This window comes from Cuculus canorus, chromosome 1, assembly GCF_017976375.1.
Source record: "Cuculus canorus isolate bCucCan1 chromosome 1, bCucCan1.pri, whole genome shotgun sequence".
Lineage (NCBI taxonomy): Eukaryota > Metazoa > Chordata > Aves > Cuculiformes > Cuculidae > Cuculus > Cuculus canorus.
The window spans coordinates 21,792,981-21,846,939 of NC_071401.1; the positions used below are offsets into that span (position 1 = coordinate 21,792,981).

General features: G+C 43.2%; 2 protein-coding genes across 2 annotated transcripts; one reads left to right on the forward strand and one right to left on the reverse strand.

Annotated features, from left to right (window-relative positions):
• The first annotated feature begins 7,816 nt into the window (after window positions 1–7,816).
• GTF3A (general transcription factor IIIA) lies at window positions 7,817–13,156 on the forward strand. The gene is made up of 9 exons (XM_054056027.1): window positions 7,817–8,006; window positions 8,799–8,899; window positions 9,743–9,839; window positions 10,026–10,114; window positions 10,529–10,602; window positions 11,846–11,929; window positions 12,342–12,571; window positions 12,672–12,731; window positions 12,995–13,156. Exons 1-9 carry the CDS (start codon window positions 7,866–7,868, stop codon window positions 13,154–13,156), a joined length of 1,038 nt encoding a protein of 345 aa, XP_053912002.1. The 5' UTR covers window positions 7,817–7,865.
• Window positions 13,157–13,256: 100 nt separating this feature from the next.
• On the reverse strand, window positions 13,257–19,593 carry MTIF3 (mitochondrial translational initiation factor 3). Its single transcript, XM_009566464.2, has 5 exons — window positions 19,518–19,593; window positions 17,912–18,103; window positions 16,113–16,576; window positions 14,743–14,888; window positions 13,257–13,469 (listed from the first exon to the last, which is right to left on the reverse strand). Exons 3-5 carry the CDS (start codon window positions 16,573–16,575, stop codon window positions 13,257–13,259), a joined length of 822 nt encoding a protein of 273 aa, XP_009564759.1. The 5' UTR covers window position 16,576; window positions 17,912–18,103; window positions 19,518–19,593.
• Window positions 19,594–53,959: the final 34,366 nt, after the last annotated feature.

Sequence of the window (53,959 nt, forward strand, 5' to 3'; positions counted from 1 at the left end):
AGTTCAGGTTAACATACCATTTAATAGATTTCTTCAGTTTTCCCAAAGAAATGTTATTTTCACTGCTGCATTTTGACAGCCAAAGTAGTTAATTCCACAATTTTTAAGAAATTTCAAGGACTAGAGTTTAAGTTGGGATGTAGATAATTTCCTAATGCCAGGCTCCTGAAGCATGAGCTTTACTAACCATTTACCATACAGTTTTCCTCCTCCTAATTATCCATATGCTGCCTTCCAGAAGTCTGAAAGCTTCAAGACATTTTGTGTAAACTACCTTTCAACTAATGCATTGGAATAAGATCAAGGGGATAAATCCCTTTGTCAGCCTTGAAGGACACAGTGGTTCCAAGAAGGCATTCACACTAAATATCTTCCAGGAGTGCCAGCATGTGGATAATATGTGGACATCATTTCAACTGAAACCTATGGAAATAATCATCTTATGAGGATAGGTCTCAACATTCCTTTGTATTCTGAATTGCCAAAATGGAGTTTTATCTGCAATGCTGAAACCTTGCAGCTGATGAGGAAAAATGATGGAGAGCTACTTTCACAGATTTTATAGACAAATAAGAAATTATCTGCAATGCTTTTTCCTACAGTGTGCTGAATTTGGGCTGAGCAAATATCTGGAAAGAAACCTTGTTCTGATTTCCCACAAAATTCTAGACAAAATGATGTCTTGAGTTCATAGAATCATAGAATCACCAGGTTGGAAAGGACCCACTGGATCATTGAGTCCAACCATTCCTAACACTCCCTTAAACCATGCCCCTAAGCACTTCATCAACCCATTCCTTAAACACCTCCAGAGAAGGTGACTTGACCACCTCCCTGGGCAGCCTGTTCCAGTGCCTGATGACTCTTTCTGTGAAGAATTTTTTTCTGATATCCAGCCTGAACCTCCCCTGGCGGAGCTTCAGGCCATTCCCCTTTGTCCTGTCCTCAGGCACTTGGGAGAAGAGGTCAGCTCCCTCCTCTCCACAACCTCCTTTCAGGTAGTTGTAGAGAGTAATAAGGTCTCCCCTCAGCCTCCTCTTCTCCAGGCTAAACAACCCCAGCTCTCTCAGCCGCTCCTCATAAGACTTGTTCTCCAGCCCCCTCATCAGCTTCATTGCTCTTCTCTGGACACACTCCAGAGCCTCAATACCCTTCCTGTGGTGAGGGGCCCAGAACTGAACACAGTACTCAAGGTGCGGTCACACCAGTGCCGAGTACAGAGGGAGAATAATCTCCCTTGACCTGCTGGTCACACCGTTTCTGATACAAGCCAAGATGCCATTGGCCTTCTTGGCCACCTGGGCACACTGCTGGCTCATGTTCTGTCGGCTGTCAACCAGCACCCCCAGGTCCTTCTCTTCCGTGCAGCTCTCCAGCCATTCTTCCCCCAGTCTGTAGTGCTGCATAGGGTTGTTGTGCCCCAAGTGCAGGACCCGGCATCCCTTTGGTCTCGGCCCAGCAGTCCAGCCTGTTCAGATCCCTTTGCAGAGCCTCCCTACCCTCCAGCAGATCGACACTTCCTCCCAGCTTAGTGTCATCTGCAAACTTGCTGAGGGTGCACTCAATGCCTTCATCCAAGTCATTGATAAAGACATTGAACAGAGCTGGACCCAGTACAGAGCCCTGAGGAACCCCACTTGTGACTGGCGTCCAGCTGGAGTTAACTCCATTGACCACCACTCTCTGGGCCCGGCCATCCAACCAGTTTTCAACCCAGGAGAGTGTGCGCCTGTCCAGGCCAGAGGCTGACAGTTTCTGAAGCAGAATGCTGTGAGAAACTGTGTCAAAGGCTTTGCCGAAGTCCAATAAGACTACATCCACAGCCTTTCCCCCATCCTGTAGTTGAGTCACTTTGTCATAGAAGGCGATCAGGTTAGTTTGGCAAGATCTGCCTTTTGTAAACCCGTGTTGACTGGGCCTGATCACCCGGTTCTCTTGCATGTGCTTCATGATAGCACTCAAGATTACCTATTCCATGACTTTCCCCGGCACTGAGGTCAGACTGACAGGCCTGTAGTTCCCCGGATCTTCCCTGCAACCCTTCTTGTAGATGGGCACAGCATTAGCCAGCCTCCAGTCTAGTGGAACTTCCTCAGTCAGCCAGGACTGCTGGAAGATGATGGAAAGGGGCTTGGAAAGGACATCTGCCAGCTCCTTCAATACTCTTGGGTGGATCCCATCCGGCCCCATAGACTTGTGGGTATCTAGCTGGGTAAGCAAGTCTCTAACCGCCTCCTCTTGGATCACTGGAGCCTCATTCTGCTCCTCTAACTCCTGGGTTTGTACACAGAGGGAACAACTTTCCTTGCTATTAAAGACTGAGGCAAAGAAGGCATTAAGTACCTCAGCCTTGTCCTTATCCCCTGTCACTGTTGTTCCTTCTGCATCCAACAGGGACTGAATATTCTCCCTAGTCCTTTTCTTGTTGATGTATTTGTAGGAAGATTTTTTATTATCTTTCACAGACTTAGCCAATTTGATTTCTAGTTGGGCCTCAGCCCTCCTGATTTTTTCCCTACACGATCTCACTTCCTCCCTGTAGTCCACCCAAGATGCCTGCCCTTTCCTCCAAAGCTCATAGACCTTCTTCTTTTTGATGCATCCTAAAATCTCCCTGCTCAACCAAGCTGGCTTTTTCGCCCACCGGCTCCTTTTCTGGAACATAGGGATGGCTTGCTCCTGAGCTGCTAGGATTTCATTTTTTAAGAGCACACAGCCCTTGTGGGCTCCCTTGCCCTGAAGGACTGTCTCCCATAAGGACTGTCTCTCTTCATGTCAGCATCACCCACTGCAAATACTGATACACTCTCCAAGTAAAAACATTTGACTGCAGTAGGTTATTTCTGTCTTTTCAAATATGGCTACTGAAACTTCATGACAGTCTCAGAAACAGTCAAGCAGGCATTAGTGTATTCCATTCTCAACAGTGTAACAATGAACAAATGGCAAAAAAACATTATTCTTTGCTGAAAGGGAAAAAAGCCTTTTCCAGCTATGTTTGTTTTCTGTCTGAGAGAGGATCTAATATACTGCTGGTATACACAGACAAATTGTCTTATCTGTAGATGGAAAAGTATGCTGTTGCTTTCAATATCAAGTAATCCACTGGAGTGATTATGGACCAATCTACATAGGTTTCCAGCACATCTGCCACAGCCATATTTTCACATTTCTATAATAAAAAGCTCAAAGTTTCACCTTTATAAAGAAACGCTAGAATTACTTCTTTGCTTTATTCCACTTCCAACCCACTCTTTGTGTGACAGTTCACCATGCACAACTGAGGAACTTTTCCACAAACTGCAGGAAGTTTCCTGACAACTATTGCCCACATTATTGAGATACTCAACATCATTTCTCCACTTACCCTGAAAAGCTGAAAGGAGGTTTCAGGCTAAGGAGATCCGCCACAGTGTGCACACTGTTAGGTCAGGACTCGGGACACCGGAGCCAGGCGTGCATGCTCTGCAACACCCACACATCAGTTGTGACTCCCCTTCCTTTCCCTAAGGACAAGTATAGTCTGGATTTGTCACAAGATTGTTTACGGCTACTCAGTAAATAGATTTAAAACATATTTATCTGCATTTTAGTACACATTGGAATAATTTCTGTGTAATGTTCATAAACATAAGAACTTTGAATTCAGTGGTGCTGTGTAAAGAGCAATGACTGTTCCTGGAGATGGAGTGAATGCTATTTTGCCTACAGCAGAATAAAGAAGTGGGAAAATTAAACAGCCTTCAGTAGATATAGATATATGGATCATTCACTCAGGAGTTCTTCTGAGGGAAATGAGTATCCATGGCACTATGTGCAGTCTTTCCTAGATTGATATTTAATTCTGGGTAGATCCTGCTAGCTTAAAGGAGTAGTTTTAATCAGAATCTGAGACATTTACTACCCTGTGGGGGTTTTATGTGTGTGTTTGTGGGGAGTTGTGTGTTTCTGTATTCTCTTGAGGGAATGCACTACCTCACTTTTCTGCTTTTTCACTCCCTTTCAGGTTACAAATTATTAAAGTTTATCAGTAGAAGTGTGGACCTTGTGTTGGACATGTACATCTTCAGACTTATTTTTCTCCATTGCATATGTTTACTTCTCAGAAAGTTTACCTTCCACTTCCTACAGTGCAAAACAATAAAATCAAATCTGAAAGGGAACACACTGCTTTGCAGCTCTGCTAGAGGACTCTTCAAAATCCTTCCTCTGTAGTCACCTCAGAAGACACCAATAGCACATCACAATGAGAATCTCTCAGGCCTATAGTCTCCCTCTATTTATGTATTTCCAAAATTCTCAGAGGACTCTGCTGAAATATCTAACTGGTGTTGCACAGAGCAAAACCCTATGTAACATTTTCTCTCGGTGTACCCAGTAGTGAGGTTTTCTCCCTTAAAGGCTAATTCCTCACCTGTGTTAGAGAGGTCTGAGGCAATATCACGTTTTCGCAGGCAAAGTCTCAAAAAAGGATTTATAACTTCCTTTTTAAATTTCAGATTTGTTTTTTAATTGCAATTCTGAGACAAAACCAAAAACAAAACCAAAAAAACCCCAAAAACAACGTAGCAACTTTTTAATTGTTTCAGTTTGTACTTTATAAAAGCTGAGATTTTTTCAGACTGACTTCCCTTCCAAAAATGAGGTGATTTCTTGCCTTTGTTGTGTGAGGGTCTAACTGATTGATTCAGCCCTCCCCTTAATCCTGCTGCAGATGAGTGAAACAAGAGACACCCCCCAGGGCCATGGGAATCTGCTTCTGGTTTGCCATGAACTCCATGACATGAACTCGCTGTGCCCAGCAGCTTCCCTCGCCACTGTGTCCTCTGGCACTCCTGCCATCTCACTTTACCTGTCCCCCTCAGCCTTCATACTCTTGATTCCTGCTCTTAATCCCCCCATTTTCCTCCTCAAAATCCTTGGCCTGCTCCAAGCTCCACCATCCGCTTGGGCTTTCTCAGCTCTCAGGACACATACAGAGAAGGGATGAGAGTTTTATTCCCTGGGATGGTTCCCTTACAGCAATCCTGTTACAGCTTTCTCCTCTCATCCCTCACACTCACTCTGTGGGGAGAACTGCAGTAGATGGGGAATGTCTTCTAAAATAAAGCCCAAAGAGTGCAAAGCAGAGCAAATGATGTCACACCTCAGGACAGCAAATCAGGTACCAGCGCGGTGCTGCGTGAGGTATCGGAGCCCCTCAGCTCAGGGCAGTTCCATGTTCTCTTCCCCCACCTGTAACTTCAGGCAGGCTGGGGACAGAGTATGGCCACGGGCCAGGGTGACACACCTCCTCTGCTGTGAGATGCTGGGCAGCAGACACCTCCATCTGGGCTGCAAATGCCTAAATCTTGGGTCAGGGCATAGGGAGTGTGCAGAGGAGTCTAGGTCCAACCAGCACCATGCAGACCCATCCTTTCCCCTGGCCACAAAAGGGACTCAAACCAAAACTGCTCAGAAAGACCTTTCCTTATGAGCAGCTGAGGGAACTGGGGCTATTTAGCCTGGAGGCTGTCAGGGGACCTTACCACTCTCTACAACTAACGGAAAGGAGGTTGTGGTGAGGTGGGTGCTTGCCTCTGCTGCCAAGCAACAAGTGGTAGGACGTGAAGAAACAGCTTCAAGTTGAGCCAGGGGACGCTTAGATTGGATACTAGAAAACAATTATTTACTGAAAGATTAGTTTACTGAAAGATTCTTTACTGAAACATAGGAACAGACTGCTCAGAGAGGGGCTGGAGTCCCCATCCCAGGAGGTGTTCAATGAACATGTAGATGAGGCACTTCTGGATATGGTTTAGTAGGCATGATGGTGTTGCACAGATAGTTGGACTTGATCTTTGAGGTCTTTTCCAACCTTAATGATTCTATAATTCCCTCAGGACACAACCTGGCACCTGCGAAATCCCTGCAGTGCTCCCTGAGGAGGCAGCAGACCCTGCAGGTCCCTCAGACCCTGCAAGAATTGTTCTGTGCAAGGACCCAGGATCAGGCCTTTGGGAGATGTTCAGAGGAATGGATTACCTTTGCTATGAGGACAGACTGAGAGAGTTGAGGTTGTTCAGCCTGGAGAAAAGGCTCCAGGGAGACCTTGTAGCGAACTTCCAGTACCTGAAGGGGCTACAGGAAAGCTGGGGAGGGACTTTTTGCAAGGGTATGTAGTGATAGGATGAGGGAGGAATGGCTTTAAATAGGAAGGGGGAAGATTTGGATTAGACATTAGGAAGAATTTCTTCACGATGAGGGTGGTGAGGCACTGGCACAGGTTGCCCAGGGAAGTTGTGGATGCCCCATCCCTGGAGGTGTTCAAGGCCATGTTGGATGGGGCTTTGACCAACCTCATCTGGTGTGAGGTGTACCTGCCCGTGGCAGAGGAAGGTGGAAATGGATGGGCATTAACGTCCCTTCCAACCTAAACTGTTCCATGATTCTATGAACAGTTACCCCATAACTGCCACCTAGCTTCTGACCTCTAAGACAGCAAAAGAAAGGTGCTAGAATGACCTGTGATACTCTACCAGTCAGCATGTTTCAAAACCAGGAAAAAATCAAGTGGGTAATAATTTTCATACAATAACAAGCTGAAAATTTAAAGCTAAGTATTACACTATTAAATATCATAGAATCATAGAATAGTTTGGGTTGGAAGGGACTTCAAAGATAATCCAGTTCCACTCCCCCTGCATTGGGCAGGGACACCTCCCACTAGATCAGGCTGCCCAAGGCCTGATCCAACCTGGCCTTGAACACCTCCAGGGATGGGGCAGCCACAGCTTTCCTGGGCAACCTGTGCTAGTGCCTCACTACCCACATCGTGAAGAAATTCTTCCTTATGTCTAGTCTAAATCTGCCCCTCTCCAGTTTATACCCATTGCCCCTCTCCTATAACTACAAGCCTTTGTAAAGTCCTCCCCAGCTTTCTTGTAGCCCCTTCAGGTACTGGAAGGTCGCTGTAAGATCTCCTCTGAGTCTTCTCCAGGCTGAAGAACCCCAACTCTCTCAGCCTGTGCTCATAACAGAGGTGATCCAGTCCTCTGATCATCTTTGTAACCCTCTTCTGGACCCGTTCCAACAGTTCTGTAGCCTTCTTACATTGAGGATTCCAGAACAGAACACCGTATTCCAGATGAGGTCTCAGAAGAGCAGAGTAGAAGGGCAGAATCCCCTCCCTTGACCTGCTGGCTTTTGATGCAGCCCAGGATACGGTTGGCCTTCTGGGCTGGGAGCACACGCTGCCGGCTCATGTTGAGCTTCTCATCAACCAGCACCCCCAAGTCCTACTTTGCGGGGCTGCTCTCAATCACATCATCTCCCATCGTGTACTGAAACTGCAGATTGCCCCAACGCAGGTGTAGGACCTTGCACTTAGCCTTGTCAAGCCTCATGAAGCTCACACTAGCCCACTACTCCACCTTGTTTACAAGGGCAATAGTGACAGGATGAAGGGGGAACGGCTTCAGGTTGGAAGGGGGAAGATTTAGATTAGACATTAGGATGAAACTCTTCACTATGAGAGCGGTGAGGTGCTGGAACAGGTTGCCTGCAGAAGTTGTGGATGCCCCATCCCTGGAACTCCATCCCGCCGGTCTCACAAAACCTCGTCAACATTACTATTTAATAATTGACATTTAACATTACTATTTAATATTAATTAAACATTAATATTTAATACATGAATGGTATTAAATATAACACCAAAACTGTACAAACATAAACGCTAAGGCGCGGCGGTTCATGACCTTTAAGGTCCCTCCCCCAACCCGCTCCCTCCACCACCACCCCCCGCTCCCTCCCCCCCGGGGCTCTGGAGGCTCCACCCCGCGCAGGCGCCGCGCCGCCCGCCGCTTCCTGCCCGGCGCTCCCGCATGGAGCGGGCGGGGGGCGAGCCGAGGGGTGGCGGCAGCGCGGGTGTCGCTCGCCGCTTCATCTGCTCCTTCCCCGGCTGCGAAGCCACCTTCAACAAGAGCTGGAAGCTGGATGCGCACCTCTGCCGGCACACGGGCGCGGTGAGCGGCGCTGGGCGCGTCTCTGCGTGCGCATCTGTGTGTGTGTATCTGTGTGTGTGTATCTGTGTGTGTGTATCTGTGTGTGCGTATGTCTGCATGTGCCCATCTGTGCGTGTACATGTGCTTCCATGGGCGCGTATGCGCGTCTATGTGCGTGCACCTGAACGTGTGTCTGTGTGTTTACGCATCCGTGCGTGTGTGTGCGTCTCTGCATGTGTGCACATGTGTGTCTGTGTATGCATCTCTCTGTCTGTGCGCAGCTCTGTGTGTGCATCTGCATGTGTGTGTATGTGTATGCATGTGCATGTGTCTGTGTGTGCGTATGTGCGTCTGTGCTTGTGCACATCTGTGTGTGTGTGTCTCTGCATGCATATCTGTGTGTCTGTGTGCGGGTGCCTGCGTGTGTCTGTGTTTTTGTATGTGTTTGCATGTCTGTGTGCATGTTTGCACATGTGCAGCTGTGCATGTGCCTGTGTGCCCATGCATGCATATCAGTCTCTGTGTTTCTGCATGCGTGCGTGCTCGCGTGTCTGTGTGCGGGTGTCCGTGTCTGTGTTCCTGCTTGGGTGGGTTTTGTGTGGGTGAGAGGCATAGCCTCAGCCCCATTCCCTTGGGAGACTGGGAAGCTGCTTCACCTGGTGGGGTGCCCAGAAGGCGTGGGGGCTGCATGTCTGCAGAGCTCTCCAGTGGGGCAGCCCAGGAAAGGCGGCCTCCTAGGAGGGACATTCTCTCTGGAGAACCCTCTCTAAACAGCCCTCTCCCTCAAGAACCCTCTCTTTCTCCATCTTGCAGAGGCCGTACGTTTGCAATTACGAAGGCTGTGGTAAAGGCTTCACGAGGGATTTCCACCGTGCTCGACACCTTCTCACCCACACTGGGGAAAAGCTGTTTGAGTGAGGCTAAGTTCTTTGCTTCACAAAAGGGATTACAGTTGTCCGTGGGGAAAGGGAGTCGCAGCTGGAGTGTGGGTGATATAGAGCCTGCATGCCTGGCTTTGGTGTTGTGAGTCTTGTCATAACAGTGCACACACAGCGTGAGAGGCGGGGAATCTCCTTAGCCTAAAATCTCCTACCTGGCAGTGATCCATAATAGGTGCTCCAAGGAACACACACCCACAGGAAAGCTGGGGAGAGGCTCTTAATTGGGGAGTGCAGTGATAGGATGAGGGGGAAGGGTTTTTGAGAGTAGAATGAGATTAGTAAAAAATTAGAAATTTTTTACTGTGAGGGTGATGAGGCACTGAAACAAGTTGCCCAGAGAAGTCATGGATGTCCCCTTCCTCGAGCTGTTCAAGGTCAAGTTGGATGGGGCTTTGGAGCAACCTGACCTAGTGGAAGTTGTCCCTGCCCATGGCAGGGGGTTTGGAACTGGATGATTTTTAAGTTCCCTTCCAGGCCAAACCATTCTAGGATTCTATCATCTCTTCCTAGAATACAGAATTAAAAGTGGGAAAGGCACTTATCTCCTATTACTAAACCCTTACTAGGTGCATGTCATGGATTAGGAGCTAGGATTTCCTGCGTGTTCTATTAAAAATCTCTCCTAGTATGTTTTCCTGGGGCTTTTGATTGTAACTTAGCCTCTGGCTTTTCATGTCTTTAAAGCAAATTTTTATATTTGGGTTATGAGTTTTATTTATTCTTTGCGCATTCCTCTTGTCCAGTGATTTTTTTGTATCTGCTTAGGAAACAAATTGCTGTTTGAGAGTGATAATAAAAAGTGCAGTTTGTTTTCAGGTGCACAGCTGATGGATGCAATGAGAAATTTGGAATAAAATCCAACTTAAAGAAACACATTCAGCGCAAGCATGAAAATCAGCAAAAGCAATATGTGGTGAGTAGTTGCTTTGATGCTGTAAAGTGGAGGCTAAATAAGCTCCTTTTTGTACCTAGTTAAATATTTCAACTTGTTATCATGCCATATTTGTATGAGTTTGAATACTGTGATTGGGATTTCAGTGAACGTGTGGACTGGGGTGTTGTTATTTGGCCTGTAATGATAACTTAATTTCCTTAATAGTGCAACTTTGAAGGCTGTAACCAGTCTTTCAAGAAACATCAACAACTAAGAGTTCATCAGTGTCACCACAACAATGAACCCCCCTTCAAGTAGGTGCACAATTTTAATAATGAACTTTAACAATTCCATTTAAACGTAGATGAAAACAGGTGCCTTTCCTCAACCTTTTCATTGATTTAGTATTTAAAGCAAACTACAGTCATGGCCGCAAGTACATTTCTTGTAGTAGTCCTTTGCTTGGTAGTCTGTTTTAACAGTCTGCTGCAATAGGCTTGGTGCTCTTTAACTTCAGCAAACATGCTATAGTTTTACTCTGAAAGGGATCAGGGTCTTCTGTTAGAAATATATAATGGAATTTACTTCTACAGTGTGGGAGGGGAACAGAACAGATCTCTAGGTGAGGGGAAACTTGGATTATTATGTCTACTTCAATCATTCTTGACTTAAAGAACAAAAAATAAGGATATAGTGGCAGAAATTAAACTGATGTATTTTATACCTAGGTGTAATTATGAAGGATGTGGAAAGTGCTTTTCTATTCCAAGTCTACTAAAGCGGCATGAGAAGGTACATGAAGGTAATACAGTTTTTCTTCTTGTTGCACTTATGGTTTAGCAAATGAAAAACAACTTCTTCTGGTATAGAGAGTATGCAGGGATGTATGACAGACATGGAAGTTTTCTGCGCCTAGTGATCCAGACAGACAAAAGGAGAACACCTGTTTTGAATAATTGAATGTGATACAATTGGAAAGCATTGCAGTGTGCAGTCACAACGTACTGAACAGGCAGGCTGAATGTAGCTCAGGATTCCTTCAGCCATTTCTTCTCTTGATGTGCTTCCTTGTCAATAATCCACCTTCTGGAGATGGGCTAATGGGGAGGGCACTAGCCGAGACCTCCAAAGATTAGGCTCAGTTGCCAGTTTTGCCACAGATTTCCTATGGAGCCTTGGCAAAACCACGTAGGTTTGCATTTTTGAAGTTGTTAATGTACCTATGTGAAAGGTATACAAATGGAATTGCCAGGAGGTGGTTGTGTATGTTTGAGCTAACACTCCTGCCCATTCTTTCAGTACTGTTGACAGCTAACCTGCTTTCCAGTGCCAGAAAAAAAACCCAAACAAACCCAAAGGACTAGGAACCATATCCTGAAAGCTGCAATTCGCACTGCATCTCTTAATCTTAAGACAGGGACTTGATCACTTGTTTGACCTTTCCAGTCATGGGCTTTAAATAGTGTTGACTTTCTGTGGTTCATTTAAAAACCATGCTGTCTGCTTGATAAAATGGTAAGGTCTCTTTAGACTCTGGAATGTTACTGTATGGTCAAGATCTTAATTTTTTAATATGTAATACAAATATAAATATAGAAATAAATACTATAACAGTTATTTTCATCTATTTCAGTGTAAGTGTATGGCTACTGAGGGAATAGTTTTACTGAAGCAAGGAGAGAGAAAGTTTCATAAAATTGTTTAGGTTGGAAAGGACCCCTGGAAGTCATCTGATCCAACTCCCTGCTCAAGGTGGGATCAGTTACAGCAGGTTGGTGAGAGCGGTATCCAGTCAAGTTTTGAATATTTCCAGGGGTAGGGATTCCAGAGCCTCTCTGGACTTGTGTTGGTGATACAAGGATTGTTCCTTAAACCTGTTAGGATTTTCACGTTCTAATTAATGTTCATTTCCTCTTGCCTCATCACCATGCAGTGTGGGAGGAGAGGAGGAATACTGGCCTTTGATTTTCAAACACTAACAGGACTAAAACCGGACTGTGTTTGCCAGAACCTTTGTGATTTTAAACATTTGTCTTGTCCAACAGGCTATGTATGCAAAAAAGAAAACTGTTCATATACTGGAAAAACTTGGACAGAGCTTCTCAAACATAATAAAGAAAGTCATACAGGTAAACTCCAAATGCTTTCATAAACAGAATTTAACTTTTGATACAAATAGGAAAGAAACTGTTAATATGAAGAGGAATCCTTGCTGAACTCATTTAATGAACTTGTCATTGTGTCTAGACAAACTCGTTGATTAATGCTTTATCGGTAAAGTGGCTATCACTCAGGCTAGACCTTTCACTGAAGAAAATGCTACTCTGTATACTATCTTTACTTTGTCATTCAGTTAATGAGAAATTGTGTAATGTAGGATTTCAGATCTGGATAATTCATACTGCACTATTCTCTTCTAGTCTCTGAGTTCTTAGCATTTCAAGTAGATTTTAGCATTGTCCTAGAGGACTACTACGGTTTGATTCTGAGCTCCTGTAAGAGACTGTTTATTTATGCTCTGCTTATATCTGTCCCACTCAGAGCCAATAGTTTGCAGTGAGTGTTACAAGACTTTTAAAAGGAAAGATTACCTCAAGCAGCATAAAAAGATACATGCTGCGAAGAGGGAAGTCTACCTATGCCCGAGAGAAGGATGTGGGAGAACTTACACAACTGCATTTAACCTTCAAAGCCATATCCTCTCTTTTCATGAGAACGAAAGACCATTCTCTTGTGATTATCCAGGCTGTGGAAGAGTGTTTGCAATGAAGGTATGTATTCTTACACTGTCCTAATGCAAATCACATAATCTGAAATTATAAACCTAATTCTCTTTTTGTTGTTGTTGTTTCTTGCTCTTTGTAACTGTAGCAGAGCCTAGTAAGGCACACAGTTGTACACGATCCTGAAAAGAAAAAGCTGAACTTGAAAGTAAGTTATACTCTTATAAAGGCCCTCTCAACCTTACCCTGTCACCTCAGAAGAGAGTAAGCATTATGTCATTTAGAATGTGACTTCAAGCAGGAAAACAGGCCAGCTATCTATTTAATTTGGGAGATTATTGATTTCTGAAGCTCCTTTAAATAATGCAGTTCTGGCCTGTTTGTGGATTTCTTCTTCTCCCCCTCCCCCCCATTAGTAGTCTTTGCTCCAAAGATACATTAAGTTGCCAATTCTGGATTTATTTCTACCAGGAAAATCATTCTCGTCCAAAGAGGAGCTTAGCCTCTCGTCTGAGTGGCTACATTCCTCCTAAAAAGCAGCCAGAAAAGGATACGGTTGTGACAGAAAGCAAGACAACGGATAAGCCCATGGAAAATGAAATTCCGACTGTTGAAATTCTGACTCTTCAGTAAAGTCTAACTGAGACAGCTCAACAATAACTTTATTAATTAAGTTTATAGTCTTTTTTCTTTTTAAATAAAATAATAAATGTTTTTACACCTCTTCATAAAGTCACTGATGCAACTCACTTGACTTCAAATCTTCATTTTCATCTTTCTTTACTGTATTTTTTTTCTGGTTTTCTGCCTTCTGGTATGCTTTCAACTCTCTGTCAGACATGTGTCTCAAAATACAGGTACTCACTCCTTCTCTAGTAACTTTCGGTTTGGAAAGATAAGTGGCTTTCTCAGACACAGTCTCCAAAATCTCATCATAAAGCATGAACTGAAAAGGAGAAAAACAGGGACTAAATACACAAACACAGATAGAAAAATATTGCAAGCTGTTCTGTAATGACACTCCTGCTTGTGGCTTAGCTATTAGCTGAAATCGGCTACATGCTAGTTCTGGTTTGAGAAGTTCAGCTTGTCCTTTCCTAACCATTTGTTCTTCACTTACAAGCAGGTTTAGGAAAGTCACCAGAGGGATTAAGCCATTTCCTAACACTGTGCTGAATTCCTCACTCATCCTGTTTCTTTCAAAGGTCCTTGGTGAAAGTAATTATAACTGCATCTGACTTTTCTTCCGTTAGATTTGGGCATTATGGGGCTCTCCTCCTAAGGGTCAATATTGCACTAAGGTTGGCAGAATGTGGTAGTATTGAACTCAGTGATACAGTGCATTCATAGAAAAGCCAAACTCTTAAGCTCATAAATAAGCTTTTAAATTTAAGGAAACCCCAAATCTAGACTGTCATGAAATGTTCTTCTCCCTCCCAAAACCAGTTCTTCCTCCTGCTACTCTTTCCCTGTGAATTCAACTTCCTATAAAAAATATTATTCCTTTTGAATGAAATGATACCACATTTTTTTCCCAGTAATTTAGTAGAGAGAATCATCAAGGAAACCTAATAAACTACACACGTTAGAAGGAAAAAAAAAAATCTTACATGTAACCTTTATAAAAAAGCCATTTGTGCAAATGACAATGAAGACAAGCCTCAAGGCCTGACAATTATACAGGTAAGTTGCCAGTAGCTCCTTAACATCTTTATAGATGTTTACTTCACCAGTCTTGGAACATTATTCCCAGTAATTTTCTACACAGCAGTGAAAAGCTAACCTCAGCCACAGCTGCACAAATGCATCTTCAGAAGAACAGTTTGGTTTTTTGGAATAATCCAGCTAAAATACAGCAGAATACTTTTAAATCATACTGGCTTAAGGCATAGATGGGAAAATTTCACTAGCCCAGTTAAAAAGGTGGTGCTGCAAATGAGTAGGATCTGCTTAGACTCCTGTCAAAGTCAGTATTATAACTGCATTTGTAAGAATACATGGTATTTGAATTGTCTTTGTGAGACTGTTTATCTAGAACTGCTGTGTTTGAACTGATGCAGCTTATGGTAGGACAACTTTTACGTTCACGGGACCCAGACCTTCAGTTATTTCAGCAGTACGTGACATGGAGAAAATGTGGCAGTACCAAATAGAGGAAGTTAATACAAGTACACCTATTTTATGAAATCGATTGGTCCAGCTTTTATGAGTCCACTTACCATGTCTGTATTGCTATCTTTTGCTTGTCGGATGGTAACTTTAACATGGTATTTCTTTTCAATCCACTGTGCTATCTGTTTAGTCTTGGTCTCTAAGTCATTCTTGGCAATAGCTGAAGAAAAGGATAACTCCTTCTGAACTATTCCTGTTTAAAACAGAATTAAAACTGTGTTGGCTTACCATGTGACAAACCTGTATTAGATGCTCTCTTTCAACACAGTGCTTTGTCTGCTTAACTCCCTTCCCCCGTGCTGCTCTCATACAGACAGTATCCCGATCTCATTGTCTCAGCGTGCACCACTCTCGCCTTACAAGGTGGCTACTGGACATCTCACACTGACTGTCATGACTGAGGGACCAAGTGCATGTTTGAGGCACACAGGGAAGTCTCTTCAGGGTCAGAAGGCTTAAAGTATTTTTATTTGAGCGACAGTGTTGTTCATAACCACCCACAATGCAGGTCTAAAAAAGATAAACAGGTAAGTGCTGGATCTGGAATTAAAGACTTAGTGTGTAAATTCCTACATTCTGTGAGTAATATAGCTGAATATAAAAGCTCTGAAGTTAGATAGCGCCCATTTGCTTGAATGATGAAGTGCAATATTTGATTGGAAGTACAATGCCTTGTAATATATTTCAACAATTGTGGTCTTTTCCTCCCTAAAGTTTTTCTGAAGTCGATACCATTTGAATAATCATCTTGTAGTTTCTGGAACAGAAAACCTCGCTACCACAATAGCACTGCTCTCTAAAATCTGAACTCTGCCCAAGGTACAGATACTTTCCTTAGCCTGAGGATAAGAAAAGAGGATACAAAGATGTGTTTTCTAAAACCTCTTTGCCAAACTCAGTTTGGCAAACTGCTGGAGCAGGCTGACTAAAGGAAAAACACTGAAAAGTGTTCAATATTGAAAAAAAAAAAAGTTAAAAATATGGTTTTTGTACAAGGAAGGGCTCCAGAGTTTGTTTTCCTAGCAGCAAGCTAGGAAGAGAATTTCATGACTACTGGTGACAAGAATTAAGTAATTATTTTGCTGTATCTGGTGCTCAGTTTCTGAAAACTGCTTGCCATTTCATGCCTTAGTAAAAGCACAGAAATTCAGTGAGTCTCATAGAACCAGTCTAGTTATATTTACTTAAATATAGGTTTTTTTTAAAAAAAAACATGCCAAAATAGCAAATCCTGAGAAGGCAATAGAAGGCTTCTCTGTGGAACACTAATCCAAAATTTTATTTTCACCACTGCCAATCCTTAATATCACGAACTGCGTGACATTGCTTTGGATTTATGCAAATGCAAGTAAGAGGATTTCATTAATGCAGCATTTTTTTAAAGTGCTCAGTGTTGTAGTGTCGACAATGTACGTACCTGGTTTTGGTTTTGCTTTTTGCTTCTCTGCACGTTTAAGCTGTTCTTCGTGAATCTGCTGCCCCGTCATTAGTCTATATACAGGAGGATCTACATTCTCACGAAGGAGAACAAGTTTCAGGTCATGTTGATCCATGAGTCTGAGTGCCTCTGCTCGATGCATATTTCCTAAGCTCTCTCCATCCTGGTTAATTACGTGCAAAATCCGATAGGGAATTCTTCGCCCAACACTTCCAAATACTGCTTTGCTTTTTGGTTCTGTATGAGATTTTTCAGCTGTGCAAAATGGTTGTGCAAGCGCAAACACAGTTGACTTTCCAGGATCAGGTACCACCATCCAGAATGGACAGTAGACCCTCTTCTGTGGTGTTTGTGTCAGAAGAGTACCAAAGAATCTTCTTGTGGAACTCTTCTCATTTCTGGTTGCTTGACATAAAAGTTTCATCATGCAAAAGGTTGTCATTCTGGGGAAGAAGGAAAAACAAGTTACCCCCATCTGTTAGATTCTTCTAGTTATATTAGAAAGACATGACTCTAGCTCAGTAAACCATAGTCCTTAAAACTGCACGATGCTACTCCACAGAATGAGCAATTGAGTAATTTCACAGTAAGAACAGGCTTTAATGCACAGAGAAAATCTGACAAAGGAACAAACTTTATGAAGAGTGATGATATCTTCAGTATTTTAAAATCTGAGCCAGAACTCTTAAAGAATCCAAACCTTATAGTTTATTCCTTCTCACAAATGTATTGACTCTTAAACACCTTTGTTTTGTATCCAGAGATTAGCCAATGGTTAAGAGGGAGTTGTCAAATAAAAAGACATGCCACACCTAATATTTTCAGTCAGGATTTTTTCATGCAGTATCTTAACACAAGGACTTTCTTCCCACTTTTGATACTCTTCTTTGGAAAGTGTTTCATTTAAGCCACATTAATTCTGAACCACCTTAATCATGTAGTGAATGAAGTAGCGATCCGTGCAATGTCCATCAGCAGCCATCCCAATATCCACAGTCTGACTCTTTTATGCTTTGAAAGGATCTGGAATTTCAAAGCCTAGACCATACAGAGTAAGAAATGGAAAATCTTCACCTTGGCATTAAAACATGACAAAGTAACCATTGGTTTACTTGAAAATATGGTTTATCCCAGCTGCTGTGCAACTTGCTTCTTGTAGCACTGACCTCAAATTGTGTATTTTTCTGTTTTCCAAATGTCATTTTGCGGCAGTAATTGAGCTAGTTACTTGGTCTTACATGGATTAAGCCCTAATATTATTTAACTAACCTTAAAAAGGAATTAAAAAAAAAATCTTTACTGTCTTTTAAGCTCAAGTTCCACAGATTCAGCCATGCTTCAAAGTGAAAACAATGCCTTAATTTTAAACCTATTATCAGACACTTAAAGTATCGATCAACTTTCCAAGTTTTTCACAAGCATTACATTTAGGGTGGCACATTCCTATTTAGAGGAAGCTGATTTTTTCCAGTTATCAAAACTATTTAGATTTCTTACACGCAGAAAGCATGCACCTAAGTAGCATTAATTGTTTGGAAAGTACAACTTAGTCTAGGTACTTCACCAGAACATGTAATAAAAACACGGATAATGATATTTTTCTTCTACTTAAATGAAAAGAGCTTGTAGGAATAAAGAGAAAAACATAGACACAGATAAGACTTGCCTGCAATACATGGACTGGAAAACAGCAGTCATGTGCCTAAAATCCCCACTTGCAAATGAAAAATAGATTGTTACAGACATCAATCAGAAAAGGAAGGTTAAAGAGAACGTACCCCCACTGATGGCTGAAAATGGTGATGTTGTATCAACAGACGAGGAGAAGGCTGAGGTAGTCAACAACTTTTTTGCCTCAGTCTTCACTGATAACCGCTCTCCTCACCCCTCCTGGACCATGGGACAACAAGATGGCGATCAGGGGGGTTAAAACCCCTCCCACTGTAGAGAAGGATCAGGTTCGTGGCCACCTGAGGAACCAGAACATATATAAGGCTATGGGACCTGTTGAGTTGTATCCCAGAGTCCTGAGGGAATTGGCAGACGCGTTTGTCAAGCCACTCTCCATGATATTTGAAAAGTCACGGCAACCGAAGTCCCTGGTGAGTAAAAGAAGGGTAACATTGTGCCCATTTTTAAAAGGGTAGAAAAGGCAACCCTGGGAACTACCAACCTGTCAGCCTCACCTCTGTGCCTGGGAAGATCATGGGATGGATCCTCCTAGCAGCTATGCTAAAACACATGGAGGACAGGGAGGTGATTTAGTGGCAGCCAGCATAGCTTCACCATGGGCAAGTCCAGTATGACCAATCTAGTGGCTTTCTATGATGGGGTAACCACAGCGGTGGACGTGGGTAAACAAACAGATGTGATCTATCTGGACTTCTGTAAAGCCTGTGGCATGGTCCCGCACAACATCTTTCTCTCTAAATTGGAGAGATGGATTTGATGGGTGGACTGTTCAGTGGATAAGAAACTGGTTGGATAGTCGTATTGAGAGAGTAGTGGTCAATGGCTTGAAGTCCAGATGGAGATCCGTGACAAGTGGTGTCCCTCAGGGGTCCATCCTGGGACCTGTGCTGTTTAATATCTTCATCAATGTTATAGACAGTGAGATTGAGTGAACCTTCAGCAAGTTTGCAGATGACACCAAGCTGAGTGGTGCAGTTGCCACATGAGAAGGACAGGATGTCATCCAGAGGGACAGGCTGGTGAAGTGGGCCTGTGCGAACCTCATGAGGTTCAACAAGGCCAGGTGCAAGGTCCTACACCTTGGTCAGGGCAATCTATGATTTCAATACAGGATGGGGGATGATATGATTGAGAGCAGCCCTGCAGAGAAGGACTTGGGGGTGCTGGGTGATGAGAAGCAACATGAGCCGGCAATGTGCACTCACAGCCCAGAAGGCCAACCATGTCCTGGGCTGCATCAAAAGCGGCGTGGCCAGAACTAGGGGCAATGGGTATACACTGGAGAGGGGCAGATTTAGACTAGACATAAGGAAGAATTTCTTCTTTATGAGGGTGGTGAGGCACTGGCACAGGTTGCCCAGGGAAGCTGTGTCTGCCCCATCCCTGGAGGTGTTCAAGACCAGGTTGGATGGGGCCTTGGGCAGCCTGGTCTGATGGGAGGTTGGAACTGGACGATCTTTAAGGTCCCTTCCAACCCAAACTATTCTATGATCTAAGCGAGAAACCCGTCCTCCCGGAGCTCTTGTCTCGTCGCACCCCATTGATGGAGATCCCTCCTCGTGCTGCCCAAGCCCTATAAAGGATGCCCGCTTTCTAGAACTCCAAAACAAGTCCTAGAGAGTCTGTTTGGGGGTATTTTCCGTATCAGGGAGCGCTCCCCGTGCACCGCCCCCCGCGCCGGGCGGCTCCTACCTGAGCCGAGCCCCGACCCGCCGCCACAGCTACGCTGCGAATCACCTCCTCCCCTTCCTCCCCTTCCTCCTCCTCCCCTTCCTTCCCATCCTCCTCCCCTTCCTTCTCATCCTCCTCCCCTTCCTCTTCCTTTTCCCCCTCCGCGGGCTCCCGGCTCGGCATCTCACTGGACCGCGGGGGGGAGGGGCGTTGCAGCAGATGGTTCCTCATACACAACGTAGTTACTGTCACAAGAAGTGGACTATTTTGATTCAAGCTAAAGTAAAGTTTAATCTAAGTAACTCTATTTTCGAAAGTTAGGCAGAATGTCTCGCTGAGAGCGTGTTTTCTTTCACACGGTGCTTTTCCAGACACTGTTCATTAGATGATACAGATGAAATTAGATGATAACGTCTTGCGTGAGGCACAGTCTGTGCCGAACACCTCCTCCGAAACTGCCTCTGCAGTTTTTCCCTATCTCAAATGCAAGGTCGGGCACAGAGATGACTCCACATTAGCAAGAGATTTGACTGCTATGAAGTTCATAACATTAAAAGTAGTCCTCGGAGAGTGACAGAATGCACACGAAATTTCTGGGGAAATTTATATGCATGCATGTAAGTGGGAAATATATTCTGTCCCGAGCTCTTGTCTGGTTTCACGTGACTGATGGGAGATCACTCCCTCATGTTAAAGCCTGATAAAGGCTGCTTGCTTTCTCAAAAGTCCAAAATGAGCCTTATGGAGTTCTTGCTGGCATTTTTGGTATCAGTTCCAGAGGTCATAGACTGTTTTGGATTGGAAAGGACCTTTACAGGTCATCTACTCCAACACCCCTTGCAGGAACCTTCCAGCCCCTGCCATTCTGTGACTGTGTGTGCACAGGGGGTGTGTGTACCTGCCAGCCTGGCTGTATACCCGTCTGCCCACGCCCCTGGTTGTGCATGTTGTGTACGCCTTGGGTATATACTGATGTATTTCTGTGTGTGTATAGAGAGTTACTGTCTCTCTACGGATGCTTGTACTTGTCTGTGTATCATAGGATCATAGAATAGTTTGGGTTGGAAGGGACCTTAAAGATCACCCAGTTCCAACCCCTCTGCCACAGGCAGGGACACCTCCCACCACATCAGGCTGCCCAAGGCCCCATCCAACCTGGCCTTGAACACCTCCAGGGATGGGGCAGCCACAACTTCTCTGAGCGGGCAACCTGTGCCAGTGCCTCACCACCCTCATAATGAAGAAATTCTTCCTTATGTCTAGTCTAACTCTGCTCCTCTCCAGTTTATACCCGTTCCCCCTAGTCCTATCACTACAAGCCTTTGTAAACAGTCCCTCTCCAGCTTTCTTGTAGTCTCCTTCAGGTACTGGAAGGTCGCTATAAGTTCTCCTCTGAGCCTTCTCTTCTCCAGGCTGAACAAGCCCAACTCTCTCAGCCTGTCCTTGTACAGGAGGTGCTCCAGCCCTCTGATATTTTTTGTAGCCCTCCTCTGGACCCGTTCCAACAGCTCCATATCCTTCTTACATTGAGGATTCTAGGACTGGACACAATACTCCAGATGAGATCTCACAAGAGAGGAATAGAGGGGCAGAATCCCCTCCCTTGACCTGCTGGCCACACTTCTTTTAATGCAGCCAAGGATACAGTTTGCCTTCTGGGCTGTGAGCACGTGTTGCCTGCTCATGTCAAGCTTCTCTGTATCTGTACGCTCCTCTTATATTTCCATGCCAATGTACTCGTGCTGTGTCTCTCTGGTTCTGCGTATGCCATTGGTGGGTTGTTTTCCTGGATGTGTTGAGTTGTGTCACTTTCTTGATTCTCTCTGTATCTTTGCTGCACTGGGGGCGTTGTATGTAAGTCAAAGGACCACTGCTAAGAGATGGTTTTGGCTGTGGCCCTCCTGGGAAGGTAATTTGTGGCTGTGAGTGGGGATGACGTGATTGAGAGCTGCCTTGCAGAGAAGGACTTGGGGGTGCTGGTTGATGAGAAGCTTGACATGAGCCTGTAACGTGCGCTCACAGGCCAGAAGGCCAACTGTGTCCTGGGCTGCACCAAAAGAAGTGTGGCCAGCAGGGCAAGGGAGGGGATTCTGCCCCTCTATTCCTCTCCTGTGAGACCTCACTGGGAGTATAGTGTTCAGTTCTGGAATCCTCAACATAAGAAGGATATGGAGCTGTGGGAGTAAGTTCAGAGGAGGGCTACAAGGATGATCAGAGGGCTGGAGCACCTCCTGTACAAGGACAGGCTTGAGAGTCCTGGGTCAGAGGAGGCTACAAGAAGGCTGGGGAGGGACTGTTTACAAAGGCTTGTAGTGATAGGATTAGGGGAAATGGGTACAAACTGGAAAGGGGCAGATTTAGGCTTGATATAAAGAATTTCTTCACCATGGGAACGGTGAGGCGCTGGCACAGGTTACCCAGAGAAGTTGTGGCTGCCCCATCCCTGGAGGTGTTCAAGGCCAGGTTGGATGGCGCCTTGGGCAGCCTGATTTAGTGGGATGTCCCTGCCATGGGATTGGAACTCGATGATCTTTAAGGTCCCTTCCAACCCAAACTGTACTATACTATACTATACTATACTATACTATACTATACTATACTATACTATACTATACTCTTTAAGGTCCCTTCCAATGCAAACTATTCTATGATTCTATGATTCTATGATGTGCATGTGGAGTGCTTTTCATGTCTGTTGAGGCTGTATACTGGAGTCATCGAAGAAGCTGGCTGCGTACCAGAGCAAGTCACTCCCTCCATCTCCTCCTGCGCCCACCGCTGTGGCTCAGCACAGCATGGTGTGGGCTGCTGTTGCATGCAAGGACTGCCCGGAGCCAGGGCATGTTGTGCTGTGGGCTATGTCACGGTGTGGGTGCCCAAGGTGTGGGTGCTGCACGGCAGGGACGTGTCTGCAGGGGTCAGCAGCGTGTGCATTTGCAGCACTGTGCAAATCCATAGGAAAGCTGCTTGGGAGTGTTTGGATTTGTTCCCTTCCTTGTTAGGCTGTTCTGCCTTAGGTTTGCAGTCTCCTCCTTTCAATCTGGAGATAGAAAAGCTTGCCTTTGAAAGAGAATCTGAAATTCGTGTACAAACCCCAGGTCCCCAGCTGTAAGTAAGACACTCAGTGAATAAAATGCTAAGCAGTGTGTGAGTTTGCTGTTCCGTTGCTTTGGTGGGGCAACACGTGTGTGGAGCAGTGTGTGATGAGAATGGCTTTTCAGGAGCTGAGGTGTTTGTGGCTATTTAGGGATGCTATTTGGCCAGCTGGGCTGGAACAACACTCATCCGAAAGTGTGCCTGTGTTCAGAACTTGGTATAAAATGAAGGCATGGGAAACCACTGGGAGAGAGTGTTTTTTTCGCTGTCCTTCCTGCTTAAAAAAAATCAGGACTTTTTATCTTACTTGCTTTGGGCCATAACTAAGTGGCCCCATTTTACTCTCCCACCTCTCCGCCCAGAAAAGGAGAAATTCAATGAAAATCTAAGCTTCATGGCTTTTGCTTTGAAAGCTTTCTGTTCTTAACTGTGGTTCTAGAATGGTTTAATTCCATGCTCTGGTTGTTTTGGTACAGTCGTTTTGGTACAGTCATTTTGGTACGCACATGTAAAAAGATCTGTCACTGTTTTGTGCTCTCCATCTTCACAGAAGGCATCGTATAGTAATTGTGCGTGAATCCAGAAAACTTTACTAAATCAGCTCACAATCTGAAATTCATTCATAGCACATTATTAAAACTTTGTGCCTGCCATAATGAACATGGGAAATTGCCATTAACAGAATTAGCCAAGTAGATGGTGAGCTGTGTTAACAGCCTGGCTGACAACTGTAGTTTCACTTGTCCTATGCAAATGGTTGTTTTTTCGGTCCTGCCTTTTATTTGTTTATTGATTTTGCTCAGGTTTTATGCCTTTGCTCTTTGGGAACAGTGGTTGCAATCTATTCTGTCAGTAGTGTGCCTGAGAAAACTGGATCTCAGTTTGGTGCACTTGAAACATAAATTATTGAAATTCTATGGTATCCATTTGTGGAGAGTGAAATATTCCACAATAAGAAAAGGTGAGACAAAAATGGGTTTTAGTGTTCCTTTCATGGTCTAGAAATCAAGTGCAGAATTTGAATAACCATGAAGGGAAGTTTTGGCAGAGCCTGAGCTTGGAGAGATATCTTTTTTTCATCCTCAGCTCTGCAATATGCATTAGAGAAGAGCTTGTCAGTGGCACAGTTTGCAGACAGCTACTGTTGTATCTCTGAGAACCATCCCCATAAGACAGATAATTTTCAGCAATGATAGTAGGAGCAGTAAAGCTAGTAATCCTCTTCACAGTGATAACAACTACCTGCATGAAAGCAAGGTACTCTGGAGCATACAATTTGCATTTCTTCTCTCTTCCCTTTATTTGATTCCGTTAAATTTAAACCTGGTGTTTGTTTTACTTCATGCCTTTCGAATTAAATTTAGTGTGCCAAGAAATAGTGCAGCCTCCTCATGCTGTTTGTCATCAATTAACTTGATCTTTCTAGGAGTTCATTGTACTCTTTCTCCTTGTCCTTTGTCTCATGACTGTTTATACTGTAATTGTCCGGGGCCTGTATTTTATATGTATCCCACCGTAGGATTGCAGTCTTAATTATTTGAAAGACACTAACATAATAAATGCAGTGAATAATAACTTTCTCCCTTCTGTTTTGCCTGATGCACATCATCCTCTGCCCACCCCTGACAATATTCTCAGTCATTTGGTTTTTTAATTCCTAAATCTGCATCTGTCTTTTTTTTTTTTCCATTTGACATTTAGTTTCCCAGGCTGGTTAGCAAAGTTGTTTTCACTTTATTATTTTCTGTGCCAAATCAAGGCCTGTTCTGCTAGACCTGGTGCCAAACCATAGATGATTCTTGCCTCAGAGGATTTAAAATGCAAATATATGAGAAAGAGAAAGGATGGTTGATGGAGAGATTTCTCACCCTCAAACACGAACAGTGTGGTGATCTGCCAGTGTGGATGTTATTAATGTGGCCTTGCAGGACTCAAGATGCTACTGGGAAGCTTCCTCCACATTCACAACTGGTCTGTGGTGGGACCAAGGGTTTGATAGTTGCCTGAGGATGTTGGAAGCTGTTCCAGTCCTCCTGCATTTCAGGGTCTATCTTCCCCTGAAGCTATTTGTTCTGAGTACGGTTAGCTGCTTGCAATACCCAACAGAGAATGAGAATGCCCTTAGCTGGATGTCAGAGTGCTCACCTGGAGACCCAAGGCTCTAGTTTACTCTCATTCAGACTTCAATCATTCATTTTGTGGGAGGAGGAAGTGAACTGCTGAAGTGCCTTACACTTCCAAGGAGCTCATATCTGCTGGCTTTGGGTGGAGGATGGGTCTTATTTTGGTCTGCCACGAACATCTTGTTGCCTTCTCAACTGGAGCTGTAGTTCTCACTATCTGGTCCAAAATGTTTATAGTGCCAAACAAGATCATCAAAAATTTGTTAGTGATACTGTTGGGTTTATGCAATGCCTGGGGCTTAGTAGTAGTGGGTGGGACAGCATTTTTTTCCAGTCTTATTACTAAATCTGTGATTAGTCTCCTGCACAGTTGTGCTTTCAAAAGTACTGAACACCTGGAGGGCCATGTACACTATGCATGTCTGTTTGCCTGTTTATCTGTATATTTCTTTCTTTCGCAGGGCATTTCAGCAGGGAAGCTTTAGGGAAGACTTGGAGAAACCCTCTCCTCTCCACCCCCGCTCTTTAGCAGCAGCTGCCATGGTTCACCTCCACCTTCCTGCTAGGTATAACCATGGCCATGTCGTTCTTCAGTCCCCTGGTTCAGAGAGGAGCCATAGGCTTCCCCATGCACTCCTTAGTATTCCTTTTCCTGTTAGCGTTTATAAAAGACTTTTGCATTTAACTCAGATGAAAAACTCCCTTGTGGTGAGCTGAGTGCTGCCATATGGCAGAAAACACATCAGAGAAAACAAGTATTTAAAGGACACAGAAATTCTGGGATGTAGTTGGTTCAGAGCCTGGATTCTGCAGTAGCTCAGTTACTCCTCTTCCATCCCCAGCTTTTGAAAGTTGCTTCCTACATAACTTCTCTCATTTTATTCTAACAAGAGACACCAAAATATTAAAGCAAACCCAGAAATTCTATTGGATGCTAACCAGTCACTGCTAACTGACGCTCTACACAGAAAACACAAAGACAGCTGAAACAGCCAAAGTATTCCAAGTTTCGTTTCTGAGATCTGCCTCTGTTGCAGGAATTAAAACAATCTATTGAAGATGCATGCTCTGCCGTCAAATTGCTTGGTCTGATTTACTAAATCCAGGCAAAGAACTGATTTTGCTCCCAGAAAAGCAAGGCTGACTGAATTTATTAAAATGTTAATCATAAAGCAAGCCCGTGGGTCCCTGGGGCAAGACACAATTAAAGTTAAAACTTCCTAGTGTAGAAGGTTTTTTAACTGCCTGGTTTTACATCTTGACTGTAGGGAGAGGAGTTTCCACTGTACATCTAAGACATTGTTCTACAGCCTTTGCAAGTTGCTGGGGTTCAGCTGCGAAGATTTTAAAAGCTGCTTTTGTTGGCAGCCTAGGACACATCCGTGACCTTATTAAAGTGGAAGTGAAAGCTCTCCTTTTTTTTTTTTTTTTTTTTTTTTGCAACAGTAAATCTACTAATTTTACAGTCAGTTGAACAGCAATAGATTAATTTGTTTAAAGTCTGCATTCACAAAGAAAATGTGAACTTCGCTGCCTTGAATACCCGAAACTACAGTGTGATATTTAAAGGGTAGAAACTATTACAACTTGCCCTAGAATGGTCCAAGCAGTTCCCTGTCACCTGCTTCTCAGCACAGGTGCTGACCTCCCCGTCTATTCTATCCCTCCTGACAGACTAGCAGCGGGGCTGGGGCTTTGTGTGCAACAGAGAGTGCTTTTCCAATGGCTGGGCCAGTTTTCTTCAGCAATCACAGGAAGCAGAATAAAGAAAAGGTTAAGGGCCACTGCGAGGGTCAGAATGGGTTAAATTTAGTTAACATCAGAGGTTATAGCTTTTAACAAGAGCATGAAGGAAACTTATTCGAAGATGCAATTTGTTTCTTCTTTGTCAACCATTTTTTTTTTACTCTATTGATAGTGACAGCTTAACAAAGTTTTTATATGCCAGGGTTTTCATCCTTTAGAGGATAAAGAACTGTGATGCAAAAAAGAGATGCAGGTGGAAGACTTTATAAAGCCTCCATGATTTTCAAATTGAGGGTTGAAAGTAGGCTCCCTGCGTGGCTAAGTAAAAAATAATTTGTAAATGTTAAAAAAAAATACACATTACGGTCAGAGGAGCTACTTTCCCCCCACTCCCCTGTGTAACTTGCCAATAGTAGTGTTTTAGCAGAGGCTTTACAATTTGACTGATTTTGTATGTATTTTTTTCCAAGGTAATTTTATTTTATTCTTATCTCCCTCTAAAGATGAGGAAAGTCAAATGCCCATCATCTCCCTTCAGGATTTTGTAGTGTATAATGCATGATGCTGCTTTTTTGGTTGTTGTTTTTTTCCTCCCAGTTCAATGAAGAAGAACCAATTACAAAATGCACTCATCGAGTAGCTCCACTGTGAAGTTCTCATTTAGCTTTTTGGAATGCTAAGATGAGGAAAGTTAATATTAATTTTAATTAATTTTAAAAAAAAGTTCTATAGGATTTTTCATGTTTATGCACAACAGCTCATCTGCCAATCAATCTTTTCTTCAAAATTAATTGATAAAACTTATACTTTTTTTCTTTTGTTCTATCCTGGTACAAAGTAAAGAACTTGGATCTGAAAACAGATTTTAATTAAGGCTGACAATAATGCAATAATGCATAGATACAAACAATGCATTTTTGATGTGTGGGTTTTTTTTCTTTTTAGCTTGTTTTCCTAGAGAAAAAAAAATAAGGTTATGTGAACATCCTGTCTTCCTATCCATCTGCCTTTCCACAAGTTCTCTTGGCAATCAAATTAAAAATTTAATTTGATTTAATTTGATTAAAAATCAAATTAAAAATCAAGAGATTTTTAATCTCTTGGACACATCAGCCTGGTTTGGCAGGAGGCCTCAAATGTATTATACATTTATAATAACTGTTAATATTTATATATTATAACAGGTTTTGTGAAAACCAATGATTAAGTAGAGGAGTGACCCACAAATTACTCAAATCTCTTGTTCTGCAAGAGAGTCCATCCAATTGACCAGACAGTGTGTGTGTGTGAACCGCCCAATTAACGCAGGTATTACCCATCGGCTGTGGTGCGTGGTGCCTTTTGCCATGACAGCTTCCCAGGGGCTGCGAACAGAACGTGACAGGCTGAGGGAGTGCTGCATTGGGGAATTTAGAGATGGGAGATGGGAGAACTAAGACATTTTGAGGACAAGGAAGAGGCGTAGGAGGCATGCTGAGGGCATATCAATAACTTTAGGTTTGGTATTTGGTATTGTAGGGCTGTTGTAGGTGATAGGAGGAACAGCGGTAATGATTATAGTGGGAACTGAGAGACAATACAAACTGTGACCGTTCAAGTGTCAGTTATTTCACTGCTCTTGGGACAATTTTTGTTAGTTTACAGGAGAATTTTTTTATGTTTTATGGTGCCTTTGCAGTGTGCGTGCCCAAGGCTTGAAACTTCTAATTGTTATAACTTGCTATTGTGTTAACTCAGACTTGAACCGTCTGCATGACTGAGAGCTGATTTTGCTCCCCAGAGAGCTAGATTAGTCCTTTGAGATGCATATCATCACTTTGACTATTCTGGGAGGATTCTTTCTGAATGAGTTAGTATGAACTTCCTTTGTTGGTGTAGACTAAGTTCTTCCCTACGGGATGGCTAGCAGATCTGGAGAAAGTCTATTGAGCTCACAGGTAGAAGTATTTGCACTGGCATGTTGTAGAGACACAGATACAGCCACTTGACTGGCAAAGGATTAGAGAAGAGGAGTAGGGAGCAGGAGAAATGTAGGGCCTTCTCCGTCCCCAAAGATGGGGAATATGGCACAATCTGGCTCAAATGGCTGAGGGCCGTGTATTCTCTCTTCAAGCACACACGCTGAGGTAGCCTCTGCTGAGCAGTTGACTTCCTATAGGCTAACTGCAGCAAAAACCAAATGAGAAGAAGTATGGCTCCTCACAGCCCAGGCAAACAGGCCTGGGAAAGCCCAAGAAAAACTCCCTCTTACTATTCTGCTCACGAGCTGCCACCAATACTCAGCTGTGAGGAGAATAAGAGCATCATCCTAAAAATGTAAAAGTGACATTTTTTTCCCTTCTGAGCTGTTTTACAGGATATAAAGCATTAATTTCAAAAGCTTCACAAAGGCAGCCGGCATCAAACAGTCCAGGCTGAGTGGCAGCTTGGGGAGGAGAATTGCAAAGTTGTGTGGTGAATGGCTGCAGACGCGCCAGAGCAAGGTTATTTGGTTGTTGTAAGTCACTGATCATGGCTTGCTTTTAATGATACTGCAGCAGAGAAGAAGAATCAGAGCTGTCAAAGAGCCCTGGATTCATAGAGCCTAAATTTCAGCTACATCTTTTGCCTCATGCTTGTGTTGGCTTGGTGATTCTTGGCCTGCGAGTCGGGAGGTGTGAGTTTTGACTGCAGTGCTGCCACTGATGTGCCCTGTGACCTTGGATAAGTCACTCTTATCTTTTTGCCCACTTAGAAAATCTCTTTTTCCTTGCAGGGTCTTTCTCTAATTACATCTGGACCATGCCTAGCATAGTGGAGCTGTGCTCTCAGGTTAGATACTGCTACAGTCTGAATGAACAATAAAGTAGTATGCTAAGCACTTCACTAGGATTCTCTTGCTATCTCAGGGTTTCACCAATAACCTTAATAAAATAAAAGTCCTTCAAAAGACTGAGCATTCCTGCCTACTACCCAATTACTTGCTTTTTGTGAATGTGAGAAAACATCAATTATGATCCCTAGGTTGTCAGAAAATAATGATTTATAGAATTTCATGCTTCCCAAAATATTGGTAACATATTTTTCTTCCAGAAAGCTCAGTGGTAACTTCAATACTTCACTGTGCTTAACTGAATTATAAAACAACATGTTATATGTTTTATTCATTTTTACTTTGTTTCCTTAACTTTTATCTTTTCTGTAGGTGCAGTTCATGTGTCTGAGACCAGGGACAAAGCCTCCTCCGGAATTAATTACATAGTATCTCTGAAATCTACTCTGGTTTATCCCCTTAAGGGTTATATTAACAAGTATTTGGCTCCAGGAGGAGCAGCTGTCTAAGAGAATTTACTACCTTCTGACAGAAGAGTAGAATCAAAAAATAATTTGGGTTGGAAGGGACCTCAGGGGGTCATCTACTCCAATGGCAAATCCAGAATTTTGGTAAAAAAAGCACCTTATTTATCTGTGAATCACTTCAGAAATCAACAGGATCTGAGGGATTTTCAGGTTCTGCCCTTTTACATCCTAATGAAGGATTGAGGCCCTTTATTTATACATTTTCTTAGAAGCAATTACAGTCCTACAAGCTCAAGGCATTTGAAATCTAAGGAACTAATCTGTATTTGAGTAGAAAGGTGAGAATTTAGTGGTTAATAACCTTAAAACACTTCAATTGTGCTGAGACATCTTTACATCCTAAGCGATTCATATATTTATTTGGATTCATATGCCAGTGATACTTACGTGGTACCAGACCATAAGTTTTTTACATAAATTAAACATGGATGATGAAGCCACAAGAAATGAGTCACATTTTTTTTCTATAAAGAGAAGCAGGAGGTAGTTGTTTCAATAAGAAATTCAGAACCAGCTCTGCTTTAACACATAGGATTGTACTCAGAAATCAAATAAATTATTCCCATATTCAGCTAAGATTAAGTAACTCACAAACATGATGATGTTAGAAGGATTGAGCAGAATTTATTCATACTCAGATGCATTTATTCTATTTAAATTTGTCACAATAAAAGCATTCTGCAAAATGTACTGATGAGAACTTCTGTGAGTTTTATTGAGCATAAAAGGATCTTACAAAAATCTTAATTTACTAATCCACAGGTTTATATTGTTTCTTTGTATTCAAGGTAGCATAAATTTGTGCCTACAATCAGTCTACATAGAGGAACTAAAGTTTCTTGTTTATCTGCCTCTTTACAAGGAAGTAGAACAACAGGGTTGGAATTCTTCTTTTAACACCCAAATCTCATATTTATTCATCTGAACCAACATGTTTCAACTCACTACTGAAAAAGAGTTATTGTTAGCTATTTCATGTCTGGGTAAAAATAAAGTAGAAAACATTGCAGTATCTTTTATAAAATGGCCAAAAAAGGGGAAAAGTTAAAAGCAAGCCTAGAAACCAGGCCAGTTGGAACTTTATTTAGTGATTCTTTTTCCATTAGTTCACCCTGCTTTTGTAAACTTTGGAGAGGAATGCCGTGTTATCATAGTAACATTTGCTCCGCTTTTACAGTTACATATGTGGGTAATGAGAAACAACTGTAGTTTGTGAGCTTGAAATATAATTAAATGATGTTCTAAAAGGTAAATGGTTTCTTCTAATTATGTCTGAAACCCAGTCATGAGCCAAGCAAAGTGATTGATATAGAGTAACTGTAACAAATGTCTAAGCATATATAGAGAGAGGCTACCCTACTGTTTCCTTCTGTTATTTTAAAAGTATTAATTGTATACATCAGAATATTTTCAATGAAATTAAATTTTGGGAAAAACGTAGCATTTCATTGACGCCAAAGGCTTTGCTCGGGATCTTGACTCAAAAGGAGGGAAAGGCAGGTTCAAGTTTCCATCTACTTCATATCAAAATTTGTCATCTCACATCACTCAAGGCTAGATATGTGACCCTAGTTTTCCACATTCCCATGCAGTCCTCCCAGCCATTTACTAGCTGGCTGCAAGACAAACAGAAAAAGCATAAAAATTTTCCAAATTTGGATATTTTCCATGAAATTAGATTATTAGCATTTGGTCTGCAATCAAGATATTTTTCCACAGTGAACAAAGCTACTGGTCTCTTCCTGGGCTTTAAAAAAAGAATTTGTCAAATTATATACCTGGAATCTTTGATATAGAAATGCCCTGAGATGCTTCATACCTGCATTGCCCTCTCTAGGCTGGGTTTTCTAGCCAGACCATGTTTCACAAAGTACACTAATGGCTAATTTTAGTAAATTGTGCCTCAGCAGTTAAGCTGAAGGATGGGAAGGGAAATTTCACTTGTAGGTCCTGGTCCAATGCCCGACTGACTCAGGGCTGACCAAAAGTTAAAGCATGGTATTAAAGGCATTGTTTAAATGCCTTTTGAACAGTGACAGACTGGGGGCATTGACTATCTCTCTAGGAAGCCTCTTCCAGTGTTTGACCAACCTATGGTAGGTGAGCCCACCAAACCTAAAGGATCCTCACTTTGAGTTCCTGAGTATTCAGAATGGCATGTCCCCATCAAAATGTGCTTTGTTTGGGACACAGCTCACTGGGACAGAAGGGGCAGAATGTTCCACGAAGAGAATGCATCCTTTCAGTAAAAATAGTTTCAGTGGAAAATTTTGGGGCAAGTCCTAAATAATAGCCACTCCCAAAATTTGCCTGGAAAAAGGGTAGAGCAACATTGTTTGTTGACCATATAAGCAGTCATCTTTGTTGAAGTCTATATGGGTTGGAAATGCCTACTATAGATTGAAGAAAGGTGGAGTCTTAGGGTAGTGTTAGTTCATTGGCTAAAAATGCATAGTGTTATTTGTGTGATCACTCCCATACCAGTAACTACTGGATACCTGTACAGTTGCAGTTGTAGTTTTGTTGAATACATAAAATAGGAATTACAAAACCTGCTTCTCCTCCCTTCTCAGTTCCCTGTCAACAGGGAAAAGGCCTATTACCTGGGGCAAACACAAGGGGATGTGCACTTCAATGAAAGGTTGTGGTCCATATTCATTATATGTAAATTTGCTACAGCATTAATCTGCTGTAGCAAATAATATCTATTCGTGCATCAGAGTAATTCTCATCTGATCTAAAACAATACTCCTGTAAGCTCCAGTTTAGCTCCATAGAGAAATAATGAACTAATTCACCTGGGATCTAACTATATAAAAATCAACAAATATGAACCAGCGTTGAATATGTTCTGATTACACCTGCAAAACCCACCGCCTTACAGGCATTTTATTCATTTAAATAATCAAATTAAACAAGACAGTCCTAAATGCATCTTGCTTAACTTGATTACTTAAATAAGCAGCCATCTGGCATGATTGACACAGATGAAGTTCTTCCTTAAATTTTTCTTCTTTTCAACACCAGAACTGTTTTACATGTTGTGCTTATTTCATGTTAATTCTCTGCTAGAGTATCGTATATAGAAATTGGGGGCAGAAGTTAATAGAAATTATAATACACGTACAAGCTGAACTCGCTGTCTCTACAGCTTAATACTTATCAGCTGAAGGGAGTACATTAGTATCCCTATTTATACAATTGTTTTCACCACAGGAGAACCTGTTTGTTGCTAGAGGGGTACAGCTGAAATCTATCTGGATCAGAAGGCAAGGAAGACTGAGTATAAACCATAGGAAGTTGAAATAATCCATTTTTTTATTTAAGGTCAGGGTCCTAGCTGCATTAAGAAAATTTTGTCTTTTTGTGAAAGAAACAATTTTTCTATTATTCATTAAACAGAAAATGTTTTTGAGGTTACAAAGCATTACTTAAGGTCTGATTCTGAAAGCATGTGTATGTAGGAACTGTTTTGCACATGGGAACTGTCCTACTGACTTTGAAGGAATAAAAGGCTTGAGAAAATTTATGTATGTAGGAGAACACTTAAGAATTGGGTCTGCTGATGGGCTCATTGGTAAGTACCTGTGTGTATCTTTGCTTGGAGCTTTATATAATTATACTTATTAGAATTGTTCTACAGTACAATTGGTGAAAGCAAATCATATTTAATTAAATCACGTGGCATTTTTTTAGTGGCCTTGTGTAGAGTCTCTTGCTTACAATGTGTCCTGTACTCTGCAGTATTTTGAGAAGGGATCTCAATTTTGATATTTGTTTAATATATGCCGAATGTGCAGGATGCAGGCCTGTGGAGCTTAACTTAGTTTTCAGCTATTAAAAAGATCAACACATGTCAAGCCTGACAGTTGGGTCCCTAAGATATTCCCAATAATTTCTTTCAGCACACACCCTCAGATCCCACCCTTTTTGCTGTGTGACTCTGGAAAGCCTACGTGCTGTTGTGGTATTTACACCATATGTGTCCTGGTATTGTCAGCTGGGTAATGTGCTCATCTGCCAGATGTATTTTGCTGTACGTGATCTGACTATTATCATTCCTCTCCCTGGATGCTTCCATTTTGCAGGTGGAGGACTGCCCATGTAGAAAGGTGTTGCAGCTTACGTGGGCAGTGTTGCCAGTAACAGCTATATTTGCGTTTATGCTGCAAGTGGGTGGCCAAGAAGGAGAGTTGTTAAAATAGTACACTTTCCTTTGTATCAATATGCAACATATGGCAAGCTTGTACAATGCTTAGTATGGGCAACTGAATGTGCTGGTAAGGTGATTCAATGAGGAGTTAAAATTCCTAGTTTTAGTATTTGCCTCCTTCTACCCTAAACCTTTAAAAGTAGTTTCATTTCTCTATGCTGCCGTTTCCCCCTCTCACCTGTTGTCTTGTCAGGTTAGCGAGCAGGGTCTCCAATGAGTTTTCACTGCATTTCATTTGATGTTCATGCAGTGACTTTCATCACGGGGATGCAGTTACTGTGATATAAAAGAAGAATTGTCTATCAACTGAGCCATAGTCCCTGACTGCACAGCCTCTCCTAACCTGTGGGAAACCTGAGGAAAATATTTTATCATAGATGTCAATGGAAAAGGTTCACGTTAAGATGGTTGATTGGTTTGGGCATGCCCAGAGCTTACCCTGGCTCACTTCACTGATGAAAGAGTCACCCTGGCTCACCACACTGAAGAAACTGAGAAGGTGAAGATAACTCTGTGGTGCACCTGAGTCCTTCTGTCCAGCCAGGGTTTCTAAGTGCTGCTCCCATAACGAGCCGGGATTAAACTATCCTGAGTAAGGAAAGCTGGAGTAAAGGAAAGGAGTAGTATTGCTACAAGATTGCAGCTTCCTTTTGCTGGGTCAAAATATACTTAATATCACAGAGTTGGGTAGGAATGGGTAACTGGAAGAATCATAGAATAGTTTAGGTTGGAAGGGACCTTAAAGATCATCCAGTTCCAACCCCTCTGCCATGGGCAGGGTCAACTTCAACTAGATCAGATTGCTCAAAGCCCCATCCAACCTGGTCTTGTAAAAAATGTCTTCCTAATTTCTTATCTCAATCTCCCCTCCTTCAGATTAAAACTGTTACCCCTCATCCTGTGACTTTACTCTCTGTTAATGAGCTTCTCCCCACCTTTCCTGTAGGCATCTCTCTACCGATCTCCATGGATCCAGGGAAATTCAATTTCACAGTCTTGGAGAAAAACATTTAGAACTGGGCAGGCATAATCAAACACAGGAATAAGTACATCAGACAAGGGCTCTCGCCCAGCTTGACATCACCAAGTGTCAATCCAAATGCTCCTCATTGTCTCATTCCTTCTGGTTTATCAGCTTCAGAGGATTTCTATTGTGTTCTGACTACATTTTTTTCTCCTGCAGCAAAGATTTCAATATGGAAGGAAAATAAGATGACAGACAGGCTTATGTCACTTGAAAGTTATTCCTACTTTGTCAATTTGATTTTGATGTGAATGGAAGAATGAGGCATCCTTTCCATTATTAAGTTAGAATATCCTCCCCTCCTCCCTACCCTGTCCATACGCACACACCCTAGTGCTGGTGGTTGTAGTAATTAGCTCAATGTGCTAATGAGGGTTTCCAGGGAAAATGCTGACAAGATTAATTAATGGATGAATTTCACTTTAATAAATGTATAGGTAATTTTCTAAATGCAGATGGCACCGTCCACCCCGGCGGGGGCTCAGCCTAGGGCTACTTAATACGGTAAGTGTCTGGGAAAAGTGGTTAATTTGTAAAATGCTTCATGATACTGATTAGAAGAGAAATAATACTTATGTTTGCTTCCCAATGCATTATTCATTTCTCAACAATTTGGAAATGTGGCATCCTTTTATATGTTCAGCATTTCCAGACAAGTCCATTGAACCATGAGAAAGGAATGAACGTACATCGTTGTTAGAGGTAGTCTCACTTGTTTTTCTGGCAAGCCTGAGCCTCCCATCAGTCATAAGGTTTATTTTATATTATAAAAGAAAAGCATGGCATCAGGACCCTTTTCACTTTTAATAGGGGCTAAGGAGTGTGAAATACGTTAAAATAGGAGTGTGAAATACATTAAAATATTTGATTGCAAATACCAATCCTGCCCTTGCACATACGCTTGACAATGCCTTTCCAAATAACACGGCAGGGTCAAAGAGGGAGGATTGGGCTGTGCCCACTGTCTCTAGGGGCAGTCAAGATCTAGCAGTCCTGGAAAAGAGAATAAAAGTCCTGGAAAAATGTTCATTATTCTCCTTAAGTTCAACTATAATATGTTGAACTCAAAAGCAGGATGCCATGTAGGATGCATAAGAACTAGCAAACAGGAGGCTCCAAGCTTCTCTCTAAACATGGCATTTATTAACTTAATTTTGTTAGGCTACATTCCCAGTCTTAATACGAGGACAGGAAAAAAAAATCTTGCCTGTCAGATCCCAGTAGTCTTCAGTATTCTGCAATTCAGTTCCCTCTGGCACAGTAATCGGCAATGTAAACTTGATTACTTTTATTACCACGCATTTCTTAGTGTCAGACAGATGCTGTTCTTTGAACAGAGGTGGTCACGTACAAATGCGCCTTCTCTTTTAGAAAGCTCAAGCCGGCTGCCGGTGTCCCAGGGCCAGGTACTGGCTATATGGGAAGTATCACCTCCAGTTAGAGACCTGAGGGCAGAGACCAGTGCTTGACAACAGCGACAATGTCCTCATTGGAAGGGAGGGACTGGCACCTGACAGTGACTCTGAAGGATGCTTACAGAAGGATGTACAAACAGCACATGGAGAGATTGTTCCTTGGTGTACTCTTCTGGCTTAGGAATAGGTGTGTTTTTGTGCATTCATGTACATGTTTATACTTTTATATTCTTTCCTGCTTATATACTTGTGGAAGCATATATTTCCATTTTCCTGAACTAGGGATTGCATTGCCTTCTTTGTAACAGCACTTAATTTTTTTTCTTATGCTATTTGTATCTAATCCCTTCTGCAACTCATCTATGCCTCTCTCATATCTTGTGGCAACAATTTCCATAGCTTAAGTAAAACAGTACTTTTCTGTTTCTTTTAAAACTTATTGTTGGAGAAACAGAGAAGAGCCAATCTCTTTTTAGAGCCAATCTCTTTTTTTTTTTGTCAAGGTCATTCATAATTTGACATCTCACTGTCTTACCCCTGTTCAGTCATTCTTTCTGTAAACTTCATGTCCTCACATGTGCAGTCACTTCCTGTAAAAGCCATTCCATATCTGCAGTATGATTATCTCATTGTTCGTTAGTTCTAGCACACGCTTTTAAGGTGGGGATACCAGAACTGTATACAGTATTCACGGTCTGAGTGCATCCATACTATGGCATAATGGTGTTTTCTATTTTCCTCTCTGTTCTTTTCTGAATAACTCCTGACAGATTTTCCTTCTTGACCACCACTGAGTAATGAGCTGGTATTTCAGAAAGCTAGTTGAAGATCTCTTCCCCGGTGATAATAGCTAGTTTAGAGCCCATCACTGGGCATACATAGTTATGATTGTTTTCCCCTATGCACATTGCTTAACATTTATCAGTGTTGAATTTCATCTTCCATTTTTTCCTCTAAGTCACTCCACAGCATAAAATCCCATCTGCAGCTCTTCATAGCCAATTGTTACTCCCTGACGATTTTGCAACATCAACAAACTTCAGCACCTCACTGTTCACCCCTTGCACAAATCACTTAGGAAAACCCTGGTGGTTCTCTCCTTCATTATGAAAAACTGCCTCATCTTTTCCACCTTTTATTTCATATCTTTTAACCACTTCAGATTAGTTATTAATCCTCATGGAAGGATTTTTCATGATGGCTCCATTTCTGTAAGAGGCTTTATGAGGGACCCGAGTGAGAGATTTTGGGGAAGTGAAAAAGAAAAGTAGCAGCACAAAGTTCCTTGTGCACAGAGGGAAAAGTACTTATGAAGGTGAGTGAAGCAAAGCTCCTACTGACATCATTGTACCTGGAGGCAAGATGGAAACAAGTGCGAAATGAAATATCTGAGACAACTCTTTGGGTGAAAAGACATTCCACGGAGCCAGGGTGTTCTCCCAAACAGCCAGGGAACCTCAGTCCTTGCAGTACTTGAGACCCTGACTAGAGAAGGCTCTAAGAAACCTGATCCAGGTTTTAAATCATGCTTTCCAGTTGTCAGTGCAAAGCCACAAAACTCCACCCACAGCAGCTGCAACTCTGGATATTTTATTTATCAAGTTCTCTGGTAAATGTTATAGCCAAAGGTAGCGTTGGTCTAACCTTCTGTGATGGTCCCCATGTGCAATGCAAATTGTGTCTTTGAGCAGCACCTGCGTACAAAATAATTTCATGTCCCTCATTTTAGATAGTAAATTATCTTTCTTCCAGAAAAATCTGATATTATCGCTTATTACCACAAATTACAATAATTAGAGATGGTTTGCTATTAATGGGCTGCAAAAATGTGAATCACCATTTAATTTGAGCTGCCATTTCATGATTTAGTCATGTCTTGCCTGTGTCCTTCAGGCCAGCAGCAAAGGTGATGTATGAACTGCAGACCGCACTGTCTGGAGAGTGCAGTGAGCTCCCCAGGTAAAACTGAGTCTCTGGGGTGTAGTTCATCACCCTGGTACACCTGGTAATGGAGACAGTGATTTATTTCTCAACTGAAAGGGCACAGCAATGTAAGCAGATAGGGCTGCTGAGGAAAGAGCTTCAGCTCTTCTCTGATTGATTCTCTCACTGCTACCTGCACACCCACCTTGGCAATAAACTCCCCTGGGTTCACTATGAGACCCTGAGCCAAATTTGAGCAATTGTACACTGTACTCATCTCCATCACTCTCCTCCCCGGAGGGCTACTGCCTGTCTCCAAACTAAAAGCTTTGCTCAGATGTCAAAGACCTGTAGTCTCAGGGGTTAAAAATATCTGTCTAAGTATCTTTCTGTTCTTCAAATAACTAAAGTGACTATTTTCAGAATTTCATTTATAGCGCTTGTTTTATTATTTATTTATGAAGTTCAATTTTGGAGATAAAGGTCATGGGCATTAACATCAAAAAAACAGCTTACATTCCATGTTTATCTCTTCCGTCTTCATCACAGAGGAAAGTGTGGCAATATACACTGCGTACATCCTTTGTCTTTATCGTACCAATGTTAAAAGAAAACCAACTCCTTTAAGAAGTCTTACATCATTAGCAGTTCAACAGATTGCAGCAGCTAAGCTTAAAAAGGAGGTTGAAGAATGTTGTAGTTATTGTTGTAAAGTCTTTTGTGGACACACACATCCCACTTTGGTCCTGACTCGTACTATTCAATGGTGTTACTGTATGCAGCAGCTGCTGTAAATTGCATTTCTCTTGTTCCAGCCTGTGCTGTGTCATACTGCCCATTGAATTGTGCAGGAATTACATCTGTGCTCTAAATTGTGACTGAAAAACTGATCTGGTTTAAAAATAAATATTTTGCAGGGTTTTTTTAGAAGTGAAGCCAAGAGCCCTGATTTCATGGTGTGGCGTCAAAATGGTTGTTCCAGAGCCAAGATGTAATATGGTAACAGGTGGGCAAAGGAACATGCTGGAGGAGTGAGAGAACAGAGATGGATTGCTGCTCACCACAAAGCCACAGCCTCATGTGGAGACAGTTCTCCATCAGCCACTGCCCTCATCTCCTTTCCCTGCCCTTTTGTTCCCACCCACCATGCTGCCACCTGTGCTGTACTGGCACAAGTGGTTTTGCGACTGCTCAGAGCCAGACGGCTGAAACAGCTGAAAAATGACTTTGCCAAAAGGTGGGTCATTTATCACCCAAGTAAGTACAGTGGTCCTGGTCACCTTGTGTTGCTCAAATGAGCGTACTGGCACAACTGGTGGGCCCAGTAGAGCAGAAGCAAATGCTGAAGATGAGGTTGGGAGAAATACAATTTGACTGTCTTGTCCGTAGAAATGTACACAATACAACTACATCTGAAATATAAACAGCCCAAGAAACAGATTCTATGTCTTTCATGTTCCCTGTTGTCTTACCACGCAGCACTACGCCACCATCACTCTGATTATGCCCATGCACGGGCAAGCAGTGTTGACTTCGCAATGTTAGAATAGATGACACTGACAAACTCCAATACCAAGAAAGATGCATAGCACGAAGGTATTTCAGGTGGCTGTGGATGGGGCAGAGAGTTTGATTTGTCTTCTCACTAACCTAGTGCCTACAGCTGCACAAAGCAGAGCCTTTCTCCTGAGAGGAACACACATATCCTGGGTAGGTGTTGCTGAGACTGCCATAGCCTGAAGGCTCCCATTGTTTGGTGTCATGAGCATTTGGACTCTAAATACTGCTAGGTTGTCTGTGTGCACCCACCACTACCCTGGAGCCCAAGGAAGAGGCCAAATATATGGGCAGAAGTCAGTTGCTGCTTCTAACATCTGAGACTCTCCACGTACACGTAGTTGTGTCCTTCGTAGAGACTCCACCATTGGGTGTATTACAGGGCACAGCCCAAATATCAGTGGCAATGATATGTTAATATTAAATCCTTTCCCTCTGGTCCCCAGCTAAAAGCCATTTCCAGGATACAAGACACGATAATAAAGTTGCTTACTAGGTTTCTGTGTCAGTTTTCCATGTGTGTGCACTTTTTCTTTCCTCAGTGTGGCCCAAAATAAGTCAATGCTCTAGCCTTCCCCATGAGCTCAGGGCATGCATGGGAGATAAACTGCGCTAAACTGACAGACCATGACTGTCTCTGAGCCCTTTGTCTTGGTAAGGGGATCTCTGAGTGCCACCAGTGCTCTACAGGGATAGGGACCAGCAGATCCTTCCTGTGCCCTTGGAGCAAGCAGGTCAGTGACCCCTCTGGTGTGGCAGCAACTGCTTGTCTCCCCAGATGCTGCTAAATCCCAAATCTGGATCTCTAGAAAACTTTTGCTCTGGTCACTTTCCTTAACTTGCTGAAGCAAGTCTTACCATCCCCAAGTCACCCAGCACTGTCTCGAGACTTTCTTTGACCAAATAATTTCTCAGTTTAAAGTGTTTTGTTCCAAGCTGGTTGTAAATTGTAGAAGTTGAGTGTGTCTTCCTCCAGATATCTCTCAGACCAAAATCATCTGGATGGACAAAGCGTAGTCCTTCAGAGAGCGCACCCAGCCGTGGCAGCATCTAATGTGGGTGGAATGCCAGGGCATCCTGGGCATGACTTGGCTATGCAGAGCACAGAAACTCTACATGATAGGTAACAGGGCACTGGAGGGAGTCTCAGACAGCCCATCACTGCCTGTGAGCACAGGAAAAGGCAACCTGCCTTCATATTGGTCATGAAATGTGCTCCACAGCAAAGCATTTCCAAGGACACGGACAGCAAATGTGGAGTGCAGTCTCTGAAGCCCCCTCTACAGCCTTCTCAGGAAGCTTCTCTGGAGAAGGCTGTGCAGAGAGCAGGAAGCATTGCTGGAATTAGGAAGCTCTATCAGCACGGGAATAGTAATAAGTGGCAGGTTATCTGTTCATCTGGGGGGCAACAATGTTGGCTAGTTGGATTTTTAGCTGCTACTATGAAAGGGGATACATACTTGTCAGTCTTTAGAAGAGAATGGTGATGGATTTCTCTTGGAGGAAGGAGATGCTTGGAGAGAATTAAGGAGGCTACAGCCTATCACACCCTGTGCTGTGGATCATTTTGATAGGAAAGAGGCTGTGTCTCTGCATCCAGCCTGGAGGAAGATATAATAAGCAGCTGCTAGCATCATGTCTGAAGGTTGCTGAGCGCTGCAGCAAGCTGGTTGTCAGCTCTGTGCTGGGTTCCTGCTGTCTGCAATCTGAGTGCAAAAGTCCTTGAAAATCCATACATTTCTTAAAACTGAGATATTTGATGAAATCCATTTGGCAATAACTATATAATATGATCAGTTTGGTGTTGTTAAGTTTACTAGTACAATAATATATGTTTGTCTCTGTGTTCAAAACCTTCTATTTTCAGCAAGGCGAACATTGATTTGGATTTTGCTTCTGTTTAACCTACTGCACTAGCCCATGTCTCACTTTAGCTTGTGTCCGGTTGCTTGCAGACTTTTAAGACAGTCTCATTGCCCTGATCTCAGCATGCTTAAAACAGGGCTTTATACTCTCTCAGTAACCAGGAGGAAAGAAAAAATGCTTATTGGGGGAGAGGATTTCTTCATCACTACCCAGGCTGTGCTTTAGGGGAGCAGAGAGGAAACTTAAACGTGGTCTCTGAAAAGTCCAGGACAACCAAAACCAGTGACCACATGTTTTTTTCTGGGCTATTCAGGCTGGGATCTGTTGCAAAGCATCAACTTGATTGACAGAAAATCTGATCATGGTTAGTGTTTTGCTGGAGTGAAGGGATGCGAAGGCAAGGGCAGAGGGAAAGAACTAGCCATGGCGAAGCTGCCACCCTGCACCTGCTGCTAAAGCATGAAGAGATGGAAGAAACCTCTATCTAGTCTCTCTTCACCCTTGCCAGCACGCCTGCCGCTTTTGCACTGTCTGCCTCTCTCTTTCCTTAACACACATACACAGATAAAAGCAGTTTTGGCAAGAAGCAGGATGCAGGATCTAAAAAGCATGTTCCTTTCTCTACTTGAGTCTCTTTTTGCATAAATAGTGTTAATTTTCATTACTATTACATAAAATAAATGCTAAATAGCATCCATTGAGGAAACACCAGAAGCCAGGGTGGTGGCAGAACAGCTGAGGTGCTAGACATGGGGCTGGCTGCCTGGAGAGTGGCTGACGCTTTCTGGCTGGGTCTGCTGTTCTGCACTGAGGGCGGTCGCCTTCTCTGGCTGCCAGAGCTGGAGCTAACCTCAAACAGTCTTTATCAGAGACAAAGATGAGTGTGGTTATCTGTCGGATTTCATCTGTTTACAGCAGAATGAGAAGAATAGGTATTTAAGGATGTAACCAGCTTCTGTAGTAAATCTCTCCCTTCCCGCCTCCATCACGCTCCTGTGCATGCAGAGGACCTCACAAAATAGCCTGATTTCTCAGAAATTTCATAGGGTATATTTTATTTACACAACTAAAAGTCTGGAAAAAAAACCAGCAAACACAATATGTTTGTGCTATTTAAGTGTTTTCTCCATCACAGTCCGAACTTGTATCTTACGCGCGTGCCCAAGTAAGCTCCCCACCGACCCAGCTCTTCAGCCTGCACATTCTTCTCATAAATTCACGGTATTTAAGGGCAGAAGGGAACCTCAAATCATCTGGGCAGACTGCCTGTCTATCACAGGCTATTATATTTCATTTGCTTACCTCTGTCTGCAGCCCGAATACTTGTGTGGGAATACAGGCATCCGGCCTTGAGCTGGAGATAGCTATTGCTTTTGGCACTGAGAGTTAACACCCTGGCTGAAGGAGACCAGTGCTCCAATTCCAAGCTGAATTTATGTGGCTGCAGCTCCATTCCTCAGTTCTTGCTGTGACTTCCTCCTCTCTATCTTTCAGTCCCTTTGCAATCCTTGTCTTACATCTGAATGAGTTCATACAAATTACAGCAAGGTCAGATCTCAATATCCTTTATAAGTCCTTAATTTTTTTTCACAGCAGCATTTTCTTCAAGTCTTGAAGTGGGTGGGTCTTCTGAAACTTCTTAAATACTGAACACCTTCCAAAACTGCAGAGGCCAGAGGTGGATACAGTGTTAGTATGCATTATTAAAAGAGCCCTTTCAGACCCAGTTGGCTACGGAGGGGTCACAGGAACACCTTTCGCAACCCAAGGGACGTGCTTTCCTGCTTTTCACCTGAATCCCTCAATCCTCCTTGAACACAGCCCTGCTGCCCTGCTCCCTACTGTTCCACACCCATCTCTGGGATTCAAAAGCCTTTTCTTCAAAAAAAAGAAGATATCCTTCTTTCTCATCAGACTGAGATGACAGTGGCTCACCTAATCCCATCTGTGTGCTGGCTGCTGGACTCCAGCTGCTCCTAGGAGAGCTTTTAGGCAGTGGCAAGGTGAGGCAGTGGGTGTTAGCCTTCCTGACAGGGGCAGAGGCTCAGCCAAACCATGTCGTCTTGCCTTTGATGAGTAGTGGAAGAACAGGGTCAGAAAATTGCTGCAACCCAGATGGGATGGTGTAACCTTGCCTGGCACACTCACCTGGATGGGTTTTACATCTCTTTTGGGGACCTGAATAGCTGCTGCAATTTGCAGAGGTCCCCCAGAAGCTGCTCCAGCATTTCATAAATCCTCACTTAGGAGTTTATTGTAGAAACACATTTAAAAATCATCCTGGTGCAAGAACTCACAGGACCTTTGCCCTTGCGCACCCACACACAGCCTGAGCACCTCCAGCCTTTGCAGGCAGCTTTGCAGTGAGCAGGGTGGATGGTTCAGCCTTCCCTACGCTGAGAGATGCATAGTCTTTCACAAGGACACTGAGCCGAAATTGCACTGGTGCAAATAGATGCAGCTCTTGTTAAATTCAGTGCAAAACTAGGCATATAAACTAAAGCTGTATTTCAACTGGAGTCTCTTTATTCTGTAATAGATTACTAAATGGATTGTCAGATTTGATATTCTCTCATAAACGTCTAATTAAGGGAAAAGCAAACCTCTGCTTTATAAAATCTCTGACTGATAGTACTAATAAAATGTCACAAATGCAATGAATGTTGTGATAATGCTTTTAGAGACTAATTGCCTTTCATTATCATTAGCGCAGAACTGATCAGCACCTAGATGAAGATACCGCTGTGCCTTGGTGGCATTGCTGGATCCAGGACAGGGACTGGCCAGGAGGAAGAGGAGAAAGGAGGGATCTTTATGGCAGCCATTGGGTTTGGTACATTTCTCAGCTGTCCCTGGGCTGGAGACAACCTTGTGGCCTCCGGATAGGGGAGCCCTGTCCCCAGGCCCTTGGGAGCTCGCTAACAGGGGTTGTTCCAATGTGTGGTCGGCCCTCCACCCTGCGGAGCATTACGCTTGTGTCAGGAAGCTAAGTGTGAGGATCACAACTTGCACTAAAGCAATTCAAGGAGTCTCCAGCTCAGCTCCTCAGCTGTATTCAAGGCAAGGAGGAAGTCCCTGGCTCGACTTGCATGCCCTTGGGTAGAGATGCAGGTGGAGCTTTGCTGTGTTGCCCCCTTGGCATCACACCAGTGAGCTCTCCTTGCCTGTCTTGATCACTCTCACACCCCCGCTGCACAGGGACTTTAAAGCTGGTGATGGTTACATGGAAATTATGTGCAAATATGCAAATTATTTCATTAAGTTGCTGGCATGAAATGGCAAACAGCGGATAAAAGCCTACAGAGATGGAGAAAGCGAAAAGGAGTTCAAAGAGGGATGCTAAGTTCCCAGGTCTCCCTTTTGCTTTTTGTGTGGGTGAGCTGTGAGGGAAGAAGAGCTCTCTGGCTGGCCTGAGAAAGCATGACATCTCCACCTAGCTCTCCATGGCTACCTCCGTTGTGTCTAGTTAGTGCAGCTGAGCATTGACCCTTTGGCTGGAATTTATTCACACATTGAGCCTCATCTGTGCCACATTTGCAGTACACATGTATTCTTCCTGGCCTCATCTGAGTGGCAGAGAGAAAGAGGGATCTAGAGTTTCTGTTTTCTTCATCCTCCAAAGCAAAGAGTCAAGACTGGCAGTAAGACAAGGTTTTTCTTGCATAATTAGGTGTTTAATGCAGTAGTGCTGGGGGTCAGGAAGGTCCTGTAGAGGACAGGATGTACACATGTGCAATATCTGGAGTTACAATGCTGAGGAAGTTTTGAGAAAATTTGGGTAAACCTTCCCAACACAAATTTTCCTGTTACTGCCTGGTGTCACAACCACTGCTTTTAGAAGGCTGTACATTTTGAGGCTAGAGGTTGCCAGCACTGATGGGGCATCACTTTCACCCCGAGTGACGCAGCCAACCCGGGAGCCCATCTGCTCCAAAATCCTAACCTTGCCTGTCTTTCTGCTGGCTGTGTCCAGCCTCAGGGTCCAAGCCTCAGCAATTAGATCATTTAATAAACCATCTCATTTTGGGATGTTTTGTGTAAAGCATTTTACTTGGCTTTGTTTCTCACATTGCTTTGTATTCCTTCAAACTCCGACCCTGCAAATCGATTCTGTGCTGCTATTGTTGCCTCTAAAATGTTTACTCCTGGCTCTCTTTAGGACCGAAAAGGCTGAAAACTGCATCGTAATTGCCCAATTAGTCCTAATGCTGCGTAGTGTTGACTGTTTAGTTACCATATATTGTGTACAGAACTAATTGTGGTGAAAGTAAATGAATGTGAAGGAAACAAACAAGCTACTAGAAAATAATTACTTGGAGTGTTTCTTTTTAGTACCTGTACGGCAGATTTCATTATAGTCAACAGCTTCTAAAGCTGCTTGAAATAGCGGTATTTGTCATTTTCATAGAAACTTGATAATGACATTAATTTATCTTAATGGTCTGTTCTATTGTTATAAATAGTAAAATTAGCTTAAATTGTCTTGCTTTTGCTGGTTTTGGATGGCTCCAAAGGGCCCCACAACAGCAGATGAGTAGATAATTTGGTGTGCTTGACAGATTTCCAATAATTTGTTATGTGGAACATGAGGTAATGCTAGTACCATTAATGTTCATTTTCCTCTAAATTCATTACTGCCCTTTTCCCTTTCATCTTTTTTAATGTCTGGACCATTTTTCTATATTTCAAGTGGAGCTACAGAGCCTATTCATATTCAGCTATAGTAGCTATTAACATTCTGCACATAGAGAACATCATGTAGAAAAACAACTCTTTATGAAATGATGAGGCTGGTGGCTATTTATGCTTGAAAGTAGGCAAAATGGGTTGTTTGCTGGTATTAGGGATTGGCTGTAATTAAGCCAAATGTAATTTTAAAGAAATTTAAATGTTTTCATTTTTATAGCCAAGGTAAAACACAATTCAGGGACATTCTAAGAAGGTGTAAATGCATTAATAAAAACTATTTTCCCTGTTTTCTGCCACTCTTGTTTAAACTTCACCAAGGTTTTTTTTGCATGGCTAGTTGCTTGCACAATATTTTCTACCCAATTTAAACCTAATTAGTCTTGGGAAAGTATTTTTATATGGGTTTGCTGATATAGTAATGATCTGAACAAACAGGAGAGGTTTCCATCAGGGAAGACTATTTTGCTGTCTTCTCCTTTTCTTTCTTTTTAATTTTGTATCTAACAAACATCAGTGCCCTCTTGCCTGCTAGATACAGAGATGTAGAGCAATGGAAGAGGAAGAAGGGGATGAGGTTTCGCTGTCCATATCTCGCCAGTGTGGACACAACATATATGAAAACCCAAGCAGAAGCTGTGAGACATGAGGTTGGCTGCCATGGAGTGGATCTGGAGGAATGTCCAACACCATGGCTGTTTCCCCATCATGCAGCAGGGGAACAGGGACAGGCCAGGAGGGGAGAGGAGCCCTGGTCTGGGGGAGGACGCCTTTGCTCCAGCCCTGGCAGTGGTTTGCTGGTGACTGGTGGTGGTAAACCCCAGTTCAGCCAAGTAGGAGAAGGATGACCCTATGGGCACCCCTTTCTGATGCAAAGTGCTTGGTGAGCTATAGATCTTGTCAGGCCAATGTGAATGCTTCCACTCAAGTGTGTTATTTTGAAATTTCGAAGAGAAAGCACTTCTGAGTGATGAAAGTATTTTGAATATTATCATTTTAGAAAAATCTCAGAGTTATCTCTCAGAAAAAGCTTAATCAGGAACATTCTTCATTTCTGTTTTTTTTTTTTACATTATTTTTAGTGTTCACTGAATCACAGAATGGCTGATGTTGGCAGGGACCTCTGGAGCTTATTTGCGAACATCCCCTGCCCAAGTAAGGCCACCTCAAGCTGGGCTGGTTGCCCAGGATCTGCGTCCAGATGGCTTTTGGAGTTGGTATTTCTTCAGTTTAGGTGTATCAGGCAACATGTGCCTCTGAGAGACCACAAATTAGTGTGATAGTCAAACCAATGCATTATTTTAAACTTTTATTTAAAATCAGCTACTGCTTGTGCCTGATGTAAATGTCCACTCTTTAAATCTATGTCCCAGAATTGTGCTTGGTTGTGATGGTGTGATGATGGAACTCCCTCACTGAGGTTTGGCCAGGCAAGGGGACCCCCAGTTAACCCTCTCATGAGTCAGGTGGCACAAAAGACTCCAGGGCTCTCAGGTTTGCTCAGGCAACGATCACAGTATGTGGAGGGTTCACCTTCCCGGCCTCCCTTCTGCACAGATGCTCAGCCCCCAGGTGTGTGAAGTTAGCTGAGATGGGCCCTCAACGGCCAATGAGCTGGATAGGCATTTTCCTGTACCCTAGAGGTGGGTGGCCTGACACCAGCTGATATTGCCAGCTGGCTCCCTGCAGCCGACAGCAGCAGTCAGTGAGGGTGCAGGGCTTGCAGGGGGTCACTTGTTCCTGAGCTACCCGATGTTACCTCTAAAGAGGTCATGTTTCTCTGACAGCTCCCAGACCACAAGCTTTGAGCTGGGTTTTGCCCAAGATGCATTGTTTCCAACCCAGAAGTACCTTCCAGGAGGTGGCTTGAGACAGTATCTCCCCTAGTGTGGACCTCCCTTAGTCCCCCATGCTTTGGGACTCCTTTGGGTACCCCATTTTTATGTCTAACCACATGGGCTTAACGTTGTCCAATGCTGCCTGCATCCTGAGAGAGAAGACAAAATCTTCTTCATTGCTTAAATTTTCTGGACTGCTCTCAAAACCAGGCTATGCAGAGGCTTTACGGCTGACTTATTTGGAAAACTCCTTCTCCCATCTATGCTAGGATTCATCTCACCTACCTTTAGACATTATTGTGTGGAAGTCAGTACTTTGGCTGCTCATCCTCACTCTCTTTCAAGACAAGGAATAAAAAAACTATGCCCACAGTATGAGTCATCTGAGTTATTTTAGACAACTACATTAGAAGAGATGAACAACAGCTAAAAGCGCCAATCTCTCTCCATTAAGGAGAAAGGGAGCCCAAGATTCCCAGTATAAACATTAGGTGTCAACATGATGTATATCCATGCCTGGGCAAAGCATGCCTATCCTTGTGCCACACATCCAGACTGTTGGCAGGAGAGATGCCCGTCTGGTGAAATTATCTTCCATCGTGAAGTTTCCGAGCAGCTCAAACATTGCACAGTTAACAGCCATGTTTTACTTCAAGGTATGGAAGCACAATGTAATTATGCATTACAAAGTCTCTCCTGACTTCCAAAGCTTGTAGTTTTTAAAATGTTTGGGCTGAAGCTCACTTGCAGTCTCTTAAAAAATCTATTTCGCTGTTCCTGTTTTGTATATGTGAGTTTTAAACTTTTTTTTTAAAGTCTAGGAATGTTGCTGCGCACATAGAATTTTAAGAAAATCCTTTTGTCTGTCGCTGCTCCTCTACTGAGAAATATATTGACTTGTCTGAGCATTTATAATTAAAATATCTGATATTCCAAGCTTCCAAAGATTCAGAAGAATGACAGTCAGACACACCTGGCTGTACACATTGTATCTGTTGTTTGCCTGTATCTGTCACAACATGCCAGGTTTGCTCCTTGCTTCCTGGTTAGCTTTTATTTCTTTGACAAAGAAAAATCATGCTAAACGAAGGGGAAATTTGCATTTCAAAGATGCATCTCTCTGCTCATCGTTCCTGCCTTGTGATAAAGTCAATAGATCAAAAAGTCAATAGTCAAAACCCACAATCTCCAGCCCAGGTGAACAGGTCCTTCTGCTTCACTGTGAATGGGAGACTGTGGGAGAACAGCACAGCATCTGAAGGATGTGGTTGAGAAAGTATTTACCCTAAATAAAGGAAGATCTGGCTCATCATTTGTAAAATAATAACTGAAGAATGAGCTGTAAGACTCACGTCTTGTTCACTCTGGTTGACTTTACCTGGAGCCCGCTAGGTTAAGTTGTGGCCAGTGCCTGAGAAGACCCTGCCCACCCATGGTAGCTGATGGCCCCCACAAGGCCACCAGCACACCAAGGTGTGCTGGCAAGGTCAGCCATCAGAGTGGCTCTATGCTATGGCTGTCAGTGTTTCCACTAAAACATCCTCTTTCAGGCTTTCATGCACGTGTCTGAAAGGTTGGTTTGGTCTGGGGCTCTGCACAGAGGAGTTTTCTTAGGGAGCAAGCTTTTTGTTTAATTGTATTTCAAAGAAACGGAAATACAATGCTCCAGCCACGATAAAGAGCAATAGCTGAAGAGCTGGGGTGGTCTTGGCAGTGTTAGGGTTACTGTTGGACTCGATCTTAAGGATATTTTCCATTCAAAGTGATTCTACGATTCTTGTGCTGACACAACACAAATTAAGACAAAGTCAAGCCGGGCACAGCCACCTTTTGTTGATAATTCATGTGCAGCGTAGTCATGTAGCCCATGAGACCATAATACACGCAAAGACTGGGATGTAGTTGATCTGTTTGCTAATAGAATTAACCAATTATAGCAACAAATGAAGGATTTTCTAAAAGCAGGCAAACTCATTAGACTTCATTAGATTAGGGCACATTTTCCTCTGCCTCATGCAGGATGGGTGAGCAGCAGCAGCCGTCTGCTGAAAGACGTTTCTGCAGCACTTCCACATTGACTTCACTCCTGATTAAAAAATCCCTCCCCCTACTTTCCTTGCCAACAAAAATAACGAGACACAGAAATAAAATTAAATAAGTGTAGACAGAAATGTAGCTGTTGGATGCCTTCAAAGCCTCTCCTGGGGTTGAATTGCCTGTCCTGGCTGGAGCTTGCAGCAAGAGTTCTGGTCCAGGCGTGCTGAGTGGGCAGCGGGGTCAGTCCTTCCTGGATCTTTGTTCTTTGGGAAAGGTACACATTATATAAAAGAGAAGGGGAAGGTGAATTACAAGAAAAAAAGGAAAAATAAATGTGGTGTTTGGGGTTTTTTTAACCTAGCTGAGAATGATTTACAACTGTGTAAGGAAGCAGAGCTGTGCCTTGAGGATCTGCAAGTCTGGAAGGAGAACAAACAAGTGAAATCCAGTCTCGTTCGTGCTGGATCATCCAAAAGGCTGCAAACTTTTATGTAATTATCTATAATTTGTTACCTATAACATACAGGTCGCTATTGCTAATTGTATGGGTAATCATAATACATGTGCAATACATAATATATAGGTCATAATAATACATTATCCATAAAATATGCTAGAAAATTACCTACAATTTCTCGGTCCTGAGGTTTTGATTGATTACTCACCCTTGTTCCTGACCACATTCAATCTGGCTGGGAAGCAGGATGCTACCAAAGCCCAACCATGTGCAAGTGCTGCCGTTGCAAGTGGCCCTGAGCCCAGTCCAGGGGGCTTTGGAGCATGTTGTTGGAAGTCGGTGCCAACCAATTTTGGAGAGGGTACCTGAGGAGGCCACTGCAGTACAGGTTCATTGATTCAGGAAAATATTCTTCTGGGAATACATGAGTCCCACGAAACTCAGTTCATTAAAAATATTTTTTTATGATTGATGTCTCACTAGATTTTTGGCAGATGCTTTGGGAGAGGAAAGAAAAAGGGAGCAAGTGTTTCATTCAAGAAGATCTTTGTGAAATACAGTTTCTCTAGACAGTATTTCAGGTTGCTCTGGACAGTTAAGATATATGTCCTGAAAATGCCAGTATTTTTGATGTCAGAGGCAGTACTGAAACCCACATAGGTGATGCTATCATCCAGGGGAGAGGCAGTAAAACTGGCACCACTGACACATGAACATCCTGCGGCACAACCGAGCGTGTGGGAGTGAGGACTGACCCTGCACCCCAGGGGGACAGCCTGGGAATAAACTTCTTTGGCAGGAGGCAGGTGTGCTCAGGGCTCTTCCTGCCTTGAGCCAAGACCAGGGAGTCACCCCAGCACGAGGCTGCTGGTGGCACTCAGCACCTGTTGTGCTTTAGCTTCACAGCGCAAATGTGTTCACTAGATGGGGGATAAAAATGTGGACACTGAAATGGTGTCCACGAGGGAATAAGGCTCAGGGTCACAGGTTTCAAAAAAAAACTGAGGCTGGTGCTGGGAAGCAGTGGCTGCAGCACAAGTTAATGGGGAACACTCAATTCAGCATCTGCCTGTGCAAAAGCCAGTGCCAGGAAACACTTCTCAGTTATGAGACACAAATGCTGACAAAAAAGGCTGAGCAGCTATTCACCACTCCTGTGACAGTGGACTTGCTGACTGGGGGCCAAAGGTGTTGAAATATTTCTCTGGCATCCCCAGTGTCAAGGAGCAGTGGGTCTGGTTTAACCATGAGAGGAGCAGAGTTGGATCCTGGTCCATTCTCAGCCCAGTTCAAAAGGGTGCAGGGAAAGAGGGATCCCTTGGTTTTCTACTCACCTGGAGAGTGATGCCCTCAACACACCTTTGCTCAGCAGGCAAGGTGCTATAAAAGGAGACAGATGCAGCAGAAGACACATGAGCTATTTTTGCCCCTGCCTATCTGGCAGATTGACTGGGATGTAGGAGAAGGGCTGGCTGCGCTACCCGGAGATCAGTTGCAATCCATCAGCAGCACTTCAGAATTTGCCATTTATCACAGCTTGAGTTTAACTGAGCTGAGTTGGAGATTGGGTAACTGAAATTCAACAAGTCTTAGAATACTTGCTGCTCATGAATTCACACAAATCTATTTTTTAAGGTTTATGGTAAAAATCATTCATGGAGCTCGGGTCAGACTGGACCTCTTTTCTGCATCATTAATTCTTTGCCTTGTTTTCCCTTTTTTCCAAAGTTCTCTGCAGGTCATTCCCCCCAAGTGCAGCACGGATGGAGGAGTACATTGAAATCATTACTGATAAACATTTACATCTCAAAGCTACACAGAAGCATTATTTCGCAAAGATGCGAACAAAATGGTTTTGCATTGTGTGAATTATTTTCCTATTTGAAACACAGAATCTCTCTCAAATAGCTTTAAAACCCATATTGTAGTGAAGCATCCAGTTTGTTCCATTAACTACTCATGGAGTCAACTGGAGAACCACTGTTATTAATTTCAATGGAAAGCTAAAATGCAGTTCATTTTCTGTAATTGCAGGCCCATCACCTAAAGACCCAGGAAAAGCTTTTAATCCAAGGCATTTTTAGAAGGGTATGATTACATTGCATATCTTCATAAGGTGCATAATTACCAGGATGTCAATCACAAAGAAACACAAAAAGCTGAACTTCGTGGGCTGTTAGAGAGCAGTTCCCTTCCACTGCCCCAGGGCCACGTGGCTCTGCTGGTGTCTGGGGTGCCAGGGTGGGTGCTGGAGGTGGGGGACCTCACCAGGACCCAGCTGTGATGCTTCTCCCGTGGTGGGGAGCCGCCAGCAGCTGGCCCAGCATCAGGCTGCAACCCCAGCAGTGACGGAAGGCCAAAATATGCCTACCGGCTCTCTGCACCACCGGCTGTGTGCTACCTGTCAGAGCATGATGCAGAGAGACTGTGAGCCTGGAGGATACATCAGTGGGCTGGAAAATGCCTTGGAAAAAGCAGCACTTAAAGGATCATAGGTGAGCAGCTGAGCATCATGGCAGTGGGACAAGGGGCAGAGAATGCACAGAAAGGTCTGTGAAAATGATAGAACTCCAGGGAAGAAAAATCTGGGAGCAGATGCTATTTGGTTTAAGGATGAAAAAGACCCTGTGAGGTGCAGAATATTCAGCAGAATAAAATTTCATCCCAAGGGCACAGAGAACCCATCATAGCCGGATTGCTGACCTGGGGGCCCTGGCTGAGGGCTACAGCAGCATGATGACTCCCAGCTGCCCTCATGGACATGTACCAAGCTGCCAGCTGCAGTCACATCACAGCCAGAAGGGACCGCACGGTTTGACTTCAAGGTCTTTCCTACCATGACTCTATTAAATCAAAACAAATGACACAGCTCCTCCAGCCTGCCTGTAGGAAGGTGAAACTCCAGTTGGAGGGAAGAAGAAAGAAAAACTTCTGGGTTTGAATTATTGCTTGGCTATATTTCTCAAGCAGACACAGCTGGAAGCACCTGCAATGATTCAAGGCTGCTGCAGCCTGGACGTGTACCAGTAGCACTCAGTCATAGGCAGGACTTCAGTGCATGGCCACTACTCCCAAGCTGGGTCCTTTGTCCTCATAAACCTGAATCACGGAGGAAATTCAAATCAGTGGAAACACATAGATGT

What these genes read in the sequence shown, in the direction of transcription:
- GTF3A (XM_054056027.1), top strand. Translation starts at nt 7,866, where the DNA reads ATGGAGCGGGCGGGGGGCGAGCCGAGGGGTGGCGGCAGCGCGGGTGTC. An exon ending in TCTGCCGGCACACGGGCGCG is followed by an intron (nt 8,007 to 8,798) that starts GTGAGCGGCGCT and finishes TCCATCTTGCAG; the next exon opens with AGGCCGTACGTTTGCAATTA. An exon ending in AGAAAAAGCTGAACTTGAAA is followed by an intron (nt 12,732 to 12,994) that starts GTAAGTTATACT and finishes TATTTCTACCAG; the next exon opens with GAAAATCATTCTCGTCCAAA.
- MTIF3 (XM_009566464.2), bottom strand. Translation starts at nt 16,575, where the DNA reads ATGACAACCTTTTGCATGATGAAACTTTTATGTCAAGCAACCAGAAAT. An exon ending in AAAAGCAAAACCAAAACCAG is followed by an intron (nt 14,889 to 16,112) that starts GTACGTACATTG and finishes TGTTTTAAACAG; the next exon opens with GAATAGTTCAGAAGGAGTTA. An exon ending in AAGATAGCAATACAGACATG is followed by an intron (nt 13,470 to 14,742) that starts GTAAGTGGACTC and finishes TCTCCTTTTCAG; the next exon opens with TTCATGCTTTATGATGAGAT.